The 72,089-nt window shown below is 33.1% G+C and overlaps 1 protein-coding gene across 1 annotated transcript; it reads right to left on the reverse strand.

The window, feature by feature from the left end:
* Positions 1 to 23,676: 23,676 nt before the first annotated feature.
* Positions 23,677 to 25,784, reverse strand: LOC107929413 (uncharacterized). The gene is made up of 4 exons (XM_016860828.2): positions 25,442 to 25,784; positions 25,245 to 25,348; positions 25,070 to 25,154; positions 23,677 to 23,957 (listed from the first exon to the last, which is right to left on the reverse strand). The coding sequence occupies exons 1-4, from the start codon at positions 25,652 to 25,654 to the stop codon at positions 23,868 to 23,870; spliced, it is 492 nt and encodes a 163-aa protein (XP_016716317.1). The 5' UTR covers positions 25,655 to 25,784; the 3' UTR covers positions 23,677 to 23,867.
* Positions 25,785 to 72,089: the final 46,305 nt, after the last annotated feature.

Consider the following 72,089-nt stretch of genomic DNA (forward strand, 5'->3'; position numbering starts at 1 on the left):
GATTGAAGCATGACTTACACGGGTAGATCACACTTCCGTGCCCATTTAACAGCCTTGACCATGGCCTGAAGTAATCGCACACGAGCGTGTCACGCGGGCGTGTCCCTGTCGAGCCCAGGTTTAGTCCAATTCGAAAAAGGAAACTTTTGAGGGCTGCTAAGCATCCTAAAGCCTATAAAAACACCCTAGAGGAGGAGGAGAAGGAGGATGCAAAGAAGGAATCAATGAATTACTCAAGGAAAGCCGATTGATCCATCTTAGAAGTCGGATTCATCATCAAGACTGAAGATCTCCCTTCAAATTCCTTCAGGAGTTTTGGGTTTTCTTATGTTTTGTTATCTTTATGCTTTTGAGATGTTTTCTTTTACAATTATGAACTAAACCCCCTAAATACCTAAGGGGAATGAAACCTAAGACAGATCTTGTTATTATTATCTGAATTGTATGATAAATATTTGACTTGTTCTTAATTATATCTTTTTAATTCTTGTTTTAATATTCTAGGATATTGATTCAAGTTAATGCTCTTATTCAGAAAAGGAATAAACCCTGTCTAATAGTAAAATTGTAATAATTAAGCAGATTTGATTACGCGCCTAGAGATACGGTGACAAGATTTTGCTGGATTAAGGTGAAACCTAATAAGGGAATCCATAGATCAAGTTCATACAATTCTAGGGTGTTAATTAGAAAGAGATTTCAATTATTCAACCAAGGGTTAGACAATATTAGTCTCGAGAGAGATAATAATATAACTTAGGGATTTCTACGGGTCAAGTCAAATGAATAAATCGTCTGATTTAGAGTCAAATAAGAAGTGAAGTCTAGGTGGATTTTTCCTTAGGTATTGTCTTAATCAATCGAATTCTCTAAAAAGTATTTTCCCAAATTTTCATTCTGTGCATTCTTAGTTTAGTAATTAGTTTAGATAACCAAACCTCTTAATTTTTAGGCTAGATAATAAAAATGAAGTAAATACTAGTACTCGTGGTTCCTTTGGGTTCGACAATCCGGTCTTGCTGAACTATACTACTATTCGATAGGTACACTTGCCTTAATCCTGATAATAAGTTAGTCTCAAGAACGATTCATTCATAAATCTTTAAAACCTGTCGCGAATATCACGTATCACATAACATTATGTTAAATAATAATAATTTTTGACAACATTAACATATGTCTCATGACATGCAAGAGAATGTAATAGCAAAAGAAGTTTACAAGAAGATTATGTTAAATAATAATTTAACAGTTCAATAATTCTCTGAGAAAAATACCCTACACATAATATTATAAACGAATCCTTCCGAAATCTCCCACAAATTATTATTTGTAAAATTTAAAAAAGAGATTGTGGTCTACTTTATTCCTTTTGAACCCACCAAGCAGCTTTTTTATTATTTTTATTTTTATCCCTTGGCTTAATCGTCTCCTCTCTCTGTTTCCTCACTTTCAGACTTAAAGTTTCAGTCTCTCTCATATACTTGTATATAAGCACTGGGTCTACTATCTACAGACAAGTTTATTTAATAACAGAGCTTGTTTTAAAGACATAAAATCCCAGATGGGTTTCGGTTGCAAAACACTGTTGTGTTTGTTTTTCATAGTTGTGGTTGTGTTATTGCAAGAAGCAAGTGCAAGGCAGCAGCAATATTATTACAATGTGAGTGAATGTAATTAGTTGGTGAAAGTACTCTTGAGCTAGTAAAAGCCTACCTCAACTTAACAATGATGGATGGTGACCTAGTAGACGCCGAAGTGCCGGACGGAAGCCGGAAGGTGGCTGGACTGGCAGAGATTTTGGGAGTTTTCAATTAGGGATTTGAAGTTAAAGGTTAGGGTTTCTTTTTTTTGTCTGTTCACTGTTGAGTGTTGAGTGTTGAGTTTAGACTTTTTGTTTTAGACTTTAGTTTTAGTTTTAGATTTTTATATTTATTTATTAAATTATTTGTAATTTCTATTATTAGGTTGGGTTGGGTACTTGGGTAGTTGGGTTTGGATTGGGTTTAGGTGAATAGTGGGCCTATTTATATATTATAATTTTATTTATTAATTTTTTGGTTAAACCGAAAATTTTTGATTAACTGACCGGTTTCGAACAGAATTAATCGTTAACCAAAAACTCAAAAAATAATTAACAAACCCCCGATTGGAAAAATTCAGTTAACTGACCGATTAACCGAATTCAATTGGTTAACAGAATTTTGCACACCTCTAGCTACAAGAGGAAGACCACCTCAAAATCCCAATAATGTGAGTCGTAGTCGAGGTATGAGAAAAGATTCAACTGTCAAATCTGAAGCACCAGCACCAGTCAGAACATATGCTATTCGTGCACATGAGGATGCTTCTGCACCCTATGTTATCACTGGTACTTTTTCTCTTTTTGATATTGATATAACTACTTCAATGGATCCCGGTTTAACTCATTCATACATCTGTATGAATTTAGTGTCTAATAAAAATTTACCTGTTGAGTCCACTGAATTCGTGGTTAAAGTATCAAACCCCCTAAGCCAATATGTGATGGTAGATAAAATTTGCAAGAATTGTCCATTAATGTTACGAGGTTACTGTTTCTTGAATGATTTGATGTTATTACCATTTGAAAAGTTTGATGTGATTTTGGGTATGGACTAGTTAACTTAGCATCGTGGTAAATTTCAAACAAAAGCATATTGTATTGAAATGTCAGAATGGTGAAATGCTCTGTATTGTATCTGATAAATTGGACGAGTTGTTTAATGTGATATCAGCCGTGTCAGTACAGAAATATATCAGAAAATGGTATGATGCTTCCCTTGCTTATGTGTTGGACACTAAAGTATCTGAGTCGAAGATTAAATTAGTGCCAGTAGTCCGTGAGTATCCTGATGTGTTTCTAGAAGAGTTACCCGGATTACCGCCGGTCAGAGAAGTTGAATTCTCCATAGATCTTGTTCTGGGGACAACACCAATATCTATAGCACAATACAGAATGACCCCTACAGAATTAAAAGAGTTAAAAGTACAGTTGCAAGAACTGACTGACAGGGGTTTTGCTTGACCTAGTTCTTCACCCTAAGGTGCATCGGTTATGTTTGTTAAGAAAAAGGATGGATCCTTATGCTTATGTATTAATTATCGACAGCTCAACAAAGTTAAATTTAAGAATAAGTATCCACTACCTCGTATTGATAATTTGTTTGACCAATTGAAAGGTACTACAGTATTTTCAAAGATTGATCTTTGTTCTAGTTATTATCAGTTATGAGTGAAAGACTTAGATGTACCATAAACAACATTCAGAACTAGGTACAGGCGTTATGAATTTCTTGTGATGCCATTTGGCTTGAAAAATGCACATGTGGTATTTATGGATTTAATGAATAGAATTTTTAGATTATATCTAGATAGATTTTTTTTGAGGTTTACGGATGATGTTAAGGTATATTCCCGAGATGAAAATGAACATACTGATCATTTGAGAATGGTTCTACAAACTTTACGTGAGAAACAACTGTATGCTAAACTTAGAAAATGTGAATTTTGGCTTCAGGAAGTTGGTTTTATTGGACATATAGTATCTGCTGAAGGTATTAAAGTTGATCAGAATAAAATTTCAGTTATTGTTAACTGGAAACCACCGAAAAATGTATCTAAAGTCAAAATTTTTCTAGGATTAGCTGGATATTATCGGAGATTTATAAAAGGGTTTTTTATGATAGCTTCACTAATGACAAGGCTACTACAGAAAGATATAAAGTTTGAATAGACTGATAACTTAAATGTCAGCAAAGTTTTGACCAATTGAAAGCCCTGTTAACTGAAGCACTAGTTTTAGTTCAGCTTGAATAGGGTAAGGAATTCGTAATTTACAGTGACGCGTCATTGAATGGTTTAGGCTATGTCTTGATGTGAAAAGGTAAAGTAATAGCCTATGCTTCTAGACAACTAAAACCACACGAAAAGAATTACCCGATACATGATTTAGAATTAGCAGCTATTGTTTTTGCTTTGAAAATTTGGCGGCACTATTTGTTCGGTGAAAAATTTCATATATTCACCGATCATAAAAGCTTAAAGTGGTTGATGTCTCAAAAAGATTTGAATCTGACACAACGGAAGCGGCTTAAATTGTTAAAATACTATGACTTGGTTATCGATTTTCATCCGGGAAAAGCAAATGTGGTTGCAAATACTCTGAGTAGAAAATCTCTGTTTGCTTTGTGAGCAATGAATACCCGATTATAATTGTCTGATAATGGCCCAATCTTAGCTGAGCTAAAAGCTAAACCAATGTTTCTGCAGCAGATCAGCGAAGAACAGAAACGTGATAATGAGTTACAAGCTAAACGGGAACATTGTGAAACTACTTTGGATTCAGAATTCCAAATAGAACTCGATCATAGTCTGTTATTTAGAGGCAGAGTGTGTGTACCGAATAATTCAGAGCTCGTACAAAAGATTTAACATGAAGCTCATAATGGTACTATGTCTTTTCATCCGAGGAGTAATAAAATGTACAAAGATTTGAAAAAGATGTACTGGTGGTCGGGAATAAAATGTGGTATTTCTAAATTCGTATCTAAATGTTTGATATGTTAGCAAGTTAAAGATGAACATCAGGTACCTTTAGGATTGTTGCAGCCAGTGACGATACTGAAATGGAAATGGGAAAGAGTTACTATGGACTTTGTATCGGGGTTACCCATATCTTTGAAAAAGAAAGATGCCATTTGGATAATCGTTGATTGTTTAACAAAGTCTACACTTTTTATTTTGATACGTATCAAATTCTCACTTGATAGATTGGTAGAATTATATGTTTCTGAGATTTTCAGACTACATTGAGTGCCAGCCTCCATTATTTCAGATAGAGATCCGTGTTTTACATCTTGATTCTGGAATAAGTTGCAAGAGGCTCTGGGTATGCAAATAAATTTTAGTACTGCATTTCATCCACAGACTGATGACCAATCCGAACGTGTACAGGTTCTAGAAGATATGCTTCTATGTTGTATTTTAGAATTTGAAGGCAATTGGAAGAAATATTTGTCATTAGTCGAATTCGCATATAATCATAGCTATCAGTCAAGCATAAAGATGGCACCGTATGAAGCTTTGTATGGTCGTTAATATAGAACTTCGTTGAATTGGACTGAGCTCAGTGAGAAAAAGATACATGGAGTTGATTTGATCTGTGAAACCGAAGAAAAAATGAAAGTGATCTAGGATAGCTTGAAAGCAGCTTCTGATTGTCAAAAATCCTGTGCGGATCTTAAAGGAAAAGAAATAGAATTTCAAGTCGGCGACAAAGTATTCTTGAAAGTATCACATTGGAAGAAAGTTCTTCGATTTGGTAGTAAAGGAAAACCGAGTTCACGATTTATCGGGCTATATGAGATCACTGAAAAAATCAGACCTGTTGTGTACCGATTGGCATTACCGCCAGAGCTTGACAGAATTCACAATGTTTTTCATGTTTCACAATGTATTTCATGTGTATATGTTACAACGGTATCAGTCAGATCCTTCATATTTTATCTCTCTGGCAGATGTTGAGATTCAGCTTGACATGACATACAATGAGGAATCGATCAGAATTCTTGCATGAGAGACAAAATAATTGAGAAATAAAATGGTAACTCTAGTAAAAGTTCTTTGGCAACCACACGGAATAGAAGTAGCTACCTGGGAACCTAAAGAAAGCAATATCCAAACCTCTTTACTGGTAAGATTTTTGAGGACAAAAGTTCTTTAAGGGGAGAGAGCTGTAACAGCCCGTTTTTAGTGAAATCAAAACATTAGTTTCGGGGCCACAAATTCGAGGTCGAAAGAAAATTTATTTTAATATTATTTTATGGTCTATGGTATGATAGGAATGTTGTATGAAAATTTCGTTAAGAAATTTTACCGATTACATATCTAATTTGTTAAAAAGGACTAAATTGAAAAAAAGGTGCAAAACTTGTTAATTATAGTAGTTAAGTGATTAAATAGCTTAACCAATAAATAAGGGAGGACTTAAGGTATGAATATGCCTAAAGTAAATGGTTGAGGCGGCATAAAATAGGAAATTAACAAAATAAAACCAATTAATGGCAAAATTGTAAATTTTTCCTAATTAAAATGAAATAAAATTGGAATTAAAGATTTTTTGGACATTTCCTCATAAAATTCGGCCAAGAACAACCATGAGAGAAAGGTTTTAAGCAAGTTCTTCAATTTTTGCTTCATGTGAGTCAAATCCTTACCCATTTCTTGAATTTTTTTATGTTTTTGAGATTGTTACAATTAGATCTAAGTAACCTTTACCTTAGTTTTTTATTGTATTGAAAGTTTTGAAAGTTACCATTGATGATTTTATATGATTTTTGTTATGAGATGATGAATTTGAGATGTTGTTAGGTATTTAAAAGTGTTTTGTTAAAGAATTTTGATGAAATCATGATTTAAAGATTAAATTGAAAAGATGTTGAATTCAAGGAAAATTTTGAAATTTTATGGAATTCATGGGCTGCTATTGATATATATAAATTTTATAGGCTTGGACTAAGGATTAAATTGCATGAATTTCATTTTTTGGGCCTAGGAACGAAATCGTAATTAATTAAAATTATAGAGGCAAAATGGTAATTTTGCCAGAGATGTGTAGTGGATTGAATTGAATATGAATTGTTCGAAATTGATGTTAAATTCATTCATATAGATCCGGATAGACCGGATATGGACTTAGATCGAGAAAAAGAAAAAGTGTTAGATTAGTAAATTTTGCGTACACGAACACTTGTGGAGGTAAGTTCATATAATTAAATTGTATGTTTAAATGTTAAATTGAATTATATGTATGTGATTGTATTATTGCTATGCATATAAAAAGTAATCATATATCCAACGACAAACGACAAGCATTAAGTCTCGTTTGAATAAATGAATTTGATGGATACAGGGTTCTCGTATTGGTTGTGGTCATGCATGTGTTGCGGACACATCACAGCTCGAAAGAGCATCCCATTATTAGCTCTCATAAGCTTCCCGTTAAATGGTTCTTGCGAGTTTCCCGTTAATAGCTCATCAGAGCATCCCGATTGGTTGTGATCCTGCATGTGTTGTGGACACACTGTAACTCTTATGAGCGTCATGATATATGGCTCTTCAGAGCTTCCCGATTAAAGGCTCTTTCATGAGCTTCCCAATTAATTGGCTCTCTGGAGCTTCCCGATATTGGCTTGCTTGAACTTCTCAATTATGGCTCAGATGAGCTTCTCGTTATATGGCTCGAAAAAGCTTCCTGTTTACATATTTGCATGAGCATTCATGTATATGAATTGACGAATTATGGTTTTGTATACCTTGTGTATACTACCCATGTATCCATCGACATTTTAAATGATTCAACAGGCAAAATCCTGACATGAGAAAATATATGAATTTCAAATGAATCATTATCCGTATATACACAAAATAAATGGAAATTTGATATTTGATGAGCTCATACATGTTTCTTGATATTCATGTGAAATAAATGACTAACATGTTTGAAGAAGTATGTGTTTAGGCTATTAGCCAAATTGCTTTAGATGTATTTTGTATGCTTACATTAGATGTAAAAGAATGGTAAGTTAATTTCTCGATATACGAACTTACTAAGCTTAAAAGCTTGTTCTGTTTTATTTTTCCTTTTTTATAGTAATTCAGAGACTCGAATTGGTTGGTAACTGGTCGGAGCATCATCACACTATCCTTCGGCTCATTTCGGTATAAATATTAAATTACTTTTGGTTATAATGGCATGTATATGCTAAATTTGGCCACTGATGGCATGTATATATGTATGTGTTTGGTTGAAAACTAGCCATTGGTATGGCTTGTAAATGGTATGTTTTGATATGTAAAAATAGCCTTAATATGTATGATGTGTATATGAAACGGATGAATGTAGAAAATCATATAGACATGTTAGTGATTGGTTTGTGATGGTATAAATGGTAAAATATGCCAATATGTATGTATGATTATTATAGTAAATTGGATAGTTAAACATATTTATTGATATGTCATGCATATGACCTATTTTTGGCTTGATTTGAATGTTTTGTATTGGCTTGTGAGTCTGTTAAGGTGTTAATATAGGTGAAAGACAAATTGGGTGAGAAATGTGGTTTTGGAAATGACCTAATTTTGTCCACACAAGCAAACAAACGAGCGTGTGTCTCAGCTGTGTGTGACACATGGTCTATCCCACGGGCATGTGTCCCCTACACCTTGGAAAAATTTTGAATTTTTTTGAATTTTTTTTGAGTTTTCGGTTTGGTCCAGATTTAATTATGATGTGTACTTTGGGCCTCGATGGCTCATATAAGGGATGAAATGAGTGATTATGATTTTTTTCTGATATGAATTTAAATTGATATGAAATGTCTATATTTGAGTCTATAAATTTTGGTAATGCTTTGTAACCCTGTTCTGGCGATGTATGTGGGTTATGGGTGTAACAACCCGTTTTTAGGTCAAATTAGAACAGTGGTTCGGGACCACAAATCCGAAGTCAAAATATTTATTTTATTTTTTAATAAGGTCTACAGTATGATAGATTAATTATGTGAAACTTTCGTAAAGAAATTTTACTGTTTAAATGCTTAATTCGGTAAAAAAGGCTAAATCGAGTAACGCGTAAAAGTTGAGTTCTATTGTAAGTAGTCCATTTATAATGTAAATGGACATTCTTGGACATTGTTTAAGTGATTTATAAGTTATAATTATAAGGTTAATATAGTAATTTATGTATTAAGTTAATAATAACAAAACAAAGCCAAAATCATGTTAATTCATTCATCATCTTGCCGAAATTGAGAAAGAAAAGAAGGGTTTGAAGCTTCCATGGTTTCGGCACATACTTAGCTGAATTAAAGTACGGTTTTGACTCGATTTTTAATGATTTCTATATTTTTGAGCTCGTTGCAACTTAATGTAACTAGCCCGTACCTTCGTTTTTGAAATTGTTATAGATTTTAAATGATGCCATAATTGAATACTTGAGTTCTTTCATGTTTAATGATAGATTATGGAAGCTTGATGATAGTTTTACAAGTTTTATAAAGTGATTTTTGACAAAAATTTCAAATAGGGATTAAATTGTAAAATTGTAAAATATGGTGTTAAAAGTGTGAAATAAAGAAAGAAATGGGCTGTTAGAAGTCCCTATGAAATTCAGCTACCATGGGATTATGGTTTAATTGTGTAATTTTGCATTTTTATGTGTTAAGGACTAAATTTCAAAGTAGTCAAAAGTCTAGGGGTAAAATTGTAAATTACCCAAAATGAATGTTTTAGGCTAAATTGAATTGAATGAAAGTTTGAATGAGTTAATTTGATATTATCTAGATCAAGATAAGCAAATATCGGAACTAGATCAGGGAAAACGAAAAGTGGACGAATAGCCGATAATTTTATCTGAGGTTACGAGGTAAGTTTGTATAATTAGAATCAAACTTTTATATATATTTGAAAATATTTGAAGTGAATATTGTAATTGAGAATTGGATATACTTGAATTACAAATGTATTATTGATATGTATTATAATTATTACTGAGCCCCGTTTGAACTATTTGAATTCATAGGGTACAAGTGACTTGTCACTAGGGTTACCGTTTGTGGACTCACCACAGCTCGTATGAGCTTACCGATATATCAGCTCGTAAGAGCTTACTGTTATCAGCTCATTGGAGCTTACCGTTTTAGATCGTAAGAGCTTACTGTTATCAGCTTATTGGAGCTTACCGTTTCAGCTCGTATGAGCTTACGGTTTCAGCTCGTATAAGCTTATCATTTCAGCTTAATAGAGCTTACTGTTCATCAGCTCAGGAGGAGCTTACTGATTATGGCTCGAAAGAGTATAAATGATAATGAATTGATGGATTACTGATGTTATTCACCCAAGTATCCTTTCAATTTTTAATAGGTTCAACGGGCCTAAATAATGTTATACGGATGAGTTACGGTTTATAAATGTTACTAATGTTATATATGATATATGAATTTGGAATGACGATAAGCATTGTATTAATGGATGGTTTCATGTTTTTTTTTACAATGACTAACATGTGATGAATACTTGTGATTAGGTGATGGTTAATTGAATTGGTTGCATTTTTGTATTGCTTTGATTATGTATTTTGGTAAGTTTGATTCTGAATTATACGGGCTTACTAAGCTATAAAGCTTACTCAGTTTCTTTTTCTATATTTTATAGAGGCTCGTCAGCTCGCTCGTTTTGGACAAGTCGGAGTTGCACATCACACTATCCTATTTTTGATTGGTACTTTTGAATTTGTGAATTTGTAAATATGGCATGTATAGGCTAGTTTAAAAAATGATAATTATGTTACTTGATATCATGATTTTGGTATATTTTGTGTATAAGTAAGCCATGTGATTTGGCTTATTTTGATGTTATGTTTTGGTTGAATTGAAGTACTCAATTATGGTGTGTTTTAGGTAAGGAATCATTGAATGAAATTATGTAAGTAAAGTCCTAATATGTGTTTGATTAATGAATGGATTATGCATGTTGTTATCATGATTTTGGTATATTTTGTGTATAACTAAGCCATGTGATTTGGCTTATTTTGATGTTATGTTTTGGTTAAATTGAAGTACTCAATTATGGTGTGTTTTAGGTAAGGAATCATTGAATGAAATTATGTAAGTAAAGTCCTAATATGTGTTTGATTAATGAATGGATTATGCATGTTGTTAGAGAGGTATTTGGATATGTAATTGGTAGGTTTGATATGGCTTGTAATGTGTATTGAAATGAGTATTTTGGCTGCCTATTGAGCTGTGAAAATGTGGTCAGTTATGCTTGTAAATGCTTGAGTTTTTAGGGTGGCAAAATGGCTTTGCAAATAGCCTATTTTTGTCCACACAGGTAGGAACACGGGCATGTGTCTCAGCTGTGTGTGACACACGGTCACACTACATAGTCGTGTGTCCCCTGGGGTACCCTTTCGAATTAAATTCAGTATACCCTATAGGTTTGACATGGCCTAGACACACGGGCATGTCTATTGGCCGTGTGTGGTACACGGACTGGCACATGGGCGTGTGGCCCATGTCAGTAACCTCCCTAATTTTCCCACGGCCTGGCACACGAGCGTGTCTGGTAACTGTGTGAGGCACACGGCCTGTTCACACAGGCGTGTGACACTTGAAATGTGAAAATTTTTCTAAGTTTCCAAAGTTTTAATATGTTACCAATTTAGCCCCGAATCCATGATTTGAGCTTTGTATGCTTGTTTTAAGTACATAGTGAATGTGAATGAATGATATTGACTGAGAATAGACGTTATCGGATATATGATTGTTCTGAACTAAGTTACAAGTCTAGTAATGCCTCTTAACCTATTCCGGCCACGGTTATGGGTTAGGGATGTTACAATGGGTGTTACAGTATCCTCTTCACTTCTTTCCTTGTTTGGACACATAAGTGTTCCCCTGCAAGGCCAGGTTTTCATCGCTCATGATTTGTATCTATGTGCCATACTGGCAGTGAAAAATTTGTCTTGGATCTTCAATACCAATATACATATCATTTCATCGATACCACCTCACCCCAGTTTGGATACGGACCTTATGCACCAAGGAAAGAATACTCATTCTTTATATATATAGATCAGGTCATTAAGTCCTTTTTATCGTATTTTGACCATGCATGCAACTGACTTTAAGAACATATTTATCTAGACATGAACACCAAAGACAAGGGACAGTATCATTTACCTGGCTGAACGACGAAAACTGTTAATTGAAATAACACAGGCTATAACTCTAGAAACAAATGAACTCACCAAAATACTTTACTTTAGAGCTTTTTCTACTCTATTGTTTCCTTGCCTTTTGTACTGAGGCATTCTCCTATGTCTTTAGATAAACAATGAAACAACTCTTTTAATCATCCAAAACTATCAAAATGTTATGACATAGCAAGAATCATAGACATGCAAACAGTTTTTAGGTAGAAGTTTCTTTCATACCCAGTATTCAAAATATACTACCACCTTTCCTATGTTACCATCTATCTATCTCGTAAAACTTAAAGAAAGGTTTAAGAATTTACAAGTAGACAACTATCGTAGAAGCTCCCTTTAGCTTTAATAATCAACACATTTGTTAGCAAGGATAATTCTCCTAGTTTATTCAATGATAACAAGGTCCAGTGGAGAAGATGATTCAAGGGTCTTCTTTCCACTACTACACTATCCTATTTATAGCTAACTCACGGACAAATACTAATTAGGATTATCTTTAAACATTACTAGCTTTCCCATGCTTCCACTAATTAATCAAATCTTACGAGGCCCTCAAAGTGTCCTAATTATCGACACGTTGCCTCCACTAGGACATTGAATGACTTTAACATGTCCCACAAGCTATTTTTACTTACTCTAGCCACTATATAAAAACACGGGTGGTGATCTTATTTGTGAAAATGTCCGCCTAATAAAGTCTCCACCCTAATCTATACCTCGCTATTACTTACCAATATACTTCGCCACATTAGTGAAGTTCTATGAAGTACTTCGCTATATTGCCATTATTCCTTCATTAGGCTAAATATAGCAACCGAGGCATCATTTACTGGCATAGTCTTTCCAATTCGACTTGGTTTACCAAATTAAGGTGTTACAACCACGCCACTTTAAAAGATTAAGATACATGTAATTGGCTTTTGATGACAACTTAGACAACATCCATAAATCATAATTAAAAAAAAGCCAATAAGGCTACCAACCATCATTTGAAGATCTCTAAATATCATTTCAAAATACAATTTAATAGCTTTTAGGTGGCATCATCTAAAAATCGTCTCAGTTTCCCTCCAGTAGATACATGTTACCCATGAAAAACAAAGAAGGCTCACAAATGGCCGCTGATCTAGATATTTTCCTTCAATCACCATGTTCAACTAATAGCCTGAAAGTAGGAAGAAGAAACTAGGTAAGTTCGAGAGAACTTAGTGAGTTCTTGGGATTTGAATCTTATTAAATTACTGATGCGATCGTTGATAGCACCAAAAAAGTTCTATCCCTATAAAATATTAAAAATAAAAATAATAGTATAAGTGAAGTAGGGTTAAATCCTCAGGGACCGGATTTTCACAAATGCTTGTTTCTCGAAATCCCGGATAGAGTCGTGCCAAAGAAAACTTGCGTTCCTGAAAAATAAAAAAAAACAGAATTAAAAGTTTTGATCTGGAAAAAATAAAATAAACTAAAAATAGAATTAAAATTTAAACTGAAATCTCAAAAATTAAAATCAAAATAGTAGAGATAAATAAAGTTGAGGAAAAAGATTTCTTATGGAGAGTTTCCAGCCTCCGGTTGTCTCGATCCGCCTTGGGTTCAATCCTCGGCTTTTAAGTGATCCTTCTCAAGTAGAATAAGCCAGTTATAGTGGAAGAAGATGCCTACAACCATCAGCTCCAAGATTTTAAACTTACGATTTGGCAGAACCTGACTCTAGCCAACAATTGCTTTTGTGGAACTATCTTATGCTAGATCATCACTTCCCAATGGCGAATACCACACCATTTTGTCTCTTAGGCTCGCCAACCTCTGATGCAGTAAGCTAACGAACCAACTGTGCAACCTTCCCAAAATGTACAAAGCGGCCGTTCCTTGCACAAGTTGAAAAGATCACCTATTAAAGTACATGTATGGAAATGTCAACCCCATAATGCAGAGAAACAATGAATACTCGTTGAGAAGGCTAAGTATGGATTCTAAGCCTCAAACCCTTTTGGGGATTTTTGACAACCTTTGGCTAGATAAGTTTAATAGCTCATGATTTTTGGGAAAAAAGAAATAAATATAATGAAAATAGAATTTTATTAAAAATATCAAAGGAACAAAGGCTAAGTTTTTGAGAGAGGGATTATTTACAGAAAAAGATGAGTCAATTTTGTGTCACTCCATCCTCTATTTATAATACTTAGAAACCTAGTCTATTCCTACTTAAATTCTAAAAGATAAATACAAATAAATAAATATAATTAAAGATAAATGAAAATATATCCTAAAATTAAATCTAAATAATAATCCTTAATAATTATCCTAATATAATTAAACATTAAATAGAGTATTGTGCTATAAAATCTCTTCTTTTGAACTTTTGCCCTTATGTCTTTCATACTTGCATTTTTGGCACCACCTTTTTCCCTATGTCGCATGTTGGCCCACTTTATCTTCAAATTTGCACTTTTTGCCTTTAAATTTCCTTTCGACTTCAATTTAGTCCCTGAAAGATAAAAGACCATAAATAGCTCAAATTAGTAGGGTCATACTCAAAATAAACATGCAGTTAGCACATAAAAATATGTCATTCTAGAGTATTATCAATTACTATCAAGCACTTCAAGGTTAGACTCGAATGAATATATTAGCTCGCCATACTTGACAGATACAACTCTCTTTGATCCGGAATACCTACTGGTGGATACTAATGTAATCAGAATCAGCCTGTCGATTAACACTAACTGATTTTGAAAACTCGCGTATGACAGACACGGACACAACTGCTTCACATGTGCGCCACTTATGCGGACTACCATTTTATAGTTGTTTGGCTTACCGTTACCTTTCATGCATTGTGCACTACTTATTTTGCGCACATGCATCATTTTTTCACATACTCCCTTCCTTGTGCTAGCTGCAACCGTAGTCCGAAGAACCATATTTGTAACACCCTATACTCGGTCCAATCTCTAGACCCGAGCTACAAGATGTTATAACATAAAACTGAAACATTCACAAGCAATTTATTTGATGATATCTAATAATTAATAAATACAAGTTAATTCCATGTTAAACATATATTACAATCTAAACCAAGTCTTAATTAGGCTTATGAAAGCCATTGAACATGTTCAGAACTAAATTGGGACCAATCTAGAACATTTACAAAATAACAGGTAAAAATGCAAAATATGGGTCACACGACTATGTGACAGACTGAGGCCGTGTGGTGCAATATCGCATAGTCGTGTTCCCAAATCGTGTAACAACTGGATGCCGTGTAATATAGGGTCATACAGTAGTGTTGCTAGGCTGTGTAACTCACTGTGGTCATGTGAACTAAAAGTTACCCTGAACGTGAAGCAAATATGGTCATGTCAACCACTCGTGTGTAACACATGACTGTGTGGTAGCTTGTGTACAGTATAAATGACTTGTTTTAAGTAATTTGCATACCATTCATACCAAATGACCAATAATGCTATTTAACACCATTCAAGCATACTCTAAATTATGCACATTACAAGACCAAAACATCAATTTATTAATCATTCAAACAAGCAACCAATATGCCCTCATTGGCACCAACAATTCAACCATTAAACAACAAGAAAACTTTACCATTCTTGACAAGTTAATCATACCTAAACATTCATATGCAATCATTAATTCTTTAACTAGAATATCAATAGGCAAAGTTCAACATATGGCCTAAAACATTATACCAATTTCATCAAGCAAAACATACCATAATTACCAATGCCTTTAACCTTTTCATATCACAAGTCAATTACACCAAATGTAAACATTTACCTAACATAACCAAAGTCCATTGCCATTTCATGCTATCATCTAAACAAATACCTAATGCCATCCATACCTTTTCCATTATCATTTAGATGCTAAATTAACATATGCATATATTCATATATTTATATACATTCAAACTCAACCGTGCCAAATCATAAACACAATCTTTACATTTCAATATTTAACCCTTGTAAGTAAATGCCACAAATAACCAAGCTCGAAACATCAAAAGTCTACCTAATCGGGAGATAAGAGGTGTATGCTTCTCGATGATCTGATGAAAAAATTCCAGACGTCCAAAATTTACAGAAAAATAGTAATACGAGTAAGTATATTACTTAGTAAGCTCATAAAATATAAACAAATAGCTTATCTTAACCATTTAACAATTACACGAATCAATATGAAAAAATTTCACCAATCATAGCATTCAAAATAACATCAACCAAATGAGATTTAGTTCAAACCACATATATAATTTCAAATGGTAAAATACCAACTTCAACTTAAAATTCATCATGAATCCATGTTCTAATTTATCACTTTGTTCACTTTTATCATTAAATTGCATCATATCCTTATCATAATCATTCATATCATGTTCATCCTTTTTCCCAACACCAATTTCATATTTTCAAATTTCCATCTTTTATTTCTACTCGATGAAACTTCGTACAAGAATTCTGTATACAGGTAAGAATAATAGTGCCTGCTGTGCTGTTAGGGTTGAACCTACACAATAAATAGCTTGGCCAGAGCTTAATATTCCTACATTCTCAAGTTTGCAACATATGCAAGAGCTTGGAACCTATTCCTGTATTTTCAAGTCCACAACATATGTAAGAGCTCGGAACCTATTCCTGTATTTTTGAGTCCGCAACATATGCAAGAGCTCGGAACCTATTCCTCTATTTTCGAGTCTGCAACATATGCAAGAGCTCAAAACTTATACCTGTATTCTCAAGTTCGCAACATATGCAAAAGCTTAGAACCTGTTCCTGTATTCTCGAGTCCACAATACATGTAGGAACTCAAAACCAGGGCAAGAACTCATAACCTCGTATACGAGGCTTTTAATAATTTCATTAGGATTTATCTCACATTATAACAAAATTTCCAATTCACCAACAATCTACATTAACAAATTAAATATAACACATTAGCATAAACAATTTAAATTATACTGTATGAACTACTTGACAAAACAGTACTGTTTTAGGTAGCAGGGACTATTCAGTAAATTTCTTTTTTTCGCCTAAGTTAACAACTTGATACGCATGGTTGGAAAGCTTAGAATAGTTTCATCATGGCTTCCTAATCTTCTTTCTTTCTTCAAAAGGTGGAAAATAATAAAATGGTGAAGATGGCAACCATTTTAATATAATATAATATAATATAATATAATATAATATAATATAATATAATATAATATAATATAATATAATATAATACAATATAATATAATACAATATAATATAATATAATATAATATAAATTTCAATTTATTTAATACATGTTAATTAAAAACACCTATCCAATCATCCACTACAATTAAATATGGCATAATTTTCATATGAATCCATTCAATTTTACGATTTGCCCCAGGCTGAAATTCCTAGCTTTGCCAGACTTTATGTGCTCATTGATTTTATTACATTGCACATCCTTGAATTGTGACTCCAATATCTGGGAAAGGAAAATTGGTCGTGCCCTTAATTCGAAAAGAATTGACCTATCATTAGCCAGACACACTTTTGCTCTCAAAGAAGTTAGGGTTGATACGGTTTTCCTGCTCAATGCATCAGCCACCACAATTGTCTTGCCCAGATGGTACTCAATGGTTAAGTCATCCTTTAATAGCTCGATCCATCTTCGTTGGCATAAGTTCATTTCCTTTTGGGTGAGCAAATACTTCAAGCTCTTATGGTCTAAAAATATACGACACTTCTCTCTGTAGAGATAATATCTCTAGATGTTTAAAGCTAACACCACTGCATCTAGTTCCAAATCATGGGTTGGGTAATTCTTCTTGTGTGGTTTGAGCTGGCGTGATACGTAAGCAATCACCTTCCCCTTTTACATAAACACACATTCTAACCCATTCAAAGATGCATCCCTAAACACGACTTATTCTACTCCTTTTTCTGGCCGACTCAACACTAAGGCTTTAATCAGTACTTTATTCAGCTCATCAAAACTGTGCTAACATTCTTCAAACCAGTGAAACTTCGCTTCTTCCCTCAACAATCGCATCAATGACGTTGCAATAATTGAGAACCCTTTCACAAACCTTCTATAATACCCTATCAGACCAAGGTAATTACGTACCACTGTAATGTTTTTTGGTAGATTCTATTCAAGTACAGCCCAGATCTTTTCAGGGTCTACCTTAATTCCTTCTGCGAAGATGACATGGCCTAAGAAGTGAACTTCTTTCAGCCAGAATTCTCACTTACTGAATTTGGTGTACAATTTATTTTTTCAAAAAACATTTAAAACTATCTGCAAGTGTTCCTCGTGCTTCGTAACACAATGATCAAGGCAGGGTTGGAATACTCTATTCATTAGATCCATAAATATTGCGGACGCATTATTAAGCCGAAAGGCATCACTAAAAACTCATAGTGGCCATTAAGGTTGTAAATGAACCAAGTTTGAACAAACAAACCTCTATTCATGTTCGTTTGTTTATTTTTAAAGTTTGTTTATGTTCAGTTCATGTTCAGTTTATCTTCATTAAGAATTTCAAATTTTTGTTCATGCTCGTTTATTTAAAATCATGTGTGTTCATGTTCGTTTGTTAATGTTCACGAACATGTTCATTTAACTTAATTGAACATGTTCATGAACATTAAACAAACATGTTCATGAAATAAAATTTAACATGTTTATGAACAATGTTAATAAACAGAAAAATAAAAAAAATGAAAAATATATACACACATATATTATTTAGATATAAAATTGTCAAATATAAATATTAATAATTATATTATAAATGAAAAAAATACAAACCAAAATAATTTTATTAATATATACTAATGGAACAATAAACGAGTTTTAAGATAATTTTATTAATATATCATTAATAAATAAACGAGTCAATAAACGAGCTTGTTCGTAAATATAAACGAACCGAACACACATTTTTTCGTGTTCGTTCGTTTATTAAATGAACATAAAAATTTTGTTCATACTTGTTTATTTATTTTAATAAACTAACATAAACGAATGTTATATAAATGATTCACGAATACTTCGTCGAATATTCTATTCATTTACACCCCTAGTGGCCATAGCGCGTGCGGAATGCAGTTTTAGGAATATTATCCTTTTAATCTTTAATTGATAATATCCAGACCGTAGATCTATCTTTAAAAACACCTTAGCTCCGCTTAGTTGATCAAACAAGTCCTAAATTTTAGGAACAGATATTTGTTGTTTATGGTTACTTTGTCCAGTTGTCTATAGTCAATACACAACCAGGGAGTTCCATCCTTCTTTTTAACAAATAGGATTGACACATCCCAAGGCGAAACACTTGGTCTGATGAACCCCTTATCCAATAGTTCTTGCAACTGATATTTCAACTCATTCAACTTTACTAAAGCCATTCTATACGGTGTATTTGATATGGGAACAGTCCCCAGTGTCGCATCAATAGAGAACTCTATATCTCGGTTTGGCTGGATCCCTGATAGCTCTTCTAGAAAGACATCTGGAAATTCATTCATAATTGGTACTTGTCTAAAGTCTTCCCTTACCATCTTAGAATCTAAGATATATGATAAGTAAGCATCACCACCCTTAACCATCAATTTTTGAGCTAAAATTGCTAAGACTAAATTGTTTTTGATATCTCAATTTACTCTCAAGATAAACACTTCATTGCCATCGACAAATACTAACCATACCCCTTTGGACTTGCACTTGACTACTACATTATGTTTCGTCAGCCAATCTAGCACAAATATAGCACCGAACTTATGAAAACTCAAAAGAGTTAAATCTGCCAAGAATACATGTCTGCCAATACTTAACGAATTATTCTTTACCACCTTATTTACTATAGTACTTTGGCTTAAAAGATTATTGACTAACACGCTAACCTTTGTGGGGACAACTTTAAGACTCCTCCCAACCACAAACTTATCACAAATGTAAGAATGGGTAGACTCAAGGTCTATCAATGCATATATGCAGGTGTCAAATAAAAAGAATTTACTCGTAATGACGTCATGAGTTTCGACGTCCTCCTTTATCTGCATGACATATACTTTGGCTGAAGCTTTCGAGATAGGTCTATTTGTATTTGTTCTTGGGGTTCCCTGGACTGATCCTGATTTAGCCACCTTCTCCATCTTCACTTTAGGTTGGGACTCCCTAACCAAATAAAAAGATTTTTCAGTATTTCCTCCTACCCTTATTAGGCAGTCCTTCTTGTAATGGATCTAGGCTCCACAATGGATGGTTTTTCTCGCAACTATTACACACGGGAACCTTCATTATCTGGGTTCCTCCCGTACTGGCTATGGATGTCGCTTGACGTACACTCCGCTCTCGGTGAAAACCCACAGTCTGTGTCTCCCTTGCTGGAATAGCTAAATATCTTTTTACATCATTAGGCCTCTTGAACCCAGTGTTAGAAACTACGTCGGAAGCTCTGCGCTTGCTCTTTTATCTGTCTCTAACCTTGTTTATTTCTTGAATGATTGTCTCTATTCTTTGAGCCTTTGCAAATAAGGTAAAAAAATCTCCAATCTCAAGGGAAAACAACAATACCCTAAGCTCCTCATTTAAACCTCATTCGAACCCAATACAAAAACCCTCAACATTTGGAACTAGGTCCTTAGTGTACTTACTTTACTTGATAAACCCTTTCTCATATTCAAATACCATCATCCTTCATTGCTTGAGCTCCAAAAAAGTATTTCTTCAATTGTTTAATGAAGAGTCTGTTGATGAAGTTTTCTTTGAACTTCCTTAGGAAAAAAATCTCAATTTACCTGCTCTCTTAGTACCATGTTAGATATTGTAGTCCACCACTAATACGCTTTATCTTCAAGTACGAAGATGGCGCATCTCTGACTCTCAAATGGGGAATATTACAATTTCTAAACTACCCGACAGACTCGGGAAAGCTAATATTCTACTGCAACTGGATCATCTTCTATACTGCCTCGAAATGCCTTGGCACCACGCTTATGGATGAACTCGACAGGGTTTCCTCAAGACACTGCTACAACTGAAACTGGAAGAGTAAAATTCGTTGGTCGTGCAACCTTTGCTGTACTCACCGTCTCCTCTTATCTCAATGATTTGTCACGGCATCTATGGGACAACGTTGGTGCAGCTCCCAATGTATCGGTTGAACCATCGTCCCATCACATGGCCAATCATTTCCATCAAGGCCTTTTTAGCCTCTGTTCCTATAACTTCTCGACTCGCAGAATGCACAAGGCTACCCACTGGTGGAAGGGCATTTCTTTCTATTTCCTCCCCCTTAGCATTTCTAGAATTTATCGACATCTTCCTTCTTTCTATTTTTGGTACATCACACAAATTTAGTTAACAATACCAGGAGGAATCCAACCAGATTTATGTAACATGTATTGAAGGGTTTCTAACTAACAATGGTTTTCGAGAATCAGCTAAACCTGACTCTAATACCAAGAAAACTGTAACACCCCACACTTGAGCCGGTTTTTAGATCCGGTTATGGAGCGTCACGACCCAAACCATTGAAATCACCAAACTTTTCAAATTTATGAAACACCGTTTTGGAAAATGGTTACCCCGCCAATTCGGAAAGTCGATTTTAAAAAGAAAAGTTTAGTGATTTCAACGATTTGAATCATGACAATCCATACTCGGATCCGACAACCAGATCAAGCGTAGGATGTTACAGCACGACTCATAATCGATATCCAACGGCGTGGGATCCTCGAGTACAACCATCAAATCCACATCCTCATGTTCTTCCAACAATAAATTTTGGATTTCCCACTCCATTACAAAAAGAAACGAAATAGAGAAGGAAAAAAAAACTAAAAAATGCTTTGACGAGCAAGAAAAATCATGCACTAAAGCAGAAAAACCTTGCATTCACTAGAGAGAAGAGGCAAGACTTTATATGTAGTTTATCTACACATTCACTCGAGATATTTAATCTACTCTAAAAAAATGTTTTAGTGAATAATTTAACATTCGTACTATGTTCTCATAAATTTAATTTTTTTTATAATCATGTATATATTATATATTATAAGTCCTTAAGAAACATTTGCGTTCACACTTAAAAAAATTAGCATTTAGCATCATACCATGTTGACCATGTTTTAAAAATTAAAACAAAATATTATGTAATAATATAAATACTATTTTTATTATATTATTCGATCATATTAAGTTTTTAAATAATAAAACTTAATTTTTTTATATTAGCTAAAAATATTTGAATATTATAATATTATACGGTTATATCATGTTTTTAAAAATTAAAACATAATTTCAATTTCATTAGTTAAAAAACTACCTTTTAATTTTTTTAAATCACATATTAAATTAAATAAATATTATAATAGAATAAATACTTTGTTAAAAAATATTTAATATTTGAACCTTAAATTGCGACCTATTAATTGGATGTTCATTTTTTTTTAAAATAGTTTAGGTTCGAATCATCATTATACTAAAAACTATATAATATTGTTATTAAATTATCATGTTTTTTAAAAAATCATGCTTAAAATAAATATTAAAAATAAGTATATTTTAAAATTAAAATACTTGGAATTGTTGTAATAAAATCTTTGAAATTTAATTAATATATTTTAACTATTTAATGCTCCAAGTTCTTTTTTTTTATTTTGGATCATGAGAGTTATTTATTTTAATATCTATTTTTTTTACCAGTAATAGGTATTGGTATTTATTTAGCTTTCCTCCTCACATTATAAGGTGAGAAGGTCAAAACTATTCTATACCATTATTTTTACAAATATTTTTCATGAATAAAACAAAAAATCAAAATAAATATTACTATTATTACATTTTTAAAATTTTATTATTCATGATTGTAAATTTGACCCTCAAAAGTCTACCAATTTTTTAATTTGTCCTTATTCTTTTGGTTTTTTTTTCAATTGCACCACCAATCTTTCAATTTTTATCAAATTGATGAAATTCATTGATGTGGCATGCTATATTGATGTAGCACTATTTTATCTTATACATCATGTCAACAAATTATTTAAATTTTATAAAAAAAATAAAAAAAGAAAGATTTTTATAAAGTGTGGAAACTTTTATAAAATTCAAAATATGTATAATTTAAAAAAAATATTTCATCTAATTAACTCATTTCCATTGAAATGTGGGCGCCTTCTCAGCCTTTCATAAATTTCCTCAACCACTTTTTGTGCATCCATCAGAGTTGGGGCTTGGCAAAAACCTTGACAAGCAATCCCATAATTTTCCTCAACCACTTTTTGTGTATCCATTAGAGTTGGGGCATGGCACAAACCTTGACATGCAATCCCAGGATGTATAATGAGAAACCCTTTCAAAAGCTTTGCCAATTCCCCACTCTCATTATGCTCTTTAATTTCTTCAACCCACCAATATGCTTCCCCCGTTTTGAACACTTGAGTGAAATAAGTTCAAATATAAATATGTTAAGAGTGACCATTTATCTTAAATCAAGGTATTGTGCTTCAAAGAAATTTCTTTTAATAATTTTATATAAGCTATTACAAAAACATATATAATAATATTCATTATTCTATGACACCAATCTAATCAAAAATCTTAAATTAATACTAGTTTATGACATACAATGTGAGTAAAAATATATTTAAGAACCAAATGAAATTTAGATTGAAATGATAAATTTTAAAAAATAAAAATAATAGTATCAGTATAGATGACCAAAACAACTCTTATCTCATGTCATATCGGCATAAACCAAGCCCACGGAAAAACCCACACCCTCCGTAATTTTTGACGTCACTCTAACATCAATATTTTAAAATGACAAAAAAAAATCAAAAGAAAAGCTGAAAAGGGAATTCTATCACCAAAAAATATCAACTAAGCATCCAAAATCATTAATAAAAAAGAAACACCACATAAGCCTTATTATTTGTTTCTCAATCCTCCCACTACTACTGCATGTTTGTACCATAAAATTTTAATGTGGTCAATCAAATAGCACAAAGGAGAGAGCAGAGGCAGGCACCTTCCTCTTTCATGACTGTCTATGAAAGATTCTAGAAATTTAAGTACAAAAATTGAGCTTCTTCATCACCTTTGCATATGCGGCGGGTACTATAGCTGGTTGCCGCAGTCTTCGTCTTGATTTCTTGGACTGCATTAAACAACAGACTATCACTATATTGCAAGATAAGTCATTGATTTTCAACACTCTTTATATGCCACTAAGATGTAACAACTTGTAAAATTAAGCTAATGATAAGAAAAGAAGCAGAGATAATTGTATTATACTGGTTGAGCTTGAAAGAAGAAAACTGTGTTGAGCTCATGATCTCCAATACTTCATTTATCGGTGACAACCATCTCTAAAGTATTGATTATAAGGTTTGCCCTAGATCTCCCTTGGCTACAACTATTTCCTACGTTGTGGATTAGATAAAGATTTTAAGGACAATAATCCTGTATTATCCCAAACTAAATGTTAAGAGTTTTGGAGACCTTGGCCAAAGGTCCATATTTACAATAATATCATTTCAAGAAATTTTCAGTCCATTAAATGAACAACGGAAGTGCTAGATGTCGTAAAACAGCATACAAACATCCGTGCATTTGCAATCATACAACAGCATCTTGCCTAATGGCAAGCCATAGATATTTGCCTCTGCTCCCGTTTTTTATGCCCAAGATCGTTCCTCGATATAAATAAGGGCAATTTTGTAGCAGTGAAAGTACAAGGTTCGCCTGAATTCACCTCCAACATGAAGTCTAAACACACCATTACACTCCCACCATCTAAAAATCCCTGTTTTTTAAAAGAAAAATAGTCCAGACTCCAGAGGATGGCTAAACGCACCATTACACTCCCATCATCACACCACACAGGTACACGCATGTGCGCACCCACAACTCAGCAAGAGTGCAAGACAGAAAGCAACTACATAGGTTGAACTCTAAAATGTCAAAGGCAGCTGAATAACTGGCTTCACAATAAGTAACTTTCAAATCTTTAACAATGATTCCTTCAATTCCTAAATAACCCTCAAAAGCCCATCAGGTGCGTGTTATACGCCTATTCAGTGAGACCAAGATATCTCCTTTACGTTCTTGCTGGTTACGTACAATCAGAATTTTGTTAAGCACTAAGGATGCATATGGAACTTTTGACGCATAAAATAAAGCATGCTTTCAGCTCAAAAAAAAGAAGAAAACTCAAACCCAAAATAAGAACATCAAACTGGAACTGGAACGATACAAAAATGGCATTACCTTCAAATGTGCATTATGATTTTTGCCTTCCCTCCAGCGACGAATATTCCCATCATTCATTGTCCTAAATCGGGACTTATAGGACCTAATCGAATTCAAAGTAAAACATTAACCAAACAAATCTACAAAAAAAAAATGGTTTCCCCAAAAAGAAAAAAAATAGGAACAAGCTTACGAATAAGATTTCATCTTAATCTTCTTGAGTTTGGAAGTACGTGGAGTCATGGGCTTCCTCCTCTTTGCTCGTTCTCTTGACGAAACATGCCGGACTTGGACCAACTACAGAAAAAATAAACCCATAGTTTAGAATCTCGTTTAGATAAAGGATAAAATTTCAACAACCATTGAAATGCAAAGGAAACGAAAGTTTACAGAGAGAAGCAGTGGGGAAGAAGAAAAGGAGTTGACGGCGAGAGGAGGTGATGCGACACTGTTATTGAGAAAGGGTTCAAGGCTCCATTTGGTTGAAATAATGTGGATTGGAGGAAACGAATGATGCAGAAGGCGACGAGAAGCAGAAAGAGAGGGAAGAGTTTGGGTTGATTGGAGACCCAAAAAGCGGAGCTTCGTACATAATCTCTGCATCGTCTAATCTTTGGTCCCTGCAACAAGAACACAGTTTGGGGTTTAGGCTGTGATTTAAGGATTGTGGAGGGGTGTGTTTGGATTCTGGGATTAGCATGACCTGAATTTTGGCTCGGAGTGAGTATTCATTAGATACCTTTGGTATCACAAATTAATAAAAGGATAAATTTCAGATTTAGTCACTTATATATGGTTTAAATTATATTTTCGTCACTTATTTTTTAAAAGTTATGATATGGTCATTAATGTTATCAATTTGTTACATTTTAATCACTGAACTGTTACTTGTGTAACGATAAGCTAATATGGCACACCATATCATCATTTTAGACAAAAATTTTAGATTAAATTATACTTTTTCTTTTTGAGCAATTTAATTATTTTTGAATAATTAGATCTTTGTATATCATCTAACCAAATCTCACAAATATTAACACTTCAAGCTAAAATGACTGGTTGGAGAGTAGTTAGAAACCCAATTTAAAGAAAAAGAAGAGGTTTTGATTTCTAATTTATCTTAAACGAAGCCTTCCATTTTCCAGAGGCATGTAGTAATTTTCCCATCTAACTAAAGCTAGTTTACTTTTTCTACTATAAAACCCCACACAAATTTTCAAACGAGCTTCTCGATCTCAAGACTAATAATTTTAAGAATAACAGTTAATTGTATAAAAGAATTGGGTATTATGAATAACACTGATTTTACATGAGTCACTCTGTTCGCCACAGATCAACACTGATATTCCATCCATTAAAACGTGAGCAAATTTTCTCAATAATGAAGCGATATGTCTCCTTTTAGGTATGTTTATGAAAGAAAAGAACACCAAACTTAATTTAGAAGATCTAAGTGGTGACAATAGGAATGCTTAAAGAATCACAAACAATAACCTCCTTAATAATGTTCGAATCATCAATGAAATTATTTTCAAAATCTCCTTAATTATAATTGTAACAACCTGGTTTTAATGGTGTCAAAATTTGTTGAATTGAAAATTGGCTAAGTAATTTAGCTTAAATTGTGTTTAATTAAGGCCTAAGGACTAAATTATAAGAGTTTAATTGCTATAAATTTTTAATTAGGAATAATGCTTAACATTTATTAAAAGGACCAAAATGGTTAATAAATCATTTTTACATAGTTGTTAGTGGAAGATGATGTAGGATGTCACTAAATAAGCTTAAACATGATTAAAGTTAACTAAATTTGATTAAGTAAGTTAATTAAGATTAATTAATAAAACTAGTCATAGTATAAAAACCAAAGTTTAGTGAAAGATGTTACCATCATTAATTTGGTAAGTGCAACCGAGTCCTTTTCTTGTAATTTTTATAGATGTGAGGTCATTGGAGCTTGATTTAGCTAACACATGTACCAATTTGTAGAATTGTTAAAGTTTTAAAAAGTTTCCATTATTGATTTCTTGAAGAATTAGGTGTGAAAATGATAGAAATTAAGCTTAGTTTATGTAAATGACTAAATTGTAAAGCTTAATTGATCGTTTTATACATTAGGAACCAAATTGAATCAAATGAAAAACTGTTATGAAATTTTGGTAGGAATAGAAAATAGAAGGTCCCTAATGAATATATGTGAAATTGGATTTTAATCCGAAGGTCTAGATAAAAAGTTATGCTTGTTTCGGATTTAGGGACTAAATTGAATAAATTGCAAAACATGTCTGATTTGGTATTTGATTATGAATTTGGCTGGAAATTTACATTAATTTATGTTTTATGACTATATGTAGCTAACATCAATGTTGGGCCATCGAGAGGGAAAATAAAAGCGAGAGTTGTTGACAAGTAATGCGAGACCCTAGTTTGTACCTTTACGATTCGTATCATTTTAATTGCTACACATATTTGCTAGCTATATATAGAATGTGAAGGTGAGTTTACAATGGTAAAGTGAGTTGTAATGTTGAATGCGTTAGAAGATATAGAAATAGAGGACTAAAATGAATAAGATGAGAGATGATATACATTACCTTGAAATGTGATATGTGTTGTGGAAATTAAATTAAAAAAAGTGTATGATATGAATGTATGTGTTTGGTTAATGAATTGATGATGAGATCGAAATTTTTTGCATGGTTGAAATATGTATCAATTTGGTATTACCCTAATGACGGTCTTGAGGACTGTCGATTTAGTTGGCATGCCTTAGGTTGATTACCATCATTGTCGGGCCATCCAAGATGGTAGGATATGTATATAGTGAAAACCATCATTGCTGGGCCATCTAGGTGCTAGATCTGGTGCTTTAAGTGTAGCATTTTCGTCTATGTACATTGTAATTTTTTTAAATAGATTGGTTAATAAAATTACTCATAAATTACATTAATACCCTTTATATATTGTCTTTATGTGACTTTTTCATTTAAAGAAAAATAGAATCGAATATTAGCTCATTGGTTGTCTCATGTTTAAATAATACTAAGCAGTATACGCGGTTGGATCGTAATATAGAAAGACAACTTATATTAGTAGATGAACCTAAACATGTTCTTAGTCTAATTGAAAATGAGCAAATCGATTGAAAGACTAATATGCCATTTATCAAGTCCAATTAAGGGATGTCTTTTCTTGGGCATTGGAGCAAATGACTCCCAAAAGATAAAGACATAGATGTGACTAACTAGACTGACAGTACATCGGACTGGACCTAAGAAGAATAGACCATGAATCCGTTTATGGATTTATTTACTTGTGACGTTCATAGTGTGGTATACCTCTATCCTGAGTTGATGACGAACTATATATGTGTGACTCGTATACTTTGATGTAGGTAAAAGCTTGAGTTTAAATAAATAATGAACCAAAAGTTGGTGTGTTGGTATACGACTTCTTCAATATGTAGCGTAATTTGTAATAGTGGAATTCATAGCCCAAGATATGGGTAAATGATATTCTGTCATTAGTATTGCATGATAGATGAAAAGTAAAAATAACCACGAGTCATTCATCTTTGTGATGAATGACCTGATTACTATTTGATAATAATTTACTTTTTATAAAAGGAGATATAATGGTTACCATGAAATAAAATAGGATCATACTGGGAGAGCAAATTTATCCCAAAGTGATTAAGGATACCCTATGAGGGTTACACATTTATGACAAGGTCATTAGACAAACACTGATTGAGTTGCTTTCGCAATGGTATGTCATTAGGGAAAGTAGTCACGATACAATAATGGAACGACATCGTAACTAAATGATTTTATAATTAATAAGAGAAAAGCTTGAACTTAATTATAAATTATTTGAGCCTTAATCACATATGTCCATTGATCCTTTCGCTAGCTAGTTGAAACCATAAATGAATTGTTTGTTAAATCAAATGAACAGAAATGGATAGTAATGGGAAACATTTGGAAATGAATGTGGTTTTCTCTAAATGGAAATAACCTGAAAAATTAATTTATGATTTTTAGAATTATTACTTAATTAATTAATTGAATTTCAAAAATGGAATTAGATTAATTGGTTATTGTGAATTTTTTGAATGTAGAAATATTAAATATATTTTCTCATATATTCTTTTACGGTAAAGTTGTAATAATTTTAACGAAATTAGAATTGGGTTAAGAAAATTATCTAATTGGGAAATTATTTAACTAGTTTAAATTAATTTATGATTTTTATTTTTAGAAATAGAAAAACCATCATTGTTCATCATTGTTGGGTCACCTAGGATTGTAATGTAACAACCATGTTTCCAATGATAGCAAAAAAATATGGTTTCAGGATCCCAATTTCGTAAAACAAGCTCGTAAATATTAAATAGAGATATTTACAGAGTTATTATGTTGACAAATTAAAATTTTGGTCAAACAATTTAGTCGAAAATGTTGTTAATTGTAAAAAAAAATTGCTGAAGATTTTTAATTAGGATAAGGCTTGAAGAACTTAAATAACAATTATCCAAAAGACCAAAATTTTCAGTCATGAGATAGTGGGCAATGAAGTCAAATTCTATTAAGATTAAATTATAGTTTAAAATATGTTTAATAATAGTTTAATTAATATTTAACTGATTAATTAAACTAAAACAATGTTAAGCTTAATATAAATAATAAGATAGTGGGATGACAACCAAATTGTCATCATCTTCAAACTCTTACTGTCTACAATATTCGAAAGAAAGAAAACCTTAAGTTACTTCAAGCTTTTGACCGGAAATTGGTAAGTGTAATCAAGTTCTTTTCTTGTCAATTTTTTTATAGATTTGAGGTTATAAGGGCTTGATTTAGCTACCCATGTACCAATTTGTAAATCTGTTAAAATTTTTGAAAGTTTCCATTATTGAGAATTGGATGAAATTGGTGTGAAATTACTAAGAATTAAGCTTAGTTTAAGAAAATGACTTAATTGTAAGGCTTAGTTGTTAGTTTTGTAAGCGAGGGACCAAAAATGTTGATGGGAATAGAAAATAGAAGGTCCCTAATAAATTTTGGTGAAATCAGATTTTAATTCGAAGCTCCAAATTGAAAGTTATATCTATCCTGGTTTCAAAGACTAAACTAAATAATTTGCAAATTGTGTGTAAATTGGTATTTGGTTATGAATTGGCTGGAATTTGATAATGTGTTATGTTTTGTGATTATTTATATCTAACGCCAATGGAGAACCTTCAAAAGAAAAAGGAAAAGTGAGAGTTGTCGATGAGTCACACGAGACCATGGTTTGTACATTTACGATCTAAGGTTGTTTTAATTTATTGCATCTTCATGTTAACTACATTTAAAAATATCAAGGTGAGTACTTTATGATAATAAAAGCTATTGAATTAAGCTTGATGTGGATTTTCTAAAATGAGGGACTAAATTGAATAATAAATAGTATGAATTGCTAGGAATATGATATGTGCTATAAGATTCAATGAAAACATATTGAATGACGTGAAGTTTATGTAATATGATAATTGATTGGATTGTGATTGTAAATATAATTGATAAATGATAATTATACTAAATTGAAAATAAGTTGAATATGGTATCCTATTAGTTGTTCAGGTTATGCCAGATATAGTTGACATGCCATAGGATTGAGTTGTGTACAAGATTATGCACTTATGCATCAAGGTGCACTTTACATGCCATGATGCACATTATGTGTCAAATACGCGCTCCGTGCGCCAGGATGTACTTTATGTTCTAGTATGCGCTTTGTGCACCTGGATGCATTTTGTATTCTAATATGCATGTTACGTGCCAGTTAACCTACTTTGGTTTATTTGATGATGCACTTTGGTGCCAGTTTAGTGTGTTGGTTGGACAATTCGAGTATCCGTCTGAGTTCGAGTCAAGTTAATAGGGGTTGTAAATTATAAGTTTGGTCAATGGTTTGTGTAATATCCCAAATTAGGGCCTAATCGGAATAGTGGTTTCGTGACCACAAATCTGAGATAGAAATAATTATTTTATAATTATTTTGATGATTATGATATGATTGCATGATTGTGTGAAAATTTCGTGATGAAATTCTATGCCTAAAGTGCTTAAATTGAAAGTAGGGACTAAATCGAATAAGTTGCAAAATTTGCATTCTAGAAATTTTTAGTATGAAATTGTTTTAGAATATTAATGAGGAGGTCTTAAATAGCAATTTGACCAATTTTAAGTTCATGGACAAAATTAGGACATGGAAGGAATTTTTGGAAAGTTTAGTAGTAAGGGTATTTTGGTCATTTAGTTATTAAAATGAATTAAAAACAAAATTAAAAGCCAATTTTTGTCCATCTTCTTCATTAGGCCGAAATTTCAAGGGTTCTCCATAGCTAGGGTTTGTTTCAAGCTTCCAAGCTCCATAGTAAGTGATTCCAAGCCCCGTTTTTAATGTTCTTTACGTTTTTGGAATCCCGGTAGCTCGATTAAGCTTATGTTAGCAATAATTCAACCTAGGGTTTATATTTGGAAAAATACCCATAGGTGAAATTTGTGTATTTTGATGTTTTATGATAGAATATGGGATTTTAAATTATGTTAGACAACTTGTGCTACTCGGTTTTGAGCGAAAACAAGTAAAAGGGCTTAATCGGTAAAAATACCTAATAGTCATAAGTACATGTTAGAGTGAGAATTTGATGTTGCCATAGAAGAGAAAAGTGATCAGCATGTTGTAAAACATAAGAATAAGGAATAAAGTTTAATCCCGAGCCTAGGGGCAAAAATGTAAATATGCAAAAGTTTAGGGGCAAAATTGTAATTTTGCCAAAATTTGAGTTAAGGATTAATTTGATAGTGTGAGTATTAAATGAGCTAAATGTGTTATTTTAGATCAAGAAAGACGTGGAATCGACCTCAATCGAGGAAAAGAAAAGATTATGGACTAAATTGCAAAATCTTTGTATTTTGGTACCAAGGTAAGTTCATGTGTAAATAAAGTAGCATAATTGTTATTTTTAAGTTATTGATGTTAATTATATGTTATGCTGAATTTTATTATGAAATGTATGCTTTGTGGTTAATTTCAAATAATATGTAAATTATGTGAGCTACTTGTTAAATATAATTGTTACCGAGTATTGACTTCGGCATTCTACTGAAGACGGCAAGGATAAGTGTTCGATAAAAATCCTGTTTGAACCTTAGGAATAGATTAGGATACAAGTGACATGTCACTAGGATGGTTGAGCATCCGAACTCGTTGAGTTGAGTCCGAGTTCACTTATGGATGCGAATGTCCGAACTCGTTGAGTTGAGTCCGAGTTCACTTATGGATGCGAACGCCCGAGCTCGTTGAGTTGAGTCCGAGTTCGCTTATGGGCGGGTTACATGATTGCTTGATTGAATATATGGCACTTATGTGCAAGTTGTCCATGTATCCGAATTATATTCCGATGTGTTCAACGGGTAAAGTTTTACTCAAATGGAGGAATACTCGAGATGAAAAGAGACGTATTGGTGAGTGATGAGAAATGGATATTTTGGACAGGTATGTATTTAACCCTCGGGTTGAGTGTTGATTACAACCACAATAAGGTAATAAGATGATGAAAAATGATTAAAAAATGTGATAAGTGTGTTGATGATATATGCTAATGTTGATTAGTTTGATTGTTTGTTATGTTATTTATTATTTACATATGAACTTACTAAGCATTTATGCTTACTCCCTCCTTCTTACTCATTGTAGTTTTGGACAAGCCAGTTCAGGAGTCGGGATAGGTCGAAGGCTCAGTCACACTATCCGGAAGATTTTTGGTAAATGGCTTGTAAATTTAAGTATGGCATGTATAGCAATATATTTATTTTGTGTAAATGATTTTATGATATGGTGACAGAATGGTTGAGAAAATATTTGATAATGATAAATTATGAAAATGGTAAGTTTAGATTATGTTTGATGTTAAGGAAAACTATTAAGATACTTAGTGCATAAAAACTCATAAAAAGGATGAAATTTGCCATAAACAGAATACTGCAGCAACACTGATGCGAGTTTGAAAATTTACTAAAAATCATAGAAATTGAATTTGGTGATGAACTACATATCAAATTTAAGCTTATTATGTTTAGTTTCACATGAAACAAATGAAACAAGTAAAGGAATTATATGTTAGAAGATATTTGAATTTTAGTGAAACAGAGTCATAGCAGTTTCTGAATCCCCTGTTCCAACTTTAGAAATTCACCATAAATTGTAAAGATATAATTAGGTGGTGTATTTTATATCCTCAGAATCCTTATTGAGTCTAGTTTTAGTAGAAACAAATCTCATAGTCATATGAATTTTTTACAGAGAGAAATGTGGTTCATAGTAAACAGAGGTCAGACTAGTCGAGTCCTAAAACAGGGGTAACTTTAACTAATAAATTGTACTAGTTGGCCCAACCAAAAATTCTAGAAGAAAATTAGTAGATAGGTATATGAGTCTAGATTCAGGGAAAATTTACGGATCTTAATTTCGAGTTTCGTAACTCGAGATATGATTTTTCTTGTGACTGTGACGCAAGTAGCTTAAAAGCTGTGAATGTAGAAACAATAATCCAAAGTTCTAAAAAAATGTTAAACTAAGCTTAGTAACACCTCATACTCGACTCCGGCGACGGTCTCGGGCGTGGGGGCGTTACAGTTTGAGTATGACAATATATGATACTTTTGAACCAATTATGTATATATGTGAAATTGAGGTGGATGGAAACATGTTGACAATTACATAAATCAATTAAAATCGAGCTCTGGAGGCCGAAATGAACGCAAATGAGTCTTTAGACTCTAGAAATGAGTTGAATAAGATGACAACAAGGAAAATGAATTGTGTATCATAATACATGGATAATGTAACGTTGATGATATGTTATAAAGGATGTTTGGTTCATAGCTAATATTGAATTGGTATGTAAGGAATGGTTGGCTATTAATAGGTAAACTGGAAATTGGTCACACTTGTGGTAAATTGGATATGTTATTTTGGTATTTGATACTAATATGGTTATGTGCTTTGATTGATATTGGAAAGGTTGTTAACTAGTACATATATTGGCTAGATGTTATGTGCAAATTGTTTGTTTTAGCTTGAAGTCTAATGCTAATGTTTATGTTTTGTATACTTTAAATTGTAAATGTAAAATTGATCTCTTATCATACAGTTTGTTTTCTTTGTGCATCGGTATAGGTGAACCTCAGAAATTCGGGAAGTTGTTCTAGTATCCAAGAATCAATTCCTTGACTCAGCAAATTTTGTAACGTACCTTTTGAATTGAATGTGGCATGAACCTAGGATTTTTGGTTGGTTTTGTATTGTAAATGGTTAAAGTTAGAATTTGGTAGTTGATGTTATTGTGAAGTATCATTTTGGCATATTTTGGCTTGATTTCAATTGATATGTTATTGTTTTGGTTGTATGGGAATATGTATGTGTGACTTCAAGTCATTCAAACTTGTAACAGGTTGATTTTTGAGGTAATAACTTGTCACATCACGTACCCCTAATGTCACGACAAGAAACAAATTAGGGTTCACGTTGAGACGATGTAGCCTTGAGGTCACTACAGACCTAAGTTAGAGAGTCACGTTGTGAAGGGGAAACCTCGAAGTCGTGACATCAACTCAAAGTTTTATAATCTATACAATTTGATCCATTTCGACCCCAAGTTAATAAAAGAGCTTTTGTAGGCTCGTATAAGATCCAAGATGATTATGTATTATTTAATACACACGATTTACTTGTATTTAAATGTATAATGATGTTGAATTGAATGTTATTGAATGTAGTTGCTCTAGCAACGAATGTGGCACCTTATAACTCAAACCTGCGGTCGGGTCAGGTATCAGGGTGTTACAGGTAATATATTGAATTGTTTAAACCATCGTTGTCGGGCTATCTAGGATGGTAATATATTGAATTGAATAAACCATCGATGTCCAGCCACCCGGGATGGTAAATTGTGTATATTGTAAAAGTCATCGTTGTTGAGCAACTCTGGATGACTAGAGTAGAGTAAGGGTTATAGAATGATGATGAAATTGACATGTTCAGTGTATTTGTGACTCATGATAGAGAAAACACGTAAACTACTTTATGAGTTTGTTAGAAATGAGCCCTGGGGGTTGTTATGGATATGAATGAGTTGATAGACTCCAATAATAGACCCGAATGATAAGATAAATGGTCATTGATGTTGAATGACATTGAATTATATATGGTATATTGTAAGATTTCATGAATGGCTTAAAGTTTGGTGCTTGTAAAATAACTTGATTGGGTTAACTCTCTTATTATGTTGAATGAATTGGTTTTTACGAATTAATGATGCATACTCACATGTGTATGTGTCAATAGAAGTGCTTGACATTATAGGGGATAGTTTGGATAGTTTTGTGCATATATGCAATGTGATAAATTAGGATGTATATTACTTTGATTCATAAACGTACCATTGAGCAGGGTTTTAAATAGCGGTCTGATACCGCTATAGCGGCCGTTATATAGCGGTAGCGGCACCGTCCGAAACCGCTACCGCGATTAACCGCTATTATGTTTTACAATAAGTTGTGTGAATTTTTTTAAAAATTCACAACCGCGATACCTGCAGTGACCGCAATAGTATTCGTTATGTCCGCAACCGCGATAAACGCAACGCGACCGAAAACGTGGCCGCGACCGTAATTTAAATCCTTGCCATTGAGTTTTATTGATCAGCGTACGGTTTGTTTTCTTTATGCGAAAGTGTAGGTGATCCTCGGGAAATCGAGAGGTCATTCCAGCATCCAAGAATTGGTTCTCTGACTTAGAAAAGTTTGTAATGTACTTTTTGTTTTGTATATGGAATGTACTTAGGACTTAGGTTGGTTTTATATTGTAAATGGTTGAAGTTAGACTTTGGTAGTTTATTTTGTTTTGAAGTATCATTTTGGGCATCTTTTGGCTTAAATGTAGTTGGCATATTTTTGTTTTGGTTGTAATTGATATATTAAGTATTATTATAGATATCCCAAACTTTTACCATGTTGATTTTTATGGAAACAATATGTCACATCGCGATGACGTATTCCTAATATTGCGACGAAAAACAACATAGGATCACATTGCGATAACATGTAATCAAGGTCATCATGAGCCTAATTCGAGGGTTGCGTCGCGATGAGGAACCCCTGATGTCGCGACGTCAACCCAGAATTTTGAAATCTTTACAATTTGGTCCTACTTTGACCTCGAGTTAGCAAAACAACTTTTGTAAGCTTGTATAAGACCTGAAAACGATTATGCATCGTTTTATACATATGTGTTACTTATGTATGAATGTTTAATGGGTTTTAATTGAAAGTAAATTGATCGTAGTTGCTCTAATAATGAATGTGGAACTTTGTAGCTCGGACCCAACAATCGGGTCGGGTATCGCGGTGTTACAATAGTGACATTAGGAATGCTCAAGATCTTTTGATTTGCATTAATTTAGGATTTCTCACTGAATGAATCATCTAGAATCGTGAATTTAAAGCCTCCATTACCACTAAGCCCACATCCTTACGTCTCTAACACCAAAATTTCCTTCCAATGAGCATCCAATCCCCAAAGTATTCTTCCTCCACTCTTCAAATATTTTCCATCGTTGTCAATTTTTTTCATTTTCATCTACATAGTTTCAACACCATTCCTACAACTATCAAAACATGTTTCCTTAATGTGACTGTAATGTCCATAATTAAAACACACATTAGGAAGAGCTTCGTATTCAACTTTTTGAATGTTTCATTTGATTCATACTTTTGATACCAAAGGGTTCCTTAAATCTACACATATAGATATTGCAAATTTACCTCACGTATCATTATATATAATGTAGTCGATTTTAATAACTTCTCTGTAGTTTTGCCAATAGCCTTCAAGATGTTTTTACTATAAATTGCACTTGGTAAACTATGAAGGCTTCTACTATAAATTGCACTTGGTAAACTAAGTAATCAGATTCAAAAAACTAGATTGTGTGGGTAATCTTGAATCGTAAAAGGATGGTGTTGGTAGTTGAATGGTTAGCTAATATCCAAAAACCACCCAAGCACCTTTGGAGGGAACTTTGGTATGGTCATCTACTAATTGAAGTTTCACCAAATAATAATCGTTTTTGAAATCTATGAGATAAAGGATATGTAAAGGTTTTCATAAGGCATAAATCTTATTAAGAATGCATTAAAACCAATCTTTCTATCCAATAGTTTAATAATCACCATTTGGAACATTTTTTTCACCATCAAGATATGGATTCGCTCCATAAATATATTGATGGCATCCCATTAATTACTTTTATATGAACATCCCTTTCACCATATTGAAACCATCATCCTCTTGTAATTTTCTTTTATTGACATGTTTGTTTTACCTACCCATGAGTTTGTCTCTAAATGAAACAATTTCTTCCATTGGGTTCTGAAGATTACCATTGCCAACATTTGGGGGGGGGGGATCATCCTCCCTCTAACACGCTTTCTTTATTGTTCTTTTGCTGCTCTAATGTGCTATCTCGATTATTTTAGCTTCTTTTGATTATAACATTTAATTTTCCAATGAGAATGATAACTCATATTAATTTATATTTAGTGCAATTTTTTAACAAAAAAAATTATTGAATAAGGTAAGTATAATCTACTTATCACTTAATGTAGAAAAAAGTTAAGTAAACTTTTCTTTCAAAAAACTACATTTAAATGAGATGTACAACTTTTATCTCCATTTTTTTCAAAATAATATAAAATATTATATTTTTAAAAATTAAGATTTATGATGGAGGTTGAAACAAAAAATAAATCACATTAAAATATAAAATTTGTATACGGTAGTAAGTAAGGTTGAATCCATGATATCGATAATAAGTCTTTTTTAAGTAAAAAAAGTAATTAAAAATAAAGGTAGTTTTAAAATTAAAATTTCTAAAAAGAAGATTGCAAATAAAAAATTAAGAAATAAATACCATGGGAATTTAGTCTAAGGGTGAAATATCAAATTGATTTATGGGTTGATCATCATTGCAAAGATAACTTTAATATTCTTTAATAAATTAGTTATAGTTATCAACTTTGCCTTTAGCAACTAATTTCTCGTTATCTTTTCGATAACCAAGAGTAAACTCATTCAAATTATTTATATTGTGAACAAATAACCTGGAATGAAGCACTTAAGATTTATTTTTAATAGCATTAAAAATTAAAGAGATCCAATTCTAGTAAACAAATACACATAAGCAGGGTTTATTCAGACCAAATCACATATCCATAAAGCATGAATTTCATATTTAGCTTATACAAAATCATGTTTTTTGTCATAAGTATCAAAACAAATAAACAACTATGAATTTAAAAATTCTAATTGACAAAGCAAATATTTTAAATTATTGAATATGGACCTTATGCTCAATAAACATGAATATTTGTAATTAAAACATGAGATATGAAATACTAATAAAATAAGTAAAAAATTGATTAGATATCAAAACCTTCAGCTATAGTATTTATAAAAGATTAATCGAACATCAACTCAGTTAGAAAAAAATTAACATACCATTTTAAAAAGAATGATAACTAATATTTATGATGTAATTTTGTCTTTTCATACTTTTTATATAATCTTTAAATAAATAAATAAAAACACATGTTCAAAAAGATTTTATACAAATTCTTTGTCACTTAAGCTATAATCATTGTTAAATAAAATTTGAAAGAAAATACTTTTTAACATAAAATGATTTCTTTTACTCAAGACGTGGGTGTTATATAATCTAGTTGGGTAGAATATATTTGTTATTTGATTGTTTTGTAGAAAATGTAAATAAAAATAATTAAAAGAAATTGCGTTTTTAAATATTATAGATTAAATTCTTTAAAATAAAAGAAAAAGGGGCTAAATTCGAAAGGACACCAATGCATATTTTAATCATATATATTTGTTTTTATAGTTTTTCAATTATTATTATTATTTTTATTGATGGGAAATATTTATTTTTCAGTAATCACCTCAAATATGAATCCTTTTAACATCCACCTTCAATTCGGATTTTGGAGGATTTAACAGAGTAATTGCTTGTCTATAACGAGACGGCCATGAAACTGAAAGTAGAGATTACTTCAACAGAACTGCATTTACATTTAAGAAAAAGACAGAATTATTTCCAAAGAATTACGATACGAAAAAGAAAGTTGTTTTTTTTTTTTGGTCTCTAAAGTTCAAATCATACAAAGGACTCGAAACCCTTTAATGATTCTTCCTATGCAGCTTCCTCACCCACAGGCGCCGCCTCTTTCTTTGCATTCTCATCATCATCATCATCGTTGTTAATGCTATTGCTATGATCTGAGCCATTGGCGATGGGTGAAGAAACCATCTCACCTTCTTCACTGATAAGCCCCGCGGCCACAGCGCCTGCAACGTCACTGATGTTCCCATATATCGATATCACCATTGCAACAGCTCCTGTGCAGAACGCGATTCCAAAAGAAGTTCCGACGTTCCCGGCAGCGGCTCCCGATGCTACCGCGAATCCTAAACAAGTTCCCGCCATTTTCACCCACGAGAACCAGGTTGCAAATGCACCTTCTTTCCCGGCCGGTGAGCAATCCATCAACAAAACCCGCGCAAAAGCATGCATGACTCCGGTCGACGTGCTTTGCAAAGCAGCGAAGATCAGTATATAATGTCTCTCCCAGCTGTCCTTCCGGAATTGGAACCCTATACCCGAAGTTACTAGTGATAAAATGAGGCCAAGAAGATGCATTTTCACAGCATTTGTCTTTAAAATAAGTTGAACCGGTTGCAGCATTGGCAGAGAAACAGAGGGGAAAATGAAATAAATCAACCAGAAATAGAGCACGAACACAGGCTTGAGGCAGAGTTCACCAACCAAAAAGAGTACCCCTCCCGTGAAAATGCACATTGATGTGAATGAAGAAAGACCAACAACAATGAGGGTTCCAAGTCCATGATGTGATTTAAAAATGGAAAGAAAATGGTCTTTTGGTAAAGGAGAGGTAATGGTTGCCCCGGGCCTTAGAGTAAAGACGTGAACTATACCAGCTAGCCATATTAGACCACTGAAAATGGAAACAACCCACAGACCAGTAAATATATCTTGAATTCGAAGCATATAATATACGAATGCTACTATTACTGCCGACCCCAAGCAACCAACACCAGTGGCATTGAGCGACAGCCGATTTGAGACACCTCTTCTATTAGGGAATTGATGTCTTTGAAGGGACGGTCCAGTGAAGCCCTGGATCATTAGGCCATGATGGCGGGTGTGGGAGGCAGTAGAGACGGCAATGGCAACCACGATGGGAGCAACATATAGAGGGAAGATCCATGTGACTTTGAAGAATCCAACAGGCAGACAAAAGAATGCTCCAATGGCTGTTGCAGCACCAGCAATAACTACCTGGTTCTGGCCATGGTCAAGGTTGGTGGAGACGAAACGAAGTGCGGGGCTAGCCAGAATTAGACCTATGCCCCAAGAAATTGAAGTCCACTCTAAAGGGGAGACTTTTGAATTGCCAATTGATACTGAACGGTGTGTAAGTCGATCATACCTGTAATATTCAAACCATAGATGATGAAAATTTGATCTTAAACGCGTTAGTTTAGAAGATGTTTTATATCAACACTTACAGTTCCATTTCATCAATCTTACAAGCCAAGCCCTTGGCACTCTTGTTCCATCCTCGAAGTGGCTCAGTAGGTGAGTTAACTATTTGACCGATGATGAGAGAAAAAACTATGGGTATAAGAACTGTATGAACAAAGTAAGAGCACAGTTCATACACATACCAAACCCAAACTTCTCCTTTTGTAGGTTGAGGCTCAAGCCTCGAATATGGCCTGCAAGTCTCCCTAGTACCCTCCATTTTCATGGAACTATCACCCATGTTAGAGACCGACCTATTGATTTCCTCATTATTTGGTTCATGTGCCTGGACTATTTCTTGATTGCTTTGAATTTCAGAACTCTCTTCTGCCATGTCTACTTGTTCTATTGATTCTGCTTTGAAGAAGGAACAAGTAATTAAGCAAAGGGTAAATAAAAAAGTTGATAAAGGATGAAATTGAACGATGTTGAGAGATTAATAGAATATGTGCATTGTTTTGTGAAATTTTCGAGAGTACCGACTTTTGTTCTTTTGGCAAGACACAAACCTCGTTATGTTCAGTGACGAAATAAAATAAAAAGGGATATATAGTAAGCATCATTGTTTGACTCAGTTACTGACTTGGTCTTTACCCCGAGTCCAACAAAATATTTATTTAAAAGAAATGGTTTGTTGTTTAATAGTTTGGGCTTCAACTGTCATTTGCTCTAAAGTTGAGAATATGGTCGAGATGTCCAAGATTTTAGCCCAATTAAGTTTTCTTTCGGCTAGACTGGCCGAGTTAATACAAGAGAACCACCACCTTGTAGCACATGCAAGGCCACGAACATGAATATAAATTATGGAATATTATATCATGCTCCAACCACGTAAATGAGTAAATGAGGTTGTGATATTATTGGCAAAAATTCAATCTTTGAGTTTTGGAATACTTAGATTTAAGTTTTATTATTCAGTCATTGGCAGACGCAAGCGGCAGTGGAGTAGGTAGGCGCATTGCCTCAGCTTTTTAAAAATTTACATACCAAATTCTTTAAAATAAATTTTATTACATTAAACCTCTAAAAATTTAAATTTTACCTTCAAACCCCCCCAAACCTAACCCTTTAAAGTTTAAAAAATATATTCATCTCTTATAAAATAATTTCTCTGAAAAATTTCAAAGAAAGCTACAATAAATCATCAATTTTTAAAAATATATATGTAAAAAAACTAAAGAAAAAATTACCCATAATTCTGAAAAAAAAACAACCTAGATCAATCTAAAAAAAAAAAGAGTAGTAGTGAAAGAAAGCGACCAATAGACTAGAAAATGCCTATTTCTAAAAAAGATTATGAGAATGGATCGTTTTTTCTAAAAATAATAGGAATAGTCCGATTTTATTAAAATGCACTGAATTAGCGTTGTTTTAAGGAGAAAGTTAGAAAAGTGCATCCCTCAGCGCTTTTTTCTCCTTTGACCTGTAAAATGCGTCCAGGTCGGTGCATTTTATTAAAGCGCTTCCAAATCAGCACTTTTTTACTCATGTTCCAACGACTAAATTTTCAAAAAGGATAAATTTTTAAAAAAATTACAAAAAATTGACTAATTTTTTTTAAATTTTATAAGAATGGCCTTTATATAGACTCAAAGTTGTAGCACAATTTTTTTAAAATTTTTTTAGTGTCACTAATTAAAGTAAAAATTTTTAGCTCAACGCATTTTAGTAAAACTGGACCATTCCCATTATTTTTGAAAAAAATGGCCCATTTCTATAATTTTTTTTTAGAAATGGACATTTTCTAGTCAATTGGTCGAAAAAAACTATTAACAAATTACAAGAGAAAGAAAAAGATATTATCACCAAAGAAGAAGACGAACAAGAAAAATTTTTAAGGTATTCCTTAAATATTTTGACTTACTTTCTTTATTTCTTTTATAGTCCTATACTTCCATAAGTACCCAAAAGAAAAAGAAAATTCTCAATTTTTAAGGTTTGGGGTTTATAATTTTGTTAGAAGTTTATTTTATTTAATTTATATGTTTTAGCTTAATTTTTTATATATGAACATGTAAAGTCAAAAGTATTTCTTAATTATTTTACTATATATAGTATTTGATATTTTCTTAGTTAAATAATCACTGTTTCCACTAAAAGTGAATGACTACACTGCAATGAGCTATTTAGCTATATAATTTTTAATTTTAATATTTTTTATATCAAATTTCGATTTGGATTGTTTTAATGAAGAATCGAACAATTGGTTTTTTTTTTAAAAAAAAGTTCTCTAACTGATACATACTTAATTAAGCCATTGATAATAGACAATAAAAATTTTGTACATGAATAATCCTCAACTAAAGCCCTCCTGAATATTGGATGAAAAAGAAGATGATATAAATTCTTTGGAATGTGATCTTGAGAAGCTCTCACCAATTTAGAGTTATTCAGTACACCAACAACTATTACTAAATGCATATTTTTTGTTATGAAGATTGTAAAGTCGAAACTTCGAAATAAAACAGAATATGATTATTTGGGGAGTCACTTGATCATATATATTGAAAAAGGAATTGCACAAACCTTTAAATATTTCTGTGACATGAAAAAAAGGATATTGCAATTTAAAATGCCCAACTTGTTCAAATAAGTGAGTGATTTCTCTCTCTCTCTCTCTCTATATATATTTGTATTTTAGATCATATGATTTCTATATGCAAAAATTATATTTTAATTTTGGTTTCTTTTTTCGAAATGGTAAAAGATCATAATAATTTTTTTATTTTGATATGTTGGTATTATTTATTAGAAATTAGAAACACAATACAATTATTAAACTTAAAAAGTTAAATTTTAATTTTATTCATATTTTAAATTATATATATACTTTAATTCTTGAATAATTATACATGAAAATTAATAATAAAAAAATTCGTAGTCAACAATACTAATATAAGTTTATCCCTTCATATTTCTAGGTTCGCTGCATAATTGTTGTGTGTATGAATCTTTAAATCCTACAATGCACATTTATAGTAATAGGTGAATTTTTGTTATCTTGTGCTCTGTATTTATTAAATTCAATTACTTATGAATATACAATATTTCTAATTATAAATTCTTTTTTAAAAGTGAGAAATTATATAAAATAAATTTGAAAAATTCAAGATTTTTTTAAAAAATATAATAAGAGAATAAACATGAAATTTTAGAAGTTCGATAAAGAGTTTGAAAAAAATGTAAACTTAGTCTCTTAATGTTTATAATTTTTTATAAGTTGTATTTTTATTTTTTTTGAATTTAGCTCTTAAACTTTAAAAAAGAAAAGTTAAATTTGATCATCAATTTTCTTAAAAAAGTTAAATTGATTTTTTAATAGAAATATTGAGTAAAACATTAAATTTTTTAAATATGGCAATGCACTTGTACTTCATACTAATTATTTTGATTTTTTATGAACTTATTAATTTTTTTAGTTTTTGAATAATTTTATAACTTTATAATTATTTATTGACGTGACATATAATACAAATAGTGTCATTCCAGCATAAAGTGCACGTGGACTATCACGCAAATATTTTAATCAACATTTCCATTAAAGAAAAATAATTTGGCTCTTTTTAAAATGTTAGTAGCCAAATTTAACTAAAAAAACTAAATTGACAAAATATATATATATATAAAATAAGTGTTAAATTTATTATTATACCTTACAAAAGTGAAATTTTAAAAGATACAAGTATTTATTTTTTAATTAAATTAATTAAGATATGTTATAAAACTGAAAAAGTGCTTTCAATTATCTGAAAAATTAAGTAAAGAGTATTTATAGCGTTTAATTGAAAATTAATTTTTCAATTTTCTTAATCTTTTAATTAAAGAATATTTATTAACATAAATTTATAGTATTAGATTCAATTAAGTGAAAAGATTAATAATTAGGATATGTTGGAAATTCGAATTAATAACATTTGGTTTTCCAAGTAATTATTATATTTAAGTTATGCAAAGTTGATATATTTTGATCATAATACCACTATTGTAGAATTCATATTTTATCCTAAACTAGATATTCTCTTTTGAAATAAATAATAATTCCATTACAAAACAAATCAAAAAGGAAAAAATAATAATTTCATTACTTCAAGACCAAAACGCAAACCAATAATATAGAGGATAAAACTAAAATTCAACCAACATTCTTACTTCATATACTCATCCCACAGTATGGTTTAAAATGGAGAAAATATTAGGACGACTTTACGAGTGGATCATATAAAATAAGGCCAAACTCGTAAATAAATAAGTTATCCTACTAGTTTCTTGTCGCATTCAACAAAAAGATAATTTATGAAATAGAGACGCAAGAGCAAGACCGTCTAAAATTAATTTGTAAAAATCAAAACATTGTCGTCAACCCTTTGCAAAGCCAAAATCACTGAGGCAATCACTCTCAATCATTATATCATTCATAACAAAAAATGAGCTTCATGGATCGCATAAACTTTGGTAAGCTTAGTGATCTGCCTTAATTTAATGTGTTAAATTCAAGTAATTTAAAGGTTTTTGTCATGATTTTAGTTAGTTTTAATTCTTTGCATTAATAAGTGACAAGTGTGAGTTTTGTGTTGTTTTGAGCCTTGAGATGACCAATTGGCACCTGGGGAATCTAACGACACAAGAACATCACCTAGAAGGGGGTATTGTGCTATCAAAGCATGGAAGTCATGATACCTCTGACAATGTTGAAAACAAGGAAGATTGAGCCATCAATAGTGGTATCACAATGCCGGCTATAGGTTATCACGAAACTCAAAACTCTCAAAGGACCCCCATTTCAAGATTGTCAAGGATATCGTGATACCGAACCATAGGTGCCGTGATATCATTGTCAAGGGGAGAAAAAATGATCGTAGGGGTAGTCCTTGTCCAACATGTCCCCCAAACAAAATTAGATGATCAGGGGCAATTTGGTCACTCTTTTTTTGGGTCTGTAATCTGTTAAAAAAAAGGCCAAAAAAATTGGCTAAACAAATATACACTAGACACTTAACTCTTTTTCATGTTTTTTTTTTAGAATTTTTCTATTCATCTTTTAAGGTTTAATCTTCTTCTCCATGGTTTTAGGGTTTAGGTTTATGTTTTCTCTAGTTTTTCTTAGTTTCCATAGTTCTTAGTTAAGCTAGTTAACGCTGTAGCTAGATTTATTTACTTGTTTAGTACCTTAAACTTCTTGTATTTTTCAGTTTAATCCTAGTTTCGATGCAACTCAATTTTCTTTTAGTTTCATCATTGAAAATTAGATTTTTAAGTGTTCTTTTACATTCCCTTTGATGCCATTGTTATTGTTTTCAAGCTTTTTCAAGAAAAGCCTCTTTTTTATTGTGTTTTCCATTTATGCCTCTTGTGTGTGGTTACTTTGTTTTTGTTTGCTTAAGCATGATAATGGGTAACTAAATTTTAAGTGAGAAGTTGATGGAAATGTTATCTAGTTAACTTTTGGGTCAATGACTAATTATAAAAATTGGACTAAATTGAATAGACTTCAAAACTTAGCATTGATACCCATAAGGGAAAATCAAGATAAGTTAGATCGAGAGGAGATCTTATTGGGAACCAATTTGATAAGTTATTAGGTGAGGTCGAGAGATAAATCAGACTAATTTGTCTAATTTGGTAAAATTGAGCCATTTTAGGAGTTTAAGCGATTTAGTTCCCTAATTCGAGGGTTAATTAGCAACATGGAGGTCAACCAACCATTTCTTGTTATTAATTAGTTAATTTATTAGTTTTTTTATTTACGATTTAGTCCTTTTTAGTGATTAGTTAGTAAATGTAACGGTCCGCTTTTAGTGGAATCGGAATAGTAGTTTTGGGACCACAAATTCGATGTGGTAAATTTATTTTAATATTATTTGGTGGTCTAAAGCATGTTAAAATTATGGTATAAAAAATTTTATCATTTGCATGCTCAATTTGTAAAAAAGGACTAAATCGTATAAAATGCAAAAGTTGTGTTCTATTAGATAAAGGTGTTAAATAGATATATAACTTTAAACTAGAGGTCATTATGTGGTAATTAGACCACTAATTGAGTTAGTGGACGTGCATGGCTTGGTAATTGAGTAATTTTTATAGTTAGGTAAGGATAATTTGGTAAAAAGGCAATTAAAGGTAAAATAAACAAAAATAAGCTATCATCTTTCTCCCATTCTCTTTGTGCTGGCTTAATATCACCATTAGAGAGGAGAAAGTTTTTTTTCAAGCTTTTTCCTTTGCATGTAAGTGAAAACTCATCCCGTTTTTGTTGATTTTTATGTTTTCGGGATCGTTGTAGCTTAAACTAGCTAACTAAGGGATTAAATTGCAAAACTATTGAATGGTTTGAGATTTTCCATTGATGTTTATAATAGGATTTTTAAGTTTAATGGACGAATATGAGTCCTTGTTGCTAACTAACAACTTTTGTTAAGGGACTTTGGAGGAAATTGTTAAATATGGGCTAAATTGATAAATGTGAAAAATGTTGTGTTAAATGTGTGAAATTTTGAATTGTATGGGCTATTGTAGGCTTATATAGAATTCAGCTAGGCTTGTATAGGGAAGAAATGGCATGAATTTCATTTTATGAGCTTAGGGACTAAATTGTAAAAAAGGTCAAAAGTATAAGGGCAAAATGATAATTTTACCATAACCTGAAATTTGATCGAATTGAATAAAATAAGTATTGAATTAGTTAAATTTGATGATTTAGATCAAGAAAAGCCATGTTCGGAATTAGATCGGGGAAAAGATAAAGTGGTAGATTGATCAGTCGATTTAATCCGTACAAATTTGAGGTAAGTTCGTATAGTTAAACATTAAATGTTTATTTATTTGATTTATGAATGATATCATGGAATTATTCATATTTATTCTTGAATTTTGAAATGAAAATTAAATGTTCAAATGAGTACATCGTAGGATTGAGTACAATCGTCTTATGCAATTGATGAATTAACTGATAAGACCATGGTTGGACCATGGCATTATTTGTATGTAAGACCATAGCCGGGCTATGGCATTCAAATGATAATACTATAACTGGGTTATGGCACTACGAGTGTGAGACCATGGTAGTGCCATGGCAATTCACGTGTAAGACTATAGTTGGACTATGGTACAAAGAAAAAGATTTACTCATATCCATAAGCCGTTCTTAAATTTGGAAAAAAATAAGGTAAGTATATTTATCAATATTTAAATAATTCAATGAGCTCAGTGATAAAACAAGGTGATCCGAGTTAATACGAATTAGTATAAGTATTTGTGAGAAATATAGAAAATAATATATAGTGATTAAATTCATGTATGGCTAACCTACTCGTGTTTACGTGATAGGCTATTGGCTGAATTGGAATTTGACTATGTTTATTTATGCTTATTTAAATTGTGGATGAATTGGTAAGTTATATTGATTAATTATACGAACTTACTAAGCTTAATTGCTTACTCGGTTTATGTTTCCGTGTTTTATAATATTTCAGAAGCTCGCTCGATTCGGAAGCCGTCGGAGATCGCGTCGCATTATCAAACTTTATTTTGGTACTTTGGACTTTACATTTTGGGTTAAATGGCATGTATAGGTGTTTTGGCTAAATTGGCTTATATGTTTCATTTTGTCTTAGTTATGAAATTAGCCATGTGGTTTGGCTTATTTTAGTATATTTGGACATGTAAATAATTGTAAATGGCCTTATGATATAATATGTATAATTGCTATGTGAATGTATGTTTTGTGGATTGGTACTTAAGGTACCAAATGGTTGAAATGGAGAATGTGTATACATGCTAAGTTAGGCACAATGTTTCATAAATGTACTTGACCATTTAGATAGACTTTGAAAGTACATTTTGATATGTGTTAAAGTAGTCCAATGAAGGTGCTTGTGGATTCTATGTGAAATATGTGGTTTTTGTATGATATAAACTTGATATTGGTTGACTTAAAGTGTCTATTTATGCCAAGGTTGTATGCGCATTGTTGAGTTTAGGTTGGCACCACTTTGGGTGAGTTAACACACGCTCGAAAGGATTAACCACCTAAATGAGCCCTACTTTCATCGATAAATCCACCGCTTCTCGAGCCTCCAATCGGTGATCCTAGGAGAGAAGAACAACTTTTTGAGAGACCGATGGAGCAACGTACATTGCAAGACTACGTCATGCCCAAACCTAAAGGTTGTCCGATGTAGCATTAATTGTCCCGTGATTAATGCTAACAACTTCGAGATAAAGTTGACCATGATCCAAATGATACAAGAAAATCTTCAATTTCGGGGGTTTATGAATGAAGACCTAAATCAACGCCTTAAGCGCTTTCTAACCCTTTGCGATACATTTAAGTAAATTGGGGTAACCGATGACGCCATACGTTTTCGGTTATTCCCTTTTTCTTTGATTGGTGATGCTTTTATATGGTTAGATTTATAGCATGTTTATTTGACCAATATGTGGGATACACTAGCCAGTAGATTCCTCTCCAAATATTTCCCCCGAGCAAGACTATGAAGCTTCAGATGGATATCACAAACTTTCGCCAACTCGAGGGAGAGTTACTTTACGAAGTGTGGGAGCGCTTCACATTAATGCTACGTAAGTGCCCCTACCATAGTTTGCAGGATTGGTTTCAATTACAAATTTTTTTATAATGGGATCGATGGGAACTTACAGTTGAGTCTCAACAGAACATCTGCGGTGGCATTCATGTTGAAGACTTACATGGAGGGATGCTAATTGATTGAAGACATGGTGGTGAACTACTAGATGTGGCCAGCTAAATGGTTCACGTATAGAGTTAAACAACCAACCGTGAATGTGGTTGGTAATGAGGATAAGTTCCAAAAATTCCTCGAGAGGTTGAACAACCTCGAAGTCAGTTAGACTCAATCACAAAATCCTAACCAGCCCATTTTAATGAATTCCAGTGTAAGGCACGATCACGATGACACTGATTAGGGGAGCTACCAAGAAAGTGCTCATGCTGAGGTAAATCACTTAAGGAACAGAGAGTATAATCCTTACTCCAATGTCTACAATCTAAGGTGACGAGATCTCCCTAACCTTAGGTGGGGAGGGAACCAAAGGGGACCCTCCAATCAAGGAGTAATGAACTACAATCGACCTCGACCTAACCCTCTGTATCAACCTCCACAACCTTATAGGCCATCCCAAGAGGTCGAAAGGAAACTTGCTTTTAGTAGTGACCCTCCAATGCTTATCCGTGTTAGCAAGCTCCAGGAAGGTATGTATTTAATGCAAGCAAATATGCGCCAAATGCATGGTCAGCTAGACCAAAATTTTCATATGTTTCAATCTAATGCTGCATCGAGTATCCCAAGCAACACTGAGCCAAACCCGAAAACAGAGGGGAAAGAACATGCAAAGGTTGTAACTCTTTAGTCTGGAGTGGTGATAAAAGATCCAATGAGACCAGTAAGTAGGGATGAAGAAGAGAAGGACACAAACACTCGCACTCTTAGTGTTAAAGATAGGGTGAGTGAAAATATTGAAAAAGAGAATAACCCAAAATCGGCTGAGCTTACAGAGAGGCTAGCCCAAAAAAGAACACCTTAGAAGTACCATTTCGGGGGTGTAACTGATTGCCTCAAAATGCACTTGTAATTTCCATAAGGGCAATTTAAACTAAAATTGTAAATAATTGAATGATTTGAGCATAGACTCCTTTTAATTCTTTTACTTTGTTTAGGTTTAGATTTGTTGCATGTTTAATTTTTAGACTTGGTAGGTAGAAACTCGAAAATATATAGACTTTTTCAGTACTTTTTGATTGATAATTCTTGCCAATTACAAGTTCTTTTTAGCATATTCTTGTAATTTTATTACAAAATATCTAAGTTAGACAAAATTAAAGACAAATCTCTATTTTTAACTAAATCTATGCTAAACTTACAAAATTTTGCCAATTTGAAGCAGTTTGGTGCATCTAAAGAAAAGGCAGTTTTAAAAGTCACCTTTGTGGAGCTCAAAATGCTAAAGAACAAGACATATAGAGGAGAGTTGATTAATAATCAGACTTGGACATCCCAAGTGAAAGATTAACGGATCATGGATATGTTCGACCCAGATTAGAAATTGAGTAGGGAAATTAGACAAACTACTAAGGTAAAAAGAGCCTGAAATTATTCAATAAGAAGAGAGGCCCAAACCGTTCATGTTACAACCAAAATCATCCATCTAAATCTGATTTTAAATAATTAAAATTAATCCCCAAGACTCCTTCACATAATTGTTCAAACCCCTCCTGTCGAAACCATTTTTTAAAGGGATGTTTTAAAAACGGGGATCGACTTTTGAAAAACGAAAACGGGAGTCGCCACCAATCTTTTTAAGTGTGATTGGATCACCTTATAAAATATTTTGTTTTAAAACATTAATTTTGGTCTATGAAATTATGAGAAAAATAGGTTTGGGAGTCGGTTACGTACAAGGAAGGATTAGCACCCTCATAACGCCTAAAATTGGTACCAAATTGAATAATTTTTTGTCTTAATGTCAGAAAATTTGAAAAGATTTTAAAACTTGAACAATTTAAAGTTGAAACTTGAGATTCCTTTGTTCCGAAAGTATACAAACATCACATCCAGCATGTTAGGACACGGTGTTTTAAATCCTCGTAACTAAAATTATCTCATGATTTTGAAAATTTATTAAAAGGATATTTAGTTATTTAGTCAAACGAAAAAAATCGCAACCCAGCATGTTAGGGCACTATTTTCCGAATTTCTAAACACCAAACATTGTCTTATTTAAGAAAAACTTTTTCAATTAAATGAAATATATTTTTTAAAATAATGAATAATATAGAATTTAAATAAAAAAATAATTTGATATAAATACTAAAATTATTAAAAAATAAAATATAAAAGAGAATTAAAAAAATTAAGGAGATAGAGATTAAATAAAAAGGTTGAAAACAAAGATGAACAAAGAATAAATAAGAACAAACCGTAGAAAATAAGAACGAAAGAGGGAGAGAAATTTGAGTGAATGCTCTCAAGAATTCTTATTGCTTCCCAAAACTCAAGTGAAGTCAAGTTGTTTTACAATGAGGGGAGAGGCCTCTATTTATAGTTGAGCCTCCCCAAATCCAACGGTACAGATAAATTACATCAACGGTTAAGATTAAAGGATATCTACAAATTAAATCTCCAAGACTACAAAATCATATCTTCTAAGATTGTATATCATATCTAAGATTGCAATCATATCTAAGATTGTAATAAGATTGCAAGCATATCTAAGATTGCATATCACATCTAAGATCTCATATCATTGAAGATTATATTTCCATATGAGTCAAACTTGTAGATGGACCTTAAATCTTTTCAAGTAATGGGCCATTCCGATCGGGCCAAATTATATCTGTAATTCTGGACTGAACTTGGACTTCTTTTTTTTTGAGGGGGGTTTTGTTTTTGGACTTATTTCTGGGCCCGGGAAAAATTGAGTGTCTACAGCTGCCCCTCTTTGCTCATTGTTGTGTAACAGGAATAGAGCAAAGACTATAAAAAGACCAATTTTGCCCAGTCTTGAGTTCTTGATCCTCTTTAAATGGCCACTTGACGGCTTCAATCTGCTTCTTGCAAACTCATGGCTGTCATGTTGATATCTTCGATCTGCTCTCCATCGAACATAGAGACGCCAAATCTGCTTCTTCAATTTATTCCCTGACAATACAGAGATGCCAAATCATCTTAGATTTGCTTCAGCGTAAGCATGCGAAAGCCAAATTAGGTATGTCTTCGATTTGCTCCTTGTAAGCGCAAGGATACCAAACCATCTTGGATCTACTTCAGTCTAATCATCTAAAGGTTAAATCTGCTAAATGTCTGTCATCCGTCGAATATGGAGACGCCAAACTTCGATTTGTTCTCTGACAATACAAAGATGCCAAATCATCTTAGACTTGCTTCAACGTAAACACGTGAAAGCCAAATCAGCTATGTCTTCGATTTGCTCCTTGTAAGCGCAAGGATGCCAAACCATCTTGGATCTTGCTTCAGTATAAACATCTGAAGGCCAGATCTGCTATATGTCTGCCCTTCGTCGAATATGGAGACGCCAAACTTCGATTTGTTCTCTGACAATACAGAGATGCCAAATCATCTTAGACTTGCTTCAACGTAAATACGTGAAAGCTAAATCAGCTATGTCTTCGATTTGTTCCTTATAAGCACAAGGATGCCAAATCATCTTGGATCTTGCTTCAGTATAAACATCTAAAGGCCAGATCTGCTATGTGTCTGCCCTCCGTCGAATATGGAGTCGCCAAACTTTGATTTGTTCTCTGACAATACAGAGCTGCCAAATCATCTTAGACTTGCTTCAACGTAAACACGTGAAAGTCAAATCAGCTATGTCTTCGATTTGTTCCTTGTAAGCACAAGGATGCCCAACCATCTTGGATCTTGCTTCAGTATAAACATCTGAAGGCCAGATCTGCTATGTGTCTGTCCTCTGTCGAATATGGAGACGCCAAACTTCGATTTGTTCTCTGAAAATACAGAGATGCCAAATCATCTTAGACTTGCTTCAACGTAAACACGTGAAAGCCAAATCAACTATGTCTTTGATTTGTTCCCTGTAAGCACAAGGATGCCAAACCATATTGGATCTTGCTTCAGTATAAACATCTGAAGGCTAGATCTGCTATACTTTAACCTATTACCCTACTGCTTAGGGGGTTAAGGCGTATCTTCGATCTGCTCCACTACTGCTTAGGGAGATAAGATCCGCAATTTTGACCTGTTACCCTACTGCTTAGGGGATTAAGGCGAGTCGTCATTGATCTGTTCCACTACTGCTTAGGGAGATAAGATCTGTAATTTTAGCCTGTTACCCTACTACTTAGGGGTTAAGGCGCTGAATTTTGTAATTTTCAATCAATCTTGCTACATTGTCCACTGGGGAATCCACTTGTAGAATTGATTTACAGGAATTTATGTTTATGCCAAATAATTAAGATGCCATGATCAAAATGAGTCAAATGCTCCTAATTAGACATATTATGATGCAAAATGTTTATGAAAATAACTCCTATTTCGGACGTCATCACTCATTCATCTATCGAGCTTCCCACCTCATTCTTCTCGACATATCAATCATACTCTGCTCGTATGCCTTAAATCTTCTCCATCAATTTGGTCACCGTACCATTCCCTGAATGTTATGACCCACTGAAGATGTTTATAAAATGATTCTTTCTTAATATCAATATTGCTTAAAATGTCCACCCACCTTTTGGACAGAAGAAGAAAATCTCTCGAGTATCTCCAACCCATACATATGGGAATTCCTTAAACAATTGTCTTGTTTCAGTTTCTTGTATTATCTAGAAATTTCCAGAGTAATATGCAAAACTTTGTTTGTGAAGATATTTTAATTCATCTATCATTATTTCAATGCAACATGTTTTATGAATAATGGGAGACAAATAAATTGATCTTGAGGATAATTAGATTTGGACAAATTATTGGAAGGAATGCAAAAAGATTAACCTGAGAACTTATCTTTGTGAAGAAAAAGAATCCAAAGATAGTAAATAGTACAGAAATCAGATGCCCCAGATATCGCCGTTTGAGCGTCTATACACCAGTTCCATGAAGACTTTCTTGAGTTCAACATGTGTTTAAAAGATCCAAAGTAATTCGTTGATGCCTCGATATGTAACATACTTCATTTCTCATCTAATCCAGTATAGCAAGGTCACTGCATGACTTTCCAAATTTGAGCTGCCCTTTCGGGTTTTCAACTCAAAACCCATTTGGTCTCAAGGCGCCCTTTGCGGGTTTTCACCTTGGCCTCTCCATTTTTTATTTTTTCTCTTTTTTTATTTTTTTCTCTTTTTCTTTTTTTTTTTTGCCTTTTTTTTTGAAATAGAAGTCCCAAAGTGCCCTTTGCGGGTTTTCACCTTGGCTTCCCTTCTCCTTCATACAAAGTACTCCTTGACCGAGTCCGAATTCACTGGATTTGATAAATTCTTCCTATCCATTTCTTGTCAAAATCAGTGCACCTCTAGAGAAAGCCCTCTTCGCAACATATGACCATTCCCAATTCGGCATCCTTTTGCATGGGAAGGATCTCTTTCAGCACAAAGTTTCATTTATGAAATTCTTTTGGATGAACCTTCTTTGTCATAAGTCTGTGTCATCCATTCTTGGTACATTTGCTTAGGATGAATACTTTCAAGTTAAGTTTACTAGAGGTATTCAATTCTTGACTCCATCAAAGCTTGGAGGAAAAATCTTGATTCATAAACCCATGAAAGGGATTGCCCCAGCAGCAGTCCTGGCTGTTGTTTGTCAAACCCTACGAAAAGATGGTTCAATGATTCTCAGCAAACAAGAATGAAGTTTCTGACTTTATCCTTCAACCTGGAAAGTTGAGGTACAGAGATTACTCCCGAAGCATACATCCCACCATGACTCGATGATGTTTCTGAAGCATCCCTAATCTTCATAAATTGCCCCCAACTGTGAAGCTGCCAAATGAGCGTAGCAAATAGGAGCCACAAAAAATATGGCTGTGGTGCTCCTTTGATACATATAGGATAGAGAATGAATAAACTCTTGCAGATCATCCACCGAAAACCCAGCCTGGTCTAAGAGAACATGATAGTGGGTCTGCCTCGTGATTCTAATCATTCCAGCATGGGTACCAAGGTAAAAATCATTGTTCTTTGAATGTCATACTTTGTTGTCAATGACAGTACCATGTAGCATATAGTCAGGAGATCCCTGCTGAAAAAACTTGGTATGATGGTTTTTTGTACAACAATAACCACAATCTTTAGGGTTCCACTTCTCGTCAAGGAACTTAGAAGCCTCAATAACTTGATCAAAACTTGATTGAATTGAGACTCGCTAACCCCATCCCTGAAAATAATGATTTGATCAGGTTTCCTCTTCCCTGAACTTGTATAGAAGTCTAAGAGAGCTTCTTTCATGATACCGTCATCCACTTTGTCATAAACTGGTTTTGAAAAAAGAATCTATCATTTTAAGCTTTAGAGACTGTGTACGGCCTGATGCTCCATAGCTGGAAATCAATGGCCACCGCCTGGAGCTAACCATCGTAGCTATTGACGGTACATCAGACTGTTCAGGAAAAGCCAAACAATGCACCTATTCCAAGGATGATGGTTTGAACCTTTGAAACAATTGGAATTGAAGGTGTTTGCCCCAGCGTAAGCATAGAGAGTAGGCGGTAGTTTCTTATGCCAATTTTTACCAGTCTCGATCATCTTCTGTAATTTGTTTTAAAAACGGGGTTCGACTTTTTGAAAAATGAAAATGGGAGTCACCACCAACCTTTTTAGGTGTGATTGGATCACTTTTATAAAACATTTTGGTCTACGAAATTCAAGAAAACAGGTTCGGGAGTCGGTTACGCACAAGGAAGGAGTAGCACCCTCGTAACGCCCAAAATTGGTACCGAATTGATTATTTATTATCCTAATGTCGAAAATTTAAAAAGATTTTAAAACTTGAACAATTTAAAGTTGAAACTTGAGATTCCTTTGTTCCGAAAGTATACAAATATCACATCCAGCATGTTAGGACACGATGTTTTAAATCCTCGTAACTAAAATTATCTCATGATTTTGAAAATTTATTAAAAGGATGTAACACCCCTAACCCGTACCCGTCGCCGGAGGGTTAAAGAGTATTACAAAACAAGCACGAAATTTCATTTAACTATATTTGAATAACTCCCGATGTCACACTTATAAAACCGAATTCCAAATTATTATTATTATTATTATTTTCAATTATACAATATACAAAAGAGTCATCTCAAGATAATGGGCATATTGATTCATTCTTAAGTTCAATTCACATCAAAACATTGAAAACATTAATCAAATATCAAACACACATTCACATTAACTATATGGAATACATATAGTAACTTAACTAGCCATTTTCGCATGGCTATACATATACACATCATCAAAAATATACTTGTTTAACAACAAAAAGACAAGCCTATACATGCCATTATCAAAGTTTAACTACTAGAGTACCGAATGGGCTTAGATAGTGTGGACGACTTCGACTTTGGGATCCCCGAGACCGTAGCTAACGAACAAGATCTATAAAACAGAGGATTAAAGCAACATAGTAAGCATTTCTATGCTTAGTAAGTTTTAAGTAATGAAATCATTAAAAAAAATTAAGGCATAGCATTCATAATGCTTATCATCTTTTCTTTGACCTAATATAAACATGTCTAAATATACTACTATTGTTCATGCCTGTCATTTTAATTTATTCCTTAAACATCAATTCATATCACATAGATAACTTCTTTTTATTCAACTAACTTCATTATTTAGCCGAATACATCTCATCCAATTTCAAGGCTAAATAAATACATATACGCATACTCACATGTTCATGTTACTTCATACTTCAACCAATATACTTACATACTCAGAGCCAATCTTAACATATTTTCACTTGAATCAAAATTCATATATCCTGAATAAGTTATATATATACTTCATACAACCATATGCAATGGCCGAAAAAAAACACTATCCAAATGAATAATCACAATTTAAACCGAATCAATTTTATAACATAACATATATATGGTACATACCTGACCATCTTAGGTTTGTGAGCCCATTTATTTGAATTATTACAGCAAGATCACACATTTCCAACCCAAATGCCTTCGAAACTTAGCCCGGATATAACATCAGCACGAATGCCTTCGGGACTTAGCCCGGATATAATACCAGCACGAATGCCTTCGGGACTTAACCCGGATATAATATCAGCACGAATGACTTCAAGACTTAGCCCGGATATAAATCTCACACAAGGCCTTGGGATCTTAGCCCGGTTAAAATCCTAAAATATAGTGCACATATATATCTTAATACATTAGCATTTCACTTACCTTACTAGAACACAAGCACAACATGCTTATCAATAATTTCACTTTCGGCTCAATAGCCACATAAAAAGAACCCGATTTCATTTCAATATTCAACATGATCTCTATAAGCATTCGGATACAAGTCATATGTACAAATTATTTATCTCACTACTTAATTAAAGTAGAAACATTAGATTACAATTTATATATTAAGCTTATATATCATGATTTTATCAAATCATAAGCTAAGTTCCATTACTCAAAAACTTACCTCGGATGTTTTGAATAGTTGCATAGGCTACTCAATTGCTTTCTCCTTTCCCCTATCTGAATTAGTTCCTCTTTGCTCTTGAACTTAATTTAAACAAATGAATTTTGTTCAATTACTTATCAATTAATCAATTTAATTTACTACATATATATATATCATATATTTAAGGTACAAATGACCTTACTAAACTAGCTATTTAAACATCATTCATATGCCCTACTCATGCATAATCGAACATATTACTAGGCTACAATCGACAATCACATTTATTCCCAATTAATAAACTAAACTATCAAGGAACATTTTACTAACTTATTACCTTGCATATTCAAATTTCATAAACTAAATTTGCATACAATTTCATGTATTTTATCATGGAGTAAGTGCTGGATTATAATTTGTAACAAAATCAAAATATATCTCTTCTCATAATTCCATATACATCATTTCATTTTATAAAATTTATAACATAGTTGAATACTCCTTAGCATATATGCACATAATAACACTTTACTCATGCAAAGACCATAATCGAATCAACAATAGGTAGTACTCAAATCATCAACTATTTTAATGTACTTAACTACTCAAATTTAATCTTTCATACACTCATATCCGATGTCATAAGTAATGCTGAATTCCCAATTTAACCAAATTTAAAAATTTAACCTTCATCACTTAATTAAACCCTACCTATTCTTCAAAACTTCAAATACAAAGTAGTTGTCACCTATACTCTTATGCCGAATTAGCTAACATTTAAAATCCTTAGCCGAGTGTTATTCAACTTAAGCCACCATTATATTTTTACTTATCAAAGCCGAAACCTATGCATAACATTACTCATATCATTCAAAATCACATTCTAAAAAAAAATCATGAACAATGCCGAATCCTTAAGTGTTCAAACATCTAATTTACTCAATTCAACACATCGGAACAACATTTGTTCAAGACATCAAGCATTTTTTATTTTCGGCTATTACATATATGAGCATTAAAAATTCATATTTTTAGCAAGATCAATTTCTTTCCTCAACACATTCTTCATCAAAAATTAAAGGAAATAATCAAATTCCTTCTTTAATAACCATAGCCGAATGCTCCATCCATCCATCAAAGTTTAAAAATTTAGCATGGGCTAAGTAAGAACCATGATAATTAACCTAAAACAAGCTAAAATTTCACAACTTTAACACAATATACTAACCTTCTTAAGCATTCAAATGACCGAAAGTCTTCCTCCTTTTCTTTCTTCAAAATTTTCTTTCTCAAATTCGGCAATCAAGAAGAAAGATGAACATCTATTTTTTTTTTCAAATTTTATTGTTTTACTAATTAATTTCTTTAAAAAAAATAAAGCCATCACTTATTATAATAGTATAATAAAACATATATTATACATCAACCATCATTTATGGCCGGCCACTAAACAAAATTGGTCCATTTGACATGCAAATCCCTCATGTCATCATTTCATGCATTATTTGATACTTTAAAATTTACCTATCACACTTTCAAGTTTTATCACATGAGTCTTATCTTATAAATTTCACATATAAATGACCAGATCAAAGCATGAAACTTTCACACATGCATTTACACATATAATAAACACAGAATTTAACAATTAATTATTTTTATGACTCGATTTTTGTGGTCCCGAAACCACTTTTTGACTAGGGTCAAATTAGGGCTGTCTCAAAGGATATTTGGTTATTTAGTCAAACGAAAAAATCGCAACCCAGCATGTTAGGGCACTATATTCCAAATTTCTAAACACCAAACATTGCCTTATTTAAGAAAAAAACTTTTTCAATTAAATGAAATATATTTTTTAAAACAATGAATAATATAGAATTTAATAAAAAAATAATTTGATATAATACTAATAAAATATAAAAGAGAATTAAAAATCAAGGAGATAAGGATTAAATAAAAAAGGTTGAAAATGAAGATGAACAAAGAATAAATAAGAACAAACCGTAGAAAATAAGAACGCAAGAAGGAGAGAAATTTGAGTGAATGCTCTCAAGAATTCTTATTGCTTCCCAAAACTCAAGTGTAGTCAAGTTGTTTTACCATGAGGGGAGAGGCCTCTAGTTATAGTTGAGCCTCCCCAAATCCAACGGTACAGATCAATTACATCAACGGTTAAGATTAAAGGATATCTACAAATTAAATCTCCAAGATAAAATCATATCTTCTAAGATTGTATATCATATCTAAGATTGCAATTATATCTAAGATTGTATCATATCTAAGATTGCAATCATATCTAAGATTGCATATCATTGAAGATTATATTTCCATATGAGTCAAACTTGTAGATGGACCTTAAATCTTTTCAAGTAATGGACCATTCCGATCAGGTCAAATTATATTTGTAATTCTGGACTGAACTTGGACTTTTTTTTGAGGTTTATTATTTTTGTTTTTGGACTTATTTCTGGGCCCGGGCAAAATTGAGTGTCTACAGCTGTCGAAACCATTTTTTAAAGGGATGTTTTAAAAACGGGGTTCGGCTTTTTGAAAAATGAAAATGGGAGTCGCCACCAACCTTTTTAGGTGTGATTGGATCACCTTTATAAAACATTTTGGTCTACGAAATTCAAGAAAATAGGGTCGGGAGTCGGTTACGCACAAGGAAGGATTATCACCCTCGTAATGCCCAAAATTGGTACCGAATTGATTATTTATTATCCTAATGTCGAAAATTTAAAAAGATTTTAAAACTTGAACAATTTAAAATTGAAACTTGAGATTCCTTTGTTCCAAAAGTATACAAACATCACATCCAGCATGTTAGGACACGATGTTTTAAATCCTTGTAACTAAAATTATCTCATGATTTTGAAAATTTATTAAAAGGATATTTGGTTATTTAGTCAAACGAAAAAATCGCAACCCAGCATGTTAGGGCACTATATTCCGAATTTCTAAACACCAAACATTGCCTTATTTAAGAAAAAAACTTTTTCAATTAAATGAAATATATTTTTTAAAACAATGAATAATATAGAATTTAATAAAAAAATAATTTGATATAATACTAATAAAATATAAAAGAGAATTAAAAAAATCAAAGAGATAGGGATTAAATAAAAAAGGTTGAAAACGAAGATGAACAAAGAATAAATAAGAACAAACCGTAGAAAATAAGAACGCAAGAGGGAGAGAAATTTGAATGAATGGTCTCAAGAATTCTTATTGCTTCCCAAAACTCAAGTGTAGTCAAGTTGTTTTACAATGAGGGGAGAGGCCTCTATTTATAGTTGAGCCTCCCCAAATCCAACGGTACAATCTATTACATCAACGGTTAAGATTAAAGGATATCTACAAATTAAATCTCCAAGATAAAATCATATCTTCTAAGATTGTATATCATATCTAAGATTGCAATCATATCTAAGATTGTATCATATCTAAGATTGCAATCATATCTAAGATTGCATATCACATCTAAGATTGCATATCATTGAAGATTATATTTCCATATGAGTCAAACTTGTAGATGGGCTTTAAATCTTTTCAAGTAATGGGTCATTCCGATCGGGCCAAATTATATTTGTAATTCTGGACTGAACTTGGACTTCGTTTTTTTGGGGGGGGGTTTATTATTTTTGGACTTATTCTGGGCCCGGGCAAAATTGAGTGTCTACAGCTACCCCTCTTTGCTCATTGCTCTGTAACAGGAATAAAGCAAAGACTATAAAAATACCAATTTGCCGAGTCTTGAGTTCTTGATCTTCTTTAAATGGCCTCTTGACGGCTTCAATCTGCTTTTTGCAAACTCATGATTGTCATGTTGATATCTTCGATCTGCTCTCCATCGAACATAGAGACGCCAAATCTGCTTCTTCAATTTGTTCCCTGACAATACAGAGATGCCAAATCATCTTAGATTTACTTCAGCGTAAACACGCGAAAGCCAAATCAGCTATGTCTTCGATTTGCTCCTTATAAGCACAAGAATACCAAACCATCTTGGATCTGCTTTAGTCTAATCATCTGAAGGTTAGATCTACTATATGTCTGTCCTCTGTCGAATATGGAGACACCAAGCTTCGATTTGTTCTCTAACAATACAGAGATGCCAAATCATCTTAGACTTGCTTCAACGTAAACACGTGAAAGCCAAATCAGCTATGTCTTCGATTTGTTCCTTGTAAGCACAAGGATGCCAAACCATCTTGGATCTTGCTTCAGTATAAACATCTGAAGGTCAGATCTGCTATGTGTCTGCCCTCCGTCGAATATGGAGACGCCAAACTTCGATTTGTTCTCTGACAATACTAAGATGCCAAATCATCTTAGACTTGCTTCAACGTAAACACGTGAAAGCCCAATCAACTATGTCTTCGATTTGTTCCTTGTAAGCACAAGGATGCCAAACTATCTTGGATCTTGCTTCAGTATAAACATCTGAAGGCCAGATCTGATATGTGTCTGCCCTCCGTCGAATATGGAGACGCGAAACTTTGATTTGTTCTCTGACAATACAAAGATGCCAAATCGTCTTAGATTTGCTTCATCATAAGCACGTGAAAGCCAAATCAGCTATGTCTTCGATCTGCTCTCCGTCAAATATGGAGATGTCAAATCTTTTTCTTCGATTTGTTCTCTGACAATATAGAGACGCCAAATCATCTTGGATCTGCTTCAGCGTGAACACCTGAAGGCCAGATCTGTTATACTTTAACCTGTTACCCTACTGCTTAGGGGGTTAAGGCGCATGTTCGATCTGCTCCACTACTTCTTATGGAGATAAGATTCGCAATTTTGACCTGTTACCCTACTGTTTAGGGGATTAAAGTGAGTCGTCATTGATCTGTTCCACTATTGCTTAGGGAGATAAGATCTGTAATTTTAGCCTGTTACCCTACTACTTAGGGGTTAAGGCGAGTCTTCGATCTGCTCCACTACTGCTTAGGGAGATAAGATCTACAAATTTAACCTGTTACCCTACTGCCTAGGGGATTAAGGCGCTGAATTTTGTAATTTTCAATAAATCTTGCTACATTATCCACTGGGGAATCCACTTGTAGAATTGATTTCCTAGAATTTATGCTTATGCCAAATAATTAAGATGTCATGATCGAAATGAGTCAAATACTCCTAATTAGACATATTATGATGCAAAATGTTTATGAAAATAACTCCTATTTCGGACGTCATCACTCATTCATCTATCGAGCTTCCCACCTCATTCTTCTCGACATATCAATCATACACTGCTCATATGCCTCGAATCTTCTCCATCAATTTGGTCTATCGTACCACTCCCCAAATGTTACAACCCACTGAAGATGTTCATAAAATGATCATTTCTTAAGATCAATATTGCTTAAAACGTCCAACCACCTTTTGGACTGAAGAAGAAAATCTCTCGAGTATCTCCAACCCATACATATGGGAATTCCTTAAACAATTGTCTTGTTTCAGTTTCTTGTATTATGTAGAAATTTCCAGAGTAATATGAAAAACTTTGTTTGTGAAGATATTTTGGTTCATCTATCATTATTTCAATGTAACATGTTTTATGAATAATGGGAGACAAATAAATTGATCCTGAGGATAATTAGATTTGGAAAAATTATTGGAAGGAATGCAAAAAGATTAACCTGAGAACATATCTTTGTGAAGAAAAAGAATCCAAAGATAGTAAATAGGACAGAAATCAGATGCCCCAGATATCGCCGCTTGAGCGTCTATACACTAGCTCCATGAAGACTTTCTTGAGTTCAATATGTGTTTAAAAGATCCAAAGTAATTCGTTGATGCCTCGATATGTAACATACTTCACTTCTCATTGAATCCAGTATAGCAAGGTCACTACATGACTTTCCAAATTTGAGCTGCCCTTTTGGGTTTTCAACTCAAAACCCCTTTGGTCTCAAGGCGCCATTTGCGGGTTTTCACATTGGCCTCTCCATTTTTTTTCTCTTTTTTCTTTTTATTTTTTTCTCTTTTTCTTTTATTTTTTTGCCTTTTTTTTAAATAGAAGTCCCAAAGTGCCTTTTGCAGGTTTTCACCTTGGCTTCCTTTCTCCTTCAGACAAAGTACTCCTTGACCGAGTCCGAATTCACTGGATTTGATAAATTCTTCCTATCCATTTCTTGTCAAAATCAGTGCACCTCTAGAGAAAGCCCTCTTCGCAACATATGACCATTCCCAATTCGGCATCTTTTTGCATGGGAAGGATCTCTTTCAGCACAAGGTTTCCTTTATGAAATTCTTTTGGATGAACCTTCTTTGTCATAAGTCTGTGTCATCCATTCTTGGTTCATTTGCTTAGGATGAATACTTTCAAGTTAAGTTTACTAGAGATATTCAATTCTTGACTCCATCAAAGCTTGGAGGAAAAATCTTGATTCATAAACCCATGAGAAAAGGATTGCCCCAGCAGCAGTCCTGGCTGTTGTTTGTCAAACCCTACAAAAAGATGGTTCAATGATTCTCAGCAGACAAGAATGATGTTGCTGACTTTATCCTTCAACCTAAAAAGCTGAGGTACAGAGATTACTCTCGGAGCATACATCCCACCATGACTCGAAGATGTTTCAGAAGCATCCCTAATCTTCACAAATTGCCCCCAACTGTGAAGCTGCCAAATGAGCGTAGCAAATAGGAGCCACAAAAAATATGGCTGTGGTGCTCTTTCGATACATATAGGATAGAGAATGAACAAACTCTTGCAGATCATCAGCTGAAAACTCAACCTGGTCTAAGAGAACATGATAGTGGGTTTGCCTCGTGATTCCAATCATTCCAGCATGGGTACCAAGGTAAAAATCATTGTTCTTTGAATGACATACTTTGTTGTCAATGACAGTACCATATAGCACATTGTCAGGAGTTCCCTGCTGAAAAAAATTGGTATGATGGTTTTTCGTACAACAATAACCACAATCTTTAGGGTTCCACTTCTCATCAAGGAACTTGCAAGCCTCAATAACTTGATCAAAACTTGTTTCAATTGAGACTCGCTAACCCCATCCCTGAAAATAAAGATTTGATCAGGTTTCCTCTTCCCTGAACTTGTATAGAAGTCTAAGAGAGCTTCCTTCATGATACCGTCATCCACTTTGTCAGAAACTGGTTTTGAAGAAAGAATCTATCATTTTAAGCTTCAGAGACTGTGTACGGCCTGATGCTCCATAGCTGGAAATTAATGGCCACCGCCTAGAGCTAACCATCGCAGCTATTGACGGCACATCAGAATGCTCAGGAAAGCCAAACAGTGCACCCATTCGAAAGATGATAGTTGGAACCTTTGGAACAACTGGAATTGAAGGTGTTTGCCCCAGCGTAAGCATAGAGAGTAGGCGGTAGTTTCTTATGCCAATTTTTACCAGTCTCGGTCATCTTTTGTAATTTATTTTTTTCTTTTTCTTTTCTTTTGGCAACCTTTGTTGTACTGTGGTATGGCACATTATTTTTGAAAAGACTGCAAACTTTTGGCATTGTGCAGTTATATATAATCTTTTTTCTTTTTTTTTTGAAATTGATGACTTTTGACTTTGTAATATTGGCATATGAAGCTATCTCCCCTCCTAATGGAGCAGTTGACGTCCACAAAAATGAGTCATTGTCAGCTTAAAACTTTTGACGAGCTCGGGCCCATAACATACATGCCCCATAAGTCTTGACTCCCTTAAATTTGGCATTCATTGTACAACTGATGCGATCCCTTTTCATGGTGGACCAACAGTGTCCCAAAACCTCATGTTTATCCTGGCAATTGCAAATCATCCTGCATGCGTCTTTGGACCACATTTTTGAATTCCCATAATAGTCTCAACAAGGTCTTGTTTTGTCTCCTCAGCTAATTCCAATTTCGTAATGTTTCCTTCCTCTAAGGCTATATTTCCTACCACCACTTCATGGGGTAAAAACCATTTTCAACAAATTCAGAAACAAGTCACAATTTCTGTCACCTTCAAAGAATTGAGATTCCTTTAAACACATATCGCACTTAAAAGGAACTCTGAATCTGTAGTATCGTTGCTCGTGTCATTGATATCTAGGAATCTATGATAGGCACACAAAAGAATATACAAGGAATAAATGAATTCAAAAATCACTATTTACATGAAATGAAAATTTATAAAGAATGTCAAAGGTCAAAAGAATCAGAATGAAAGAATATTTACTCGGATGAATAATAAAAGTATGTTTTATTGAAAATAAAAATGTCTGAACATGAGCCCACTTATCAAAAGGAATCTCATTACTCCTAGGCTTTAGAGCAACAAGAGTGTTCTGAATATTACTCCGTAAAATTCCTAAAGATTACGAGAAGTTCTTCTGCAGTCCAATTGTTTAAAGAAATTCCCGGTTCGTAAGGGCGAATGCCTTCAAGGTTTCTTTGTTCAATCCCTTCCTCATGTATGACATTGATGGGATGATTTTCATTTCCAAACACCCCCTTCTCCGGGTAAGCTATCCCTCCTGACACAAAAGTCGAGGATATGTAAGGGAACATCGTTAATTCCCATTTAACTTCTATTTCACTCAACCGTGACCCTCTTCTCTCTCTCTTTTTCTTTCTCTTTTTAATAACTTTAACTAATTAGGGTCTTTTTATAGATTTAAATGCATTTGATGTGATGCAATGCAAATGGATGAATGCAAAAGAAAAGGAGATGTTGATCTTGAATTCAATTCCATTAGAATAACTTTTCTAGAAAACAGATTTCTTTACATAAAAATAGATTACATATGCGATCTTGCCCTTCATAGTCCAAGTAAACGCTGATCTTTTCTTCATGGTCGAATCCTGTAAATTCTCCAAAAGATGCCTTTGCTAGCTCCTTGCTGCTTAATCTGAGCCTCGATCTCTTGCTCGCTTATCTTTATAATACTCATCAAAAAGTGCCGGCTCTTGGATAATCTTCGTTGGAAATTAAATCAAGTCATGTATTCCTTCGTGGACTTCCGACTTTCTCTCGTCATGCTCTTGGATAACCTTTGTTGGCTTGAATCTCTAGCAATTACATCATGTATTCCTCCGTGGACTACCAGCTTTCTCTCATCGTGTTTACTTGGACTATATTCAGACGACCGCACTATAATCTACTTTATCAAGAAATTTGTTTCCTTATGACAAACTATTCTATTTAGGAATCGAATTTTGAATCAACACCTTCTTTTCTTTGATGTAATGTAATACAAATGCATGAATGCAAAAAGGTATCGATCTCGATTCAGTTTCATTTTAGAAAACATTATTTAAGGAACAAAAGTCTATTCATAAAATGGATTACAAATACGCTTTCGCTCGTAGGCCCAGAGTCTTAACCCTATCTAATAACAAAGCTAACTCTCGACCTCTATCTGAACTGTAGCTCATATTGGTGCTCAACGTGCTTGCCCTTTCTACCAGTATCTGTAAATGATTAGCTATCTCTTGAATTTGAATTACAGCTTCACCTATGAAGTAAGCTCTACAGCCAAAGACACCTCCTCCAATGTCTGTGAAGTTGCTCTGATTACCTTGAAAGAAAGATTAGCGAACAAGTAGGCATTCCAGCTTCGTAGTATACTACCTTAAAATGATATCAAACATCCTCAGTGCTTCTTGAGAGTCTTTAAATTTCTGCCTCCATAGAACATTTCGAATTGCTTGCATGGGTATCTTCGCAGCATAGCTAATCTCCACTTTAAAGGTCTTTAAACGATATGATCTTCTTTAATCTCTTTCTTTTATGCTCATTTGGGCTGTCCCAGCCATCAGGGCTTGCATTTCCATTATTTCTAATAAGTACAACATCCTAAAGTACCACAGTAAATTCCAACTTGTTGTTTGGTAGCGGTCCTATAGTAAGTGAGCCTTTCTATCATCATAAGTAAAATTCTTTCCATCCAATTCAATTTTGTAAGTCTTAAACCCTTACCATCCACGAGGTGACTATCTTCATCTGTAATGGTAGAAGTGTCCATCAGTACTCCCCACGCTCACCTTGAATTGTTCATCTATCTTCATGTCAAGCAAATACTGCAATTCCCCATAACTGTTGTAAAACAACTGCTTGGCTTCGTTACTCCATTAATCCCATATTTCCTTTAGCTCTTGGAGGTTATTTTGCATCACACTAATGAGAGTGTAGTTCATAATTCTGATGTGTATCCTTCGATGACACTATTTCCTTTTTCTATCTGGGTTTTCTCTGACCAAGCACAAACGAAAGAGTTTTCCTCCACTTTATTAAGATATTCGTTCCCCATACAAAACTTTCTAACTCAGAAATCCAACCTTGAATCGACACCTTTTAATGATAAATGACATGCAATGATAGCAAAATAAGAAAAGCAAGTCAGTGTCACATATATAAAAAAATATAATAAATAAGAACTTATAAAGATAGGCACTAAAGGTCATCATCATACTACCTGGGGCAAGCACTTAAAGTTCACTATATGTAGTTCGGTTCTAAAGCAAGGGTACCTGAACCAGCAGATTCCTCGATCCTCACCAATTATAGGCTCATATGGACCAAGTTCAGTTTAGGGGGACACATTTCCCTATGGCCATGTGGAGATGAAAATCTCACGAAGACATAGGTACGGATGTATCCCGGAAGCAATCCTCTAGCCCATGCAGAGGTGAAAATCTCACAAAAGCATAGCTTCTCACTCCCACTTAAGGGTGTGACCACAACGGTCATGCAAATGCAATGTGTGCGTAAACAATAACAAACATATGCAATTAACACATGTAAAAATGACATTTTAAAAATTTTCCAAATTTCTGACATTAAGACAGAAAATAATCAATTTTCGGCTTGACTCTCTTATACGTCCCCAGCAGAGTCGCCAAGCTGTCGAAACCATTTTTTTAAAGGGATATTTTAAAAACGGGGATCGACTTTTGAAAAACGAAAACGGGAGTCACCACCAATCTTTTTAGGTGTGATTGGATCACCTTATGAAATGTTTTGTTTTAAAACATTAATTTTGGTCTACGAAATTATGAGAAAAATAGATTCGGGAGTCGGTTACGCACAAGGAAGGATTAGCACCCTCGTAACGCCCAAAATTGGTGCCAAATTGAATAATTTTTTGTCTTAATGTCAGAAAATTTGAAAAGATTTTAAAACTTGAACAATTTAAAGTTGAAACTTGAGATTCCTTTGTTCCGAAAGTATACAAACATCACATCCAGCATGTTAGGACACGATGTTTTAAATCCTCGTAACTAAAATTATCTCATGATTTTGAAAATTTATTAAAAGGATATTTGGTTATTTAGTCAAACGAAAAAAATCGTAACCCAGCATGTTAGGGCACTATTTTTCGAATTTCTAAACACCAAACATTGCCTTATTTAAGAAAAAACTTTTTCAATTAAATGAAATATATTTTTTAAAATAATGAATAATATAGAATTTAAATAAAAAAATAATTTGATATAAATACTAAAATTATTAAAAAATAAAATATAAAAGAGAATTAAAAAAATTAAGGAGATCGGGATTAAATAAAAAGGTTGAAAACGAAGATGAACAAAGAATAAATAAGAACAAACCGTAGAAAATAAGAACGCAAGAGGGAGAGAAATTTGAGTGAATGCTCTCAAGAATTCTTATTGCTTCCCAAAACTCAAGTGAAATCAAGTTGTTTTACAATGAAGGGAGAGGCCTCTATTTATAGTTGAGCCTCCCCAAATCCAATGGTACAGATCAATTACATCAACGGTTAAGATTAAAGGATATCTACAAATTAAATATCCAAGATTACAAAATCATATCTTTTAAGATTGTATATCATATCTAAGATTGCAATCATATCTAAGATTGCAATCATATCTAAGATTGTATCATATCTAAGATTGCATATCACATCTAAGATTGCATATCATCGAAGATTATATTTCCATATGAGTCAAACTTGTAGATGGACCTTAAATCTTTTCAAGTAATGGGCCATTTCGATCGGGCCAAATTATATCTGTAATTCTGGACTGAACTTGGACTTCTTTTTTTGGGGGAGGGTTTTTTGTTTTTGGACTTATTTCTGGGCCCGGGCAAAATTGAGTGTCTACACCTCCTTTTTTCTAGTTTTTTCTTTCATGCCCCAAACTAAAACAACAAGTTATAAACTCTTCTTCCTTCATTTAAGGGACGACCACATATGGAGAGAAAATCAAGGCTTCTAAATTCTATTTTTGGCCACTCTTTACTAGTTTAAATAGGGCCTCACCTTGCCATTCTTCATCACTCAATTTACTCTTCTTTCTCCCTTCATTTCCTCTCTATTTGTTCTCTTTTTTTCTTTCTTTTCCATTCCCTATTTTTCCTCCTTTAAAAAGAGTGTTTTCAAGGTTTGAGATCATCTCCATACGGCTACATTGAGAGCACTTGGCTTGGTTGTTTCAGAAAGGAAGGAAGAACAAAGGAAGGAGCAAACAAGCTGTGCTTCGGTAACTTACCAAAATTGGCTTAAAGTTTCTTTTTTCATTAATATTTTATTTTTGCTCAATTTCATTAACATGATTGCAACTAAGTGTTTTGTTTTCAATAAGATTATGATTGCTTAAATCTATTGGTGTTAGAATAATTTGATTTTCATAATTTAATTTATTTAATTTTGTTAAAAGTGTTTTATGCTTTCGATCGATTTACTCATGCAAGTAAAATTACTACTATGTTTCTTAAACATTATGGATATAAAGAAATGGTTGAATTAATTAATTAATATAAAAAAGGTTTTAATTAATTGACAAAATACTTATATGGTGTATGTTTAACCAATTAGAGATTCAATTTTTAATAGTACCAAAACTATTATTACACAACATTGCAAAATGTTTGTTTATGAAATTATAAGTTTATCAACCATAGAAATATGTTAGGTAGACAATAATTAAATAACTTTAATATATTTACCCCTTTAAATTAAAGTAAGTAAATGATCAATTTGTCACGGAATCTCCGTAACAACTTTTAACAGTGTTGAAATAAATCTAAACTAGGAAAGGAAATTATTCTAACACAAGAATGCTAATTATGACAACTCTTTAGAACTTGCATATTTTTCTGTGTTTATTTTAATTTAAATACTTAAGTAATTTGTAGTTAATTAAATTACTTAATTCACTCTTATTTGTTTGCATCACATTTTAAACAACAATATTTTTCACCACCAATTTGTTTAAGTTTTAATTTTTCACAAAGAATTGTTTATACAATCCTTATAGAGATGATACTCTATACTTATCACTTTATTACTTGTCAACAATTGTGTACACTTGCACATTTTTTCCATTCCAGTAGGGATTAATTTTGTATAGATAAGAGTTAAAATGAAATTCGGGACATTTTTTGGGTACATACAGTGGAATCGCGATACCTAAGGGTGGGCATTGCGATAATCCAGGCAGTTTCGGGAGGAGGCCAAAACTCTGATGGCTATCACAATATCGATCTCCTGGTATCGCGATATCCTGAGCAATTTCAAAATTAAAATTTTGGCCAAACACACAGTGTTTCGCAATACCGGGAATTTGGTATCGCGATACCCACGTCAGTTTCAAATTTTAAGGGAAATTATTTTTAGAGATATTGCGATACCTAGTGCAAAATACTCGGGTTGGTATCGCGATCCACGTGTTTTTAACTTTAAACCCCCATAAACACCTCAAAATCCCCAAATATTCTCCCATTTCAAAGCCTAACTCCCTCTAAACACCTCCCTTTCACCTTTTTCTGTAACACCCCTAACCCTTATTTGTCGTCGGAACAGGGTTACGAAGCATTACTGGACTTTATAGATTGATTTACAAATATTTCTTTACCTTTATTATACAGATCAAGAATCATTCATATAATATTCATATTTTTCCTTAGATGGGCCTTCGAGGCCCAAAATATACTTTAGAAGTGAATAGAGCTATACTGGACACTCAAGGAATTTTTCCCAAAATCTTAAAATTTTTCTTAGGAACAGGGGACACACGCTCGTATGGATCACACAACCAGGTGACACGCCCGTATCTTAGGCCGTGTGAGCATTCGATGTGTGACACACGGCCGTGTCCCAGCCTGTTTTCAAATTAGGGTAGCTACTAACTTGGGTCACACGATCAACCACAAGCTCGTGTGCTAGGCCATGTGCGAAGTGCAAGGGTCACACGGCCAAGTCACACA

This window comes from Gossypium hirsutum, chromosome A08 (genome assembly GCF_007990345.1).
Source record: "Gossypium hirsutum isolate 1008001.06 chromosome A08, Gossypium_hirsutum_v2.1, whole genome shotgun sequence".
Taxonomy (NCBI): domain Eukaryota; kingdom Viridiplantae; phylum Streptophyta; class Magnoliopsida; order Malvales; family Malvaceae; genus Gossypium; species Gossypium hirsutum.

Coding starts and splice junctions, on each gene's coding strand:
- LOC107929413 (XM_016860828.2), bottom strand. CDS start 25,654: ATGCAGAGATTATGTACGAAGCTCCGCTTTTTGGGTCTCCAATCAACC. Junction 25,155..25,244: donor ATTAAGATGAAATCTTATTC/GTAAGCTTGTTC, acceptor GAATTCGATTAG/GTCCTATAAGTCCCGATTTA. Junction 23,958..25,069: donor ATCATAATGCACATTTGAAG/GTAATGCCATTT, acceptor TGTTTAATGCAG/TCCAAGAAATCAAGACGAAG.